The sequence below is a fragment of the Erpetoichthys calabaricus genome, chromosome 1, assembly GCF_900747795.2.
Source record: "Erpetoichthys calabaricus chromosome 1, fErpCal1.3, whole genome shotgun sequence".
Classification (NCBI taxonomy): domain Eukaryota; kingdom Metazoa; phylum Chordata; class Cladistia; order Polypteriformes; family Polypteridae; genus Erpetoichthys; species Erpetoichthys calabaricus.
In genome coordinates, this window is record NC_041394.2 from 245,324,462 (window position 1) to 245,381,789 (window position 57,328).

Here is a 57,328-nt window from a genome sequence, read left to right on the forward strand (position 1 = left end):
AAGCCCTTTTCTTCTGGTTCAAAAGGCCTTTGATGTCACTTGTAATCCATGGCTTGTTGTTAGCATAGCAGCGTATAGTTCTTACTGGAACTACAATGTCCATACAGTAATTGATTTAGTCAGTAGTGCAGTCAACAACCTCCTCAATATTCTCACTATGTTATTCCTGCAGGATATCCCAGTGTGTAGTTCCAAAGCATTCTCTCAGAGCCTTCTCTGCCTCAGGGACAACTTCCTGAATGAGCGTGTGGTTGTAGGTAGGACCCTCACTCTTGGTTTGTAGTGAGGCTGAAGCAGAACCAGATTATGATCTCCCTTCCTAAGCGCAGTCAGCGGGGTAGCGCTGTATGCGTCTTTAACGTTTGCATACAGTAAATCAATAGTCTTATTTCCCCGGGTGTTACAGTCCACATACTGGGAGAAGCCGGTAATGTTTTGTCCAGCGTCACATGATTAAAGTCTCCAGCGATTAGCACAAGTGCCTCAGGGTGCTGCATTTGTAACTTAGCAACAGCAGAATGGATGATGTCACTCGCTGTCTCCACGTCCGCCCGAGGAGGGATGTAAACAATAACAACAATGACGTGTCCAAACTCTCTGGGCAAGTAATAGGGACGCAAACTTAAGGCCAACAGTTCGACGTCCCTGCAGCAAGTGGAGACTTTGACGTTAACATGTCCAGAGTTACACCACCGTGTATTAACATAGAGAGCGAGTCCCCCTCCTTTGTGCTTCCCGCAGGTACTTGCATCTCTGTCCACTCTAACTGTGCTAAACCCAGGTAGCTCCACATTAGCATCTGGGATCTGGGTGGTAGTTAGCCACGTTTTGCAAAAGCACAACAAACTGCATTCTCTGCAGGTTCTGACATTTTTCACCAGCGCAGCCAGTTCGTCGATCTTATGGGAAATGTGAACTCACTATCAAATGATCACAGAAGGCACTGAAGGCTTAAAACTCCACTTTCTCGCAAGCTGCTTCATTTTTAGCTTAGTGCCGGTTCTGCTGCCACAATACCGCCTTCTTACCTCGTCGGTTAAATAGGGAACCACACCGGCACTGCCATTTGTTCTCAGCGCTCAAAGTTGAGTACTTGAATAGACGAGTCTCGGCCTGTAAAAATCCAGGGAACGAATCCACATAAAATAAAGTCCTAGGAGTGATCAATAAAAAAGAGAAAAATAAAAGTAGAAAAATAAAGTCGTACACGGAGCTGCTGAAAAGGCTGCCACTGTCAGCGGCGCCTGAGTCGTACTCGAGAAGGCTTCTGGATTGAATCAGTCAGTGAAAGAATCAACTTGGCTCTACCACCACTCATCAAACGCAATCAGATACCTGACAAAAGGTCAGAAATCCCAACTCCAAATATTGCTATGTATCATCCCCATCTAAAATCTGTGGCAAAATACATCCCCGAGATTGACCCTGACGTGGAAATCCTCCTTTTGCTAGGGAGAGACATTATACAAGCACACAAAGTCAGACAGCAGATCAACGGTCCCCGTTATGCACCCTTTGCACAGAAGCCAGATCTAGGTTGGGTCCTTATTGGTGAGGTATGCCTTCAAGGTGCACACAAGCCAAGTGTGAGCTCATTTAAGACTAACATTTTATTCAATGGGTGACCAACTTCCCTCACTTCATGTGAAAGTTTAATTCATCTTCAGGAAGGGAAGCGCCATGGCGGGGAGAAACAAAACATCAGCAGTGTATATGGAAAAAGTACTTCAGAGTACAGCATTGGGCGCACAGTGTTCAATCATACAATAAATGACAATGATCTGGCTCCATCAATTGAAGATTTAATGTTTTTAAATATTATGGACCGTGAAATGTATAGGGACGACGTCAACAGTTGGGTAGCCCCACTCCCATTTAAAGTGCCCAGACAAAGACTCCCTAACAACTGTGATCAAGCTATGACTCGGCTTGCCTTTCTGAACCACACACTGAATCGCAAACCTGAGATGAGAGATCAGTTTCTGACCTTTATGGGTAAAATTCTTGAAAATGATCATGCAGAGCTAGCACCAACTCTGGTGAACAATGAAGAATGCTGGTATTTGCCATTTTTGGGGGTCCACCATCCTAAGAAACCCAATCAGATTAGGGTTGTCTTTGATTCGAGCGTTTGGCATCTGGATGTTTCATTGAACAATGTGCTGCTTAAAGGCCCAGACCTCAACAACAGTTTGTTAGGAGTTTTGATCTGCTTTAGAAGGGAGCAAGTAGCATTTACAGCAGACATTCAACAAATGCTCTACTGTTTTATTGTGAGAGAGGACCATAAAAATTTCTTAAAATTCCTGTGGTATAGAGACGACATGTCTAAGGACATTGTGAGGTACAGGATGAAAGTTCATGTCTTTGGCAACAGTCCTTCACCAGCAGTTGCCATTTATGGACTTAGAAGGGCAGCTGAAGCAGATGAGCAGGAACATGGCACAGACGCACGGCAGTTTGTTGAGAGACACTTTTATGTGGATGGTGGGCTTATGTCCTTGTCTTCAGATGAAGAAGCTATTGACCTCTTAAAAAGGACTAAAGAGCCACTCACTGATTCAAATATTCATTTGCACAAAATCGCTTCTAACAGTCCAGTTGTCATGCAAACCTTTCCCTCAGAGGATCATGCTGAAGGCATGAAGGACTTAGACTTCAGGGATGATACGGAGGCCAGTCAGCACAGTTTGGGACTTTGCTGGGAAATAGCAGCAGACACCTTTACATTCAAAATGTCCACAAGTGATAAGCCATTCACACGGCGAGGTGTTTTATCCATGGTTAATAGCCTTTTTGACCCACTTGGTTTGGTTGTTCCAGTGACTACAGGGTAGGGCTTTGCTGCAATGTCTGTGATTGGGACACACCATTGCCAGAACAAAAACGACCGGAATGGGAAACTTGGAGGAATTCACTACAACATTTGCAACATCTGCATATTCCACGTATGTATACTACCAGCTGTATTATCTAATGCAGCACGCAAGGAGCTTTGTGTGTTTTCTGATGCGTCTACTAAAGCTATTGGGGCTGTGGTCTACATTAGAAGTATTAGCAAAGAGGGGAAAATCGATGTGGGCTTTGTCTTTGGAAAAGCTAGGCTGGCTCCTCTATCTGAGCCTACTATTCCTCGGCTTGAGCTGTGTGCTGCGGTAATGGCAGTGGAAATTACAGAGCTCATCTTCCATGAAATAGACTTACAGCTGGACACGGTTAAGTTTTACTGTGACAGCAAAGTTGTCTTAGGCTACATACGCAATCAGACTACACGTTTCTATGTGTATGTGCACAACAGAATTCAGCGCATTCGTCAGTCAACAAAGCCAGAACAGTGGTTCTATGTACCTTCGAATGAAAACCTAGTAGATCATGCATCTAGGTCCATCAGTGCGTCACATCTGGCAGAGACAATATGGTTTACTGGACCAGCTTTCCTCTACAAACACCATGACAATCAACAAGAGACATCAGTGTTTTTTGAACTTGTGAACCCTGAGAAAGATGCTGAAATATGGCAGATAGTTACAAACTGTGCTACTCATATTCGAGTAAAAGAAGGGCTGACCACTAACTGCTTTGTAAGATTCTCTACCTGGGACTCATTAGTTAGAGCTATAGCCCTCCTTATTCACATTGCTCGCTCCTACATGGCAGCTCAAAACATCACTGAATGCAGAGGCTGGCACTACTGCTTTAAACCACGTACACCTAATGAACTTTCTCAGGCTTCAGATACCATCATTAAGTCCGTCCAGACTTAAACATATATGAAGGAGCTAAGCTTTCTCGATAACGGGAAAACTGTAGATAAAAACAGTTCACTTTTTAAACTCAACCCCAAAGTGGATGAAGGCCTTATCAGGATTGGTGGCCGGCTTAGAAATGCACAACTGGAGAGTGGTGAAAAGTATTCACTCATCTTGCCTAGACAGCATAATATTTCTGTGTTGTTAGTACACTACTATCATGAACATGTGAAACATCTGGGCCGTCACTTTACAGAGGGAGCTCTTAGAGCTGCAGGCCTGTGGATAGCTGGAGGCAAGAGACTTGTCAGCACTATTAGAAGACTGGCATCCTTCAACATCTGCAGTAAGATGCTGCAGATGTTCTATCAGATGGTTGTGGCGAGTGCCCTCTTCTACGCAGTGGTGTGCTGGGGAGGCAGCATTAAGAAGAAGGATGCCTCACGCCTGGACAAACTGGTGAGGAAGGCAGGCTCTATTGTTGGCATAGAGCTGGACGGTTTGACATCCGTAGCAGAGCAACGGGCACTCAACAGGCTCCTATCAATTATGGAGAATCCACTACATCCATTAAACAGTGTCATCTCCAGACAGAGGAGCAGTTTCAGCGACAGACTGCTGTCACTGTCCTGCTCCACTGACAGACTCAGAAGATCATTCCTCCCCCAAACTGTGCGACTCTTCAATTCCACCAGAGGGGGTAAACGTTGAACATTATTCAAGTTATTGTCTGTTTTTTACCTGCATTTTTTATTACTCTTTAATTTAATATTTTTTGCTGCTGGAGTATGTGAATTTCCCCCTGGGATTAATAAAGTATCTATCTATCTATCTATCTATCTATCTATCTATCTATCTATCTATCTATCTATCTATCTAACATATGTGTGTCACCTGCCAAAAGCTCAGTGGAAAGGTGACAGAACAGCAAATGGCAGACTTACCTCTTGAACGTGTCACTGCAGCTCCACCATTCATGTATGTAGGAATGGATGTTTTTGGTTCTTGGACAGTGACTGTCAGGCGTACTAGAGGAGGATCAGCAGAACGTAAACGATGGGCAATTTTGTTTACATGTATGAGCACAAGAGCTGTGCATATTGAAGTGATGTCATCTCTGGATACTTCAAGCTGCATTAATGCCATGAGAAGATTTTTCACCATACGAGGGTCCGCAAAACAACTTAGATCAGATTGTGGTACAAACTTTGTAGGAGCATGTAAGGAGCTGGGATTTGTCAAAGATGAGACAAATCAAAACTTCAAGAGGTATCTTAACAAACAAGGTTGTGCATGGGAATTTAACCCTCCTCATTCCTCTCATATGGGAGGGGCCTGGGAGAGAGTGATAGAAGTGGCTCGTAGAATTCTAGACTGCATGTTAAAACAAGAGAACCTTTGTCTCTCTCATGATGTTCTGTGTACTTTGATGGCTGAAGTTACCGCTATTATGAATGCAAGGCCGCTAGTCCCTGTATGTACGGATCCTGACTCACCATTTATTTTGACACCTATTACACTTCTTACACAGAAGATTGGTAGTTCCATTCCGCCAGGAGAATTTACAGACAAGAACCTTTACAGAAGTCAGTGGAGAAGAGTACAAGCTCTTGCAGACAAGTTCTGGACCTGCTGGCGGCAGGAATATCTTTCTACATTTCAACAGCGTCACAAGTGGAATAAATGTCATCGGAACCTTTAAAAAGGAGATATTGTGCTTCTAAAAAATGATCACACTGCACAAAATAAGTGGCCAATGGCAGTGGTCAAAACAGTCTATCCCAGTGCAGATGGGAAAGTGCGGAAAGTAGAACTTAAAATTGCAGACCATGATATTTCAAGACATTACTGAGATAACTTCTGATGCAGGTCTCAGTAGTCTTGCTTTTGTCAACAGACATTTAAGAATGAAATAAGTTATCTGTTTAGTCTAGATTTAATACTGGCATCACAGATGCCAGGCGGGGAGTGTTCTGCCTTGCAGAATAGCTGTTTGATGTTCAAATGAATATTAATATAACCTTATGAATATTCATGTACATAGTTGTAAGGAAGCGGAAGTAGAATTACAGGAAGTCAGTAGTTAAGACAGCATGTTTCACGATTAGTCAGTGTTAGTCCCATCGAAGCAAAGCCTGTAAGTATTATTTTAAGTTAATTTGATAAGTATAGAGTGAAGTTATATTGTTTATTTAAATCAGTAATTATTTGTATTTTACTTCTTTTCAGTTTTAATCTAACTTCATTAAATCGAATTAAAATTGGAGCAAGGCGCTTCTTCTGACTCTATTAATCTTTTGTGAAGTAGAGTTTGGCTGCTGTTTAGTTTCTGGTTCAAACACCAAAGACAAGAACAGTACAAGTATTCTGATTTCTCTAGTCTTGTCACTATATTTGGAGTGAAATACCTTGGTAAAACATTATGTCCTAATCTGGGTTGGTTTAATTTTTAAATGGGTCTACTGTAGGAAACATTAATTTGACTTCAATGACATTGAGAATGACTGTTTTTTCAGTTCATAATTGAGACCTTTGACATTCCACCTTAAAATAACCTACCATTAATAACCTATTTTGTTATTAATAGTAATATTCATAATACAGATATTGAAATCTCATTTAGTTAGTTTTGGAATTTTCTGAAGAGTTGAATTTTCTCATGATGGTTTTTACCAGTTCACCGCAGTGTCACGGCCTCTGTGATTCTATCCAGCAGGGCACTCCAGGGACATACATACTGTAATTGTGTTTATTTTTCCTAACATGTTAGAAAATCAGTTACTGTATAGATAAACTTTGAAAATTGCTAATGTCCTGAAATTCATAAAGTTTGGAAGCTGATCAATATGAACAGAAACACCAATTAATTAATCCAGTCAAGACTTATTTTTCTACATGGAGATGCTATGATGGACGTCTTCCCGTGAATGTTAATACACATTTATAACATTCAGAAAGATTTTACATTGATTCTTCTGGCTAACACAAGATGAAGGTGCAGCCATCTATTAAAGTAATACTTCACCCAAGATAATAATTTTCATGTTTTTTACTGCATGATTGAAGTGGTGAATAAGGAAAAAAAATGTTTCTCTCTTCTCCAAGAGAACATGAGGTTGCAGTGTATTTCCTTGTGTCAAAGAGTGTTAATCTGTCAAATATTAGTTTTAATAATTTTATTGAATGCTGTTTACATAATGCATATTATAATTGCTATTTACTGTTGTACAAGGAAATTAAGTGCATTCTTGTCACATACATGTTATGAGTGTGCTCACTTCCTCTCAATAGATCACCTCCAAGCACACATGTGTTATCATACCAGCAACAGGAGGAAGAATGTGAGAGATCATTAATGAACAAAGACAGCAATTTACATCTAGGTATCAACACTCACTTGTGTCAAAAATGGCACTTGGTGATGGGATGCCAAGGTGAATTGACACCTCTGGCCCTGAAAAGTTACTGCAAAGGAAGGTGAGCAATAAAGTGAAGCATACAGCAAGTCTTCTTTCAAAATGACTGAATCTTTCAAAAACGTTTTGCTTTTTTCCTTCTTAAAAAATTGTATAAGGTGTTTTTGCAAGATGTTAAACATTTTTGTCTTGAAATGTGAACTTATTCTGTAAGTTTTTTTTGTAATGTTTTTTTTTTTCCTTCTTTCACGTTGGCAAACCCAGTCTGTATTAGCTCTACTATAAAATGCAAGGGAAAGCTAGTTATTTTTTTAAATCTATAACGCAATTTCACGTGGTAATTGAATATATACCAGAACTGTGAAGAAATAACTTTGCTTAAAGGACAGGGTCGCTATTTTGGGGGGTGTAGGGTTTATCGGACACTGGTCTAAATATGAAAACAGAAGGCACGGTGAAAACTGAAAGCTGGCAGACTAGGGAGGCATCTATTGTACACATGGCTCACCTCCATCCTGACTGCTTTAGACTTGGCAAGTTAATTTGCCATCTGATTTTTTGCTTGCTTCTTTGTACTAATATTTTAACATTTTTGAGACACAAGTGCCACCCATCTCCATTTTGTTACCTGTCTTCTAGTAGGCCTAAGAGAACTGATCTGCTGTAATGGTCACCAGCAGCACTCTCTGAACTAGTTAAGAGGTTTCTAGGACTGAAGATGATTAAAAATTGCACCTAACCTGGCTGGTACACACACGGATGTAACAAAGATGCAGTTATACTTGTTCAACTAGAGTGGCTGCTGCTGTACTTGGTCAGAGAGAGATTACTGGAGTGCAATACTTATTTTCTCAGAAAGTTTGTTGAACACATTGGTAAGGATTCTGTGCCTTAAATATCTTTTTATCAGTAAGAAGAAGAAAAATCTGTTTGCTGTTCAATGAGGAGTGTCTGAATAAGACTCTTCAACATGGATGAGCATCTCATCATATTGTCAACTTCATCTTTGTCTTGGTTCTATGATGACCTTACTAACATTTCACTAGGCCATTTGACTAGGGATCTACCCTAAGGACTTTGCAGCTTTTTTTTTTATTATTTTTTATAAAGTGTTCTGAAATGTTAGTTTATCCATAAATAGTTTTAGATATAATCCGTTGTTGTCGGTTATGCTTCCTTCATAATGGGAAGAAAATAGAAGAGTGAGCTCCTTCAGCACATGGTCAGTGCTACCCAGCGTCTTTTGTGCTGTCACCTCATCCTTGTGAATAGCATCGTTAGGGTGAAATTGTCTTCTGACACAAATTGCCAGACAGTGAATGAGATTCAGTGTAGTATTAGGCCAGGTTTATACTTCACGTGATGCATGCTGCAGCGGATGCTCCTGCTATGTAAGCGTTTTACTGTTTATACTTGTGCGCATACTTTACGGAAATCTGGAGGAATCCACCAGGTGGCAGTGTGAGATATCATCACGGCGAGAACAGTTTTGGCTTCGCTGTGTTGTGAATTGCCTGGAATGGCCATTAAATTCCGATGACACTTTACCGCAATATCTCTGAAAAGGATGTTTTAATGATTAAATCCATCAATCCAGCAAGCATTGGGCATGAGGCTGAAACAATCCCTGGACGGACATCAGCTCATTGCAAGGTGAATACAAGCACTCAAATACACTAGCGTTATTTTAGTGTCACCAAATCTCTGCATATCTTTGTAAGGAAACCGGAACACACTGTGGAAACCCAGCAGAAAAACATGCAAAGTCCAGGCAGAGAATACCAGTGACATGATTCCCTGCGAGACAGCAGTGCTACCGCTCTGCCACTGTGTCACCCCTATGTGTGTAATTATTAACAGTTTTCATTATTTAAATGAAATTAACGATTTATCTGTAAAATGTAACATACATACTTTAATGCATTTCATCAAATATAAATCTAAGGATTCTAAATGTGCAGAGAGTTGGAATATCATACATTTAATGTGTTCTGTGTGGCGATCTATTGCTGTTTGTTGTCAGGTCCGGAGGAAGCCCTAGAAAAAAAAGACGGCACAGAAGACGGTATGTGAGACTTTTAAAATGTATCGTGTCATTACGATCGGGAACATGCGACGCTTGAATATAAAAGCACCACGAATGTATTTGTATGTCTGCATTTTGCTTCACCACACTGAACCGTTCATGAAACATCGAAGCGTGCACATCGATCTCGTAGGATCTGCAAAGCAGCTTTCTGTCACATGTAGATAGTAACCAGAGACTCTGACGTCACATTCCAACTTTTAGCACACTGCGCCCATAACTTTTTGCTGGTACTGCAACTCGCACATGTCGCGTTAATTTCTGAGGACCTGCTCAGAGGACACGTCAAATGAACGCGTGGCAGCCATGATGCGGGCGCGTATGCGTTCTGAGCGTGAAGTATAAACGAGCCCTTAGGAGTGTGTGATGTGTATCGCCTATGATAATATCTTAAATTGTTGTGTTAATGATATGTGAGCTGAAATTACTAAATATGTCGCTCACTGCAAAAAACAATCAAAACATGCCTTGAGAGTCCATGCATTCACTGTTTCATGTAAACCTAGCAGGATAGACTATTGCACGTGTGGAAAACGAGGGCCTAAATGTGCAAGATCAAAGCACCCACAAGTTAAGCTAGAGTAGCTGCCTAAAATTGAGTGAGAAAACAGCACCAGGGTGTAAAACAGCCTTTCAATATGCATCATTATATTTAATTGCAAGACATGTATCATACTCAGTTGCATGGAGGTGGTTTGGCTTTAAATAGACTGATGTTGATCAAAAGTCAGTAGTCTGTTTGGACAAATTCCATTCAGACAAATTACGTAATTTGTTCAGATGTGTTTTTTTTGGGGGGGGTAAGCATATGCCTCTCGGCTGCATTTTATTTCACAGATTGTCTTGGTTGTGGGTCCTCAATTCCAAAAGTTTTTTTTTTCTTTCATTATTTAATATACTCGCACAGATCCCCCCACCTTCTCGCCCCGCTCCATCCCACCCCGATTTTGTGCTGCCTCCTTCTACAGCTTCTTTTGTCCCTCCTACGACAGATTCTTCTCAAAACTCACACACACACACATACTCGCACACCATCAGAGAAACACACTACTGATTAAGTGTCGGATCTCCTGTGTTAGCATCAGAAAAGACTAATAAATACCTAGGGCATTCACTGACTTTCTCTGGAGAAACATCAGCTTTACTCCGCAGATTTCACATACACAAACATGTCTTACCTCAAGCAAAAACTTGATTAGAAAAAAAAAAAGGAATTACTTGTCAGAATACATTTTGAGCATAGTGTACAATGGGTACATGAGCAAATTTTTATTATTATTAAAACATCAGTTATTTGTGAAGCAGCAATATTCTGATCATTTCCTATCATTGATAAGCATGCACATGAAACCACTCCACTCCAGTTTTCTCCACACAAAGATGGTCCATCTTTTACTCCGTCCTGATCTGCATTGATCATAAATAAAACTTTTGCCTTTAAGCAATAACAGAAGTCATTGCTCGGTCTTTCTGTCAATGATAAACTATGTTTCATGGGGAGATCAGCCCTAACAGATACAAATATCAATAGAAAAATATTGGTGTATGTGAATGCAATTCTATGTGATGCGTCTGTTAAAGTTAGAAAAAATAAAAAAAAATAAACTACGATCAAGATATTTGGAAGGTCAACTGCTGAAGTGGTGAATTTAGTTAGTACAGATCATCTAACAATGATTTTTGTTGTTCCTTGTTAGCATTATTTAATTTAAGAGAAGTCCAGGTTAGGAAGGGTAGGGAAAACTGAAGCTGCATGGTTGTTTCTGAATGTCTGTCATTGTTTAAAAATACAAAATGGTCAGAATATTACTGATTTACAAATAATTGATTTTTATCTCTGTATATTACAGTATAAACCACCACCCCAAAAACGCAAACGCCATTGGAAGACAAATAGCAATAAGCTCTTTGAACATGGGAAAGGTGCTATATAAATAAAATTATTATTCGAGTGAGCAATGTCTTGTGTTAAAATGAGAAGGGACGAGTAAATACCTAGAGTGGTTACTGTTGTCCTTTACTTGCAAAGCATTATTGGGCCAGTTTAACTGTAAAAAGAGCTAAACATCATTTATATGTGAAACAGGAATATTCTGATCATTTTCTATCCCAGATTTAGATATATAGATTCAGATATTTAATATCCATCATTTTAGTATATACTAACCATCCCTTTTGGCTCCACCCACATAGTAGTGAAACAGGACAGAGAGGAGGACCCTGCCGGGCTCCCTACTCTTGATGTCATGTTTCCCCCTCCCCTCTGCCTGCAGCCTCTGTCTCGGATTAGCACAAATATATCGCTTCTGCAAGCGAACTATGATTCTTAACGCGATGAGAGAAATCGCAGAATTAACCGGAATGTTCAAGCAAGTTATAGAAAAAAGCCTGATCTAAATCGGTTAAGTAGTTCTCCTGTGAAAAGCAGTGAGACAGACAGACAGACATTCGCTTTGCTCGCCAACCCATAAGCCAGCGCTAAGTGCTATTGAGAAAAGGGGGGCTGAACGCACCCCAAGGAGATGCGGCCGTTCCTCTGAAACCCCTCTTAAACAGTGATACAATGGGAAATAAATAGGTTTTTTTTTTTTTTTTTTTTTACCTCCTTTTTGCTCGATCAGATGCTGGCTTGCTGCTGCCATGCCGCATGATCTGCATTTTGCTCACCTAATGCCAGCGCTACGTGCCGTTGTGAAAAGGGGGGCTGAACGCACCCCAAGGAGATGCGGTCGTTTTTCCGAAACCCCTCTTAAACGGTGATACAATGGGAAACAAATAACAGTTGTTTTTATTTACCTCCTTTTTGCTCAATCAGCTGCTGGCATGCTGCCGTGCCGCGTAATCTGCATTTCGTGCGGAGCATCCATAAGCCTGTTCAACAGCTGCCCTTTTGTCTCACTGCCTTGTCTCTCTTCTTCCACAGACATTGTCAAACACTGTTCGATCTATTTTTGCTGTTACGTTATTTTACAGAGTAATATTTTCCATTTGTTTGTGCTAATGCGATCTTTACTCTCATTTTTTTGAGACTTTTGAATTTTCCTATTTCCATTATCTCTAACCTGCTCTGCATGTGTATCACGGGACTTGCTTCCAAAGGTTGTAAGTATGACGTGACTTGACCGTCTCGCAGGACGTGAAAGTGTCTGTCTGTCTCTCTTCAAAAGATCATGTCTTGTCGACAGGAAAAGAGAGAGATATGTGTGTGTATAAATAGATCAGTTTAGATATATACATTTGTTCAAATACATCTGTTCAGAGATAGGCTATGCCCCCTACTCACTTCGCTCGCCCACCCCACAACCCCCACCCCAGGGCGCACTTCACGCTAAACACTACGCATCTCTGCCGCTCACATTGTGAAGGGGGGGGGGGGGTTGCTGAACACATGCTAAGGAGATGCAGACGGATCAGCTCCGGGCTTGCTGCTACCGAGCTGCGTGATCTGCATGTTGTGCTGTGCGACGATCATTTAAAAGCCTGTACAGCAGCTGCTGCTCTGCTGCATGATCTGCATGTCGCCTTACGCAACGATCATTTTAAAGCCTGTATAGCAGGTGTCTTTTAAGCCAGCTGCTGCTTGTGCCGTGCTGCGTGATCTGCATGTCGATCATTTAAAATCCTGTACAGCAGCTGTCATTTTGTTTCACTTCTTTGTCTCGCGGGATGTTAAAGTGTCTCTGAGAAATTGTTTGTAAGTAGGGCGTGACATGCAAGAGGTCTCGTGGGACTTCAAAGTGTCTCGACCCAAGATTTTTTTATATAATAGATAGATATATATATTGGTTGAGAAGCATCCATTTGGATGTTTAGGTCGGTTCAGATCGTACTGAACTTGAAGTTAGTAATTTGTTTAAAAATAATACAACTTTGGGTTTTTTTTTATATCTTTTGTGCAATATATGACAGAATGTGTTTACAAATTCTCTAGTTTTTATTCCTGTGCAGTATTTGACATAACTGGATTTTTACACAATAGTACATTATGTTAAATTTTTGTTCTTGCTAGTATGCACAATTCACCTTACAGCAGAGCAGTTTATATTTATCCAGACTATAATATTAATGCCATGTAGGTCAATTATGATTAGTACAGGTAGTTCCCAAGTTGCGGACATTCCGACTTACGAACGGGGCTGCAGCTGCTCCATCTGTCTGGGGGACGCGACGCAGGCTCCTCAGTTACTGCCGCTCCGTCATCTTCGGCCTGGGGATGCTGCAAGTGGTGGCTGGAGGGGGCGATTTCCCTCAAGCGGCTCCGGTTGATGAGTAGAGCGGTGGGAGCCGCACCCAGTTCAATTCTCAGTGGATGGCTGGGTGCACGGCAAGCAGTGACCTGGGGTCCATAGTCGCCGGGGCCACAGCTACCACTCATGTACAGGACGGAGGCTTGATGGGGCAGCTCATTGCCCGCTCACCACACTGCCGGAGCTACTGCTCCTGACTGCCCTGTTCGTTCTTGGTGGGCAGTTGGTGATACTGCAAGCAGTGACCTGGTTGTGGCTGAACGGAGGCCATTGAGGGTATATGGGGCGGCGGGGGGCAGCATTGTATAGTGTACCTTGGGTGGCTGCCAGTTGAATGGGGGCGGTGGTGGGCAATTCACTACCCGCCTTTAGCCATACCCTGTTCGTTCTTGGTGGGCAGGCAGCATACTATATGCAAGTGGAGGTGACTGGGTGGTGGGCGAATGGTGAACCACCCCTCGCCGCCCCCATTCATTCTCAATAGCAAGCCTGCGTGTACTGTTACGTACATAGCAGGAAGTTGTCTCTCCTCAGTACACCAGACGTGCTGACAAGGGGTGCCTTCCTGCTGTGATAGCATGTAGAGTGCTGTGCAGAAGAGTTCATTTTATGAAACACAAATCTGGTGCAAGTGCTAGTGATACAGTAAAGAAGAGAAAAAACATCCATCCATTTTCCAACCCGCTATATTCCTAACTACAGGGTCACGGGGGTCTGCTGGAGCCAATCCCAGCCAACACAGGGCACAAGGCAGGATCCAATCCTGGGCAGGGTGCCAACCCACCGCAGGACACACACAAACACACCCACACACTAGGGCCAATTTAGAATTGCCAATCCACCTAACCTGCATGTCTTTGTACTGTGGGAGGAAACCCACGCAGACACGGGGAGAACATGCAAACTCCACGCAGGGAGGACTCGGGAAGCGAACCCAGGTCCCCAGATCTCCTAACTGCGAGGCAGCAGCGCTACCCACTGCACCACCGTGCCGCCCAGAGAAAAAACATCACCATGAAAAATAAAATAGAAATAATAAAGTTCAGAGAGAGGTGAAACTCCATCATTCATTGGCAGAGCACTTGGTTACAGTCGGTCAACAATTGCATTTATTAAAATAATGTACCTGTTCCGAATTCCATACAAATTCAACTTAAGAACAAACCTACAGTCCCTATTTTGTACGTAGCCCGGGGACTGCCTGTATTTTATTCACTTTTGTTTACATTAATCCTTTACATCTTGTTTACATTAATTCTTTTGGCCCTGGATTTTCTGTTTTTATGGGAAAAAGTATTTTGTGAGATATTGTACCTTTGGGGTGTCTAGGAAGCTCAATAATGAAGAAATAAAAGAATTATCACTATTATTATACGATAGTTTCAGTCTTCTTGAGAAAATAAAATTGAAAGTGGAGCTACTTACTATGTGGTTCGCACAGTCCGGAAGCATCCATTTTCACTTCTGTGTTTTGCAGACTGTATGCCAATCTCTCCAGTCTGCGCTAATAGTAGCACATCTGGTTCCAATGGCTGCAAAAGTACTTGTGCTTTACAAAAATGGCTGCATACTGATGTAGTAGTAATAGGATGTCAGGGCCAAAAGGGTTAATTAAGGGTAAGTGTCTGTTTAAAATGCACTCATTATAATAGTTTTGTTGCTGTTGGTGCAATTTTTTGTGTAAATCCTGTAGGTCACTTTGAAATCGGTTTACTCATACTTGCACTGTTTGATCTCGGCAATACTTTGGTGTTTTTACTGTTTTTGTGTTATTTTACTTCAGTTTTAAGTAAATAAATAAGACCCTTTTTCCTTAACTGTTGTTTCCATTAGTCTGTTTAGTAAGCAACAGTTAATATCCTATTAACAAGACCAAGCTACATCAGTAAGACTTTTACAAACATGTTTTTTAAGGATGCAAAATATTATCATTAGTGTCAAAGTCCCAGAAATGATCAAAATACAATATTTTTGCCAATATTGCATACACCCCTATGCATTATCTACTGAACCATCAAGAGAGCCAGGTGGGGGGGGGTGTGGATTAAAAGCATCACTCTGGGAGTTTAGAACATATAGCAGTATAGTAAATCGCTATACTGTCAACCCATTTTATGTGCACCTGCTAGTAGGTAATATGCATTGTCAGCTTTGTACTAGAATTTGATTTTCCTTTTTTTTCCCCTCCCTTTTCAGTTACATGGTTAGACAAGGAACTTGGATCTTCACAGATGCCCAGCATCAGTTTCCATGTTGGACATGGTATTATTTTCATTCTGCTGTGCAGAATTCCTCTAGGCTGATCTTTAGCCAATGTGAAGGGTGACTTGCTGGACAGATGTAATGAACAACTGGATATGAATAAGGAAAACCTATTCTGCAAAGAAGACTTCATGACCGTAACCCAAATATAAGTATTTCAGTTGAATTAGTGGATCCTATCAACATTGTTGTGGTGGAAGGAAAAGACAGAGTAGTCTGCACTGGCACACCTGCAAAGACTCCTTTCAAGGTGAAGAAAGTGAAACACTTCAGCTGCCAATCATGCCCTCAAAAATAAATTTTGGTGATTTGTTTATCTGACCCAACAAGCAAGAATTTCAGTGTACCAAGTATATGTGATAACATTTGGTGGCTAAAGTCAAAGGATTTTGTTTTATATCGCACCATATACATTTATTTGGCTAACAAAAAGTGGTGTTTCTTTTAGGGCAGCTAATTCCATTGTCACAATTTTTTATAAATATTCAATGATGTGTTTGCAGAATTGATGTGTAGAAATAGGAACATAACTCTTAGTTTCTTATGTCCAATGATGATCTTTTTATTCAAAATGGCTAGAATACAAGATACTGTATGTGTACATTTTTCCTCAGAGGGAAAGTAATGTAAAAATCAAATTCACTCATTGCCAGTTATCCAAAAAATAAAGCTGCACTGGACTGGATAATGGCAGCTCCAGGCACATTCTAGAAGCCATCCAGTGCTACAAGCAGGAGCTCATGAGGATTACTAATGGTGAATGGTGAGGTGCGGAAAGGAACATGAGGATTAACTGACCAGACAGGGATGGAGCATGTAGGCCAGTAGAAGTATGTGGAACAGACCATATATCAAGAAATCCCAAAGTCAAGAAAAGTACTAGGTGGCAGAGTGCTGCTCTTTGTTGCTCTGAGCAAATAGGATTGATTGACCAGAGATAACTAGTATCCAGTGGATTATGCCTAATAAAGGTGTATAATTTTAATGGAGATGCTCAAGGTTGATGCAGGTTAATGTTATTGCCAATTTTGTTTGCTGATGTCTAGTGTTCGGGTCATCGGCAGAAAATGTGTTCTAATTTGATTGGTCAAATGTTAGGCTGTGGAAGTTGAGGCTCACTTATGAACACCTCAATGCCATGTCTACTGTAGTAAACTGCCTCCAACACATTTTAAGCTGAATGTAATATTAAAGGCCCCATTTAAAACCTCATAGCACAATCATACTGTATTATAATAGGCTTCCTTCGGCTATTTAATAAAGACTACTTTAAAAGCAAGCTTAATGAATATTTATTGTACCATAATTCCTTGTCACACTATGTAAATTCTGGATACTTTAAGCAATGTAACCATATTAAAACCAATACATTTCTCCAAACAGCACATTTTCAATGTGCATGCATGGATTCCTGCATACATCCTTCATTCTGGCCTCCAATTTTTTTGGTATGTTAGATGGGCCAAGTAATCATCACTGCCCCTACCTACCCTTGCACTTTCTGTGCCTGAAAATTGGATTTTAAGAACAAAAGTATAGAGAAAAATGAAAGTGCAACAGTTGTGATGATATGGGTCCTACTTCATGCTCCCTCTTCACATTTGGGAGCCTCTCAAAACCGACACCGTTGATAGTTAAGACCGAATGAGCTGACAGATGGGGACAAATCACCCATGGAGAAAGAGGATGGTGTAAAAAGTGTTCCTGTGCTTTTATTAAAAAGAGTAAAAAAAACAAAACCAAAGACAGTGTCCACAGTGCCGTGCTCAAAAAAAAAAAAAATCCATAAATAATCCATAAAAACAAGTTAATAGTGGCTCCTTCAGATCTCAGCCCACCACCTTCTTCTTCTCCCCAGCTCACTTATACCTCGCGCAGCTGGCAGAGACTCAGCAGCCATGAACTTCATTCCCCGACCCGTCTTGGCCGTCTCCTCACAGCGCAGCTAGATCGTCTGAGGTCAACAGTCCTCCCCTCATCCTTCACGTACCCGCAGTCGTACCTCGGACCCCTGGGGAGGTCATCTGACATGCTTGCCCCACTCTACACCAATGATCAGTGGGGCGAACCAGCCCCTAGAACGCCACAACCTGCACTCCTTCGCAGGGCCCCTGTCCTACCCAAGACTGCTCTTCAGCTGCCTTTTAACCGGTTTCTTTTCTCGTTACCTTCCATCTCATTCTACCCCGCTTGGCTTGCACTTCTCATTTTAGACGTGGCATAGATGTTGCAATTAGCAGCTCCCGTCATCAGTTACGGACACAGGCGATTCCTCACCTGTGCACTTAAGTGCAGAAACATCCATGCCGCATCGCGTCCGAGAACCGCTCCAGCCACACTACCACGCCCCCTTCTTGAGCCGCAAGTGCGGCCATTATTTATTTTAAAAAGCAGTGAGCCGTGGACCTCACCTTACCACAACAGTGTCTTAGGTGCACCCATGACATTACATTATAAATAAAGAAGAAAACTTTGCCACAGCAAGACAGCCAAGCAATCCAGGGACACCACTTTTGGATCAGGTGTCTGGATGTGGTTAAGCCCACTGCCCAGGATCTAAGCTTTGGCCAGCTAGATGTGGGATAGAAATCATGTACAATATGCACCCTGGGCAAAACAATCTTTTGTTTATAGTGCAGCTGCCAGTGATGCATTTAGCAACTTTCTTAAGTTGTATTTGGTATGAAAGTTTTACACTGTTACATGCAAGAAGGGTTAACTTGCCAAGCTACAAGATCAGTTTGACAAATGAGAAAAGGTCATTCAGTCCAACAGACTTGTTTGGTTAGCTGATAAGTTGTCCCAACATTTTACTCTTAAATTTTTTATTGCTGTCAACGTTTCTGCACCAACTACCTGATTTGGTAGTTTTTTTTTAGATTCTTATTACTATTAATGTTTGAAGAAGTGCATCCTATATTAAGCTTCATATACTGTACACCTCATGTTAATATCAAGTGTCTTTTACAGTTGTGCTTGAAAGTTTGTGAACCCTTTAGAATTTTCTATATTTCTGCATAAATATAGATGCATAAACATCATCAGATTTTCACTCAAGTCCTAAAAGTAGATATAGAGAACGAGTATTACATATTTGTGAGTGGCAAACGTATGTGAACCTCTAGGATTAGCAGTTAGTTTGAAGGTGAAATTCAAGTCCGGTGTTTTCAATTAATGGGATGACAGTCAGGTGTGAGTGGGCACCCTGTGTTATTTAAAGAACAGGGATCTATCAAAGTCTGCTTTTCACAACACGTTTGTGGAAGTGTATCATGGCACGAACAAAGGAGATTTCTGAGGACCTCAGAAAAAGAGTTGTTGATGCTCATCAGGCTGGAAAAGGTTACAAAACCATCTCTAAAGAGTTTGGTCTCCACCAATCCACAGTCAGATTGTGTACAAATGGAGGAAATTCAAGACCATTGTTACCCTCCCAAGGAGTGGTCGACCAACAAAGATCACTCCAAGCTAAAGGTGTGGAATAGATGACGAGGTCACAAAGGACCCCAGGGTAACTTCTAAGCAACTGAAGGCCTCTCTCACATTGGCTAATGTTCATGTTCATGAGTCCACCATCAGGAGAACACTGAACAACAATGGTGTGCATGGCATGGTTGCAAGAAGAAAGCCACTGCTCTTCAAAAAAAAACGTTGCTGCTCGTCTGCAGTTTGCTAAAGATCACGTGGACAAACCAGGAGGCTATTGGAAGAATGTTTTGTGGACTGATGAGACCAAAATAGAACTTTTTGGTTTAAATGAAAAGCGTTATGTTTGTAGAAAGGAAAACACTGCATTCCAGCATAAGAACCTTATCCCATCTGTGAAACGTGGTGGTAGTATCATGGTTTGGGCCTGTTTTGCTGCATCTGGGCCAGGATGACTTGCCTTCATTGATGGAACAAGGAATTCTGAATTATATCAGAATTCTAAAGAAAAATGTCAGGACAGTGTGGAAGATGAATGTTCTCTTCGTTCCCTTGTTCTAATCCATGTCTGAGAAGTTAAGCAGAAGTAAGCTTTACAAAACCATACATTATGTAAAAGCCTGCTTTGATGAGCAAACGGAAAAATATTTGTCCAAGGGACTCAAGTTCTAAGCATTCCTCACATGAGTCTGCCTTATCCCGTTTCCTCTTATCATGAAAAGCCTGCGCCTGCCTACTTTATTATTTTTCTCTTTGCAGCTGCAAGCCACCAATATCTTTCTGCAAAGCTTAGAAACTCCAGTCAAGGACACGGTGTACTTTGAGAGGGCTAAGCAGATCATTGTTTTAGAAATGAAGCTGCTTAAAACTTCAACCTTGAGAGATGACTGTTGCATTCCATAATGATATTAAATCACGCGTTCTAGGGGTATAAAACTTTGCCCCACCTGACCGACAGGGTTCAGAAGAGCCCTGACGCTGTCAAGTAATATTGATTGCTTGCTTTTCTGAAACTCTGCTCACTGTGACTCTGAAGAATAAAAGCTGCTATATAACCCCACCTGCTGTCTTATCGGAGTCTTCGTCAACAACATCTGTCCATGAACTGAATCTCAAGAGAAGGTGGGTCATGCAGCAAGACAACGACACTAAGCACACAAGTCATTCTACCAAAGGATGGTTAAAGAAGAATAACGTTAATGTTTTGGAATGGCCAAGTCAAAGTCCTGACTTTAATCCAATCGAAATGTTGTGGAAGGACCTGAAGTGAGCAGTTAATGTGAGGAAACCCACCAACATCCCAGAGTTGAAGCTGTTCTGTATGGAGAAATGGGGTAAAATTCTCCAAGCCAGTATGCAGGACTGATCAACAGTTACTGGAAACGTTTAGTTGCAGTTATATATGCACCAGATACTGAAAGCAAAGGTTCACATACTTTTGCCACTCACAAATATGTAATATTTGATCATTTTCCTTAATAAATAAATGACCAAGTATAATATGTTTGTCTCATTTGTCTAACTGGTTTCTCTTTATGTACTTTTAGGACTTGAGTGAAAATCTGATGATGCTTTAGGTCATATTTATGCAGAAATATAGAAAATTCTAAAGGGTTCACAGACTTTCAAGCACAACTTTAAATATGGTATTTTCTACTTAGTAGAAAGAATTATTCTACATCAACTTTACTGATGTCTTTGACAATCTTAAATACCTCTCTACACATCCTTCTCTTGCAGAAACTAAATAGAGTTAACTCCCTGGACCTGTCAGAGTATGGCCAGCAGTTTAATCCAGGGAGCTACTTGGCTGCTGTCCAACACACAGCTTTAAATGCTGCTATGTCTTTTTTGTGATGTGTTTGTGGTACCCTTACAGCTCATTGAAAAATTGCCTCCTGAAAAGTGGTTAAACCAAAAGCAATTGCCCCATTTGTGTCTTTGAGATGTGATTGAATAAATCAAAGCAAGTGTAAAAAGACAGAAATATTGCTTATTCTACAAAAATATTCTAGAATAACCTGGATTCTAGTTTCAAAATAACAGACTGATTTTTCCAAGCATGTCTCCAATCTTGTAATCAGCCATTCAGTCTACTTAAGTAGAGAAAAGTCACTCTGCTGTTCGGTTTCATCATTTATCCCACACTGAGCATGGACCAGAGAAAGCAAAGGAGAGAGTTTTCTGAGGTGATCACAAAAAATGTTACAATCATGTTAAAAGGCTATTGAGATCATCTCAATGCAGCTTGATGTTCCAGTGACAACAGTTGCAAATAATATTAAGAACCTTAAAGTTCATGGGACTTTATCCAACCTACCTGGACGTTGCCACAAAAGGAAAATCGACCCCAGAATGGGCAGAAGGATAGCGAGAATGATAGAAAGCCAATGTCAACTTCCACAGAGATGCAAGCTGAATTCCAAGGTCAATATCTATCAGTGTCTGATTGCACCATCTGTCACTTTTTGAGGGATGGTGGGCGCAGAGGAAGACAACCCAGGAGGATTCCACTTTTGAAAGAAAAACCTAGAAAAGCCAGACTGAAATTTGCTATAAAAAAATGGATATTGACAAGCCACAATGCTTCTGGACCATTGGACAGATGAGGCAAAACTTTTTTTTGGCAATTCACATCAGCTCAATGTTCACAGATGAAAAAAATTGAGCTTTCAGAGAAGAGAACACCATACTATTGTGAAACATTGAAGGAGGCTCAATTATGTTTTGGGGCTGTTTTGTGGTGTCTGGAATGGAGTGCCTTGAGTCTGTGCAAGGAACAACGCAATGTCAAGAGTTTCTCAATAGAGACATACTGGCCAGTGTCAAAAAGCTCTCTCAGTTGCAGTTCATGGATCCCCCCTCCCCTAAAAAAACCCAACAGGATACGGACTCAAAATACAGAGCTAAAACCACTCAAGAATGGCTAAAAACAAAACAAAGGATTATTATCGAGTTATCTACTGTGAACCATGATTCGAATCCTATCGAACTATGGAAAGAAAAGTGAAACATGCAGTTTGGAGAAGGTACCCTTTAAACCTGAAACAGCTGGAGCAGTTTGCTCAGGAAGAGTGGGCAAAACTACCTATTGACAGAACTCACATTGAGAGCTAGAGGAATTGTATCTTTGCAGTAATTGCTTTTACAGGGTGTGCAACAAAATACTGAGTTAAGGGTCCCATCATTTTTCTCCATGCCATCTTCATCTGTGTTATTATTTGAAATATTTTGTTGAATCAAACCTGTAAAGTCTGATTTTTTTTTTTTTTGTTAAATATGGAGTCAATGATGCATGCCAATAATTTGTGGGTTTTTCTTTTTTTTCTTGCAGAGATACCAACAAATTTGCCCGTGTCTATGTTAATGGTTAAGAATATTTTTCTGTTATTCAACTGGTAGTTTAGGGTTTTAACATTTTCAAAAATAATTCTATTATTCAAAAATGGCGTACTGCATGCCCTTGCATCCAAACATCCATCTGACTAGGGCTATGGAGTCGCATGTTACAGTTTTCCAATTTTAGTTATACTGATTCTAATGAACTATTTTCTTATAGCCTTTTGATAAACATCTAACCTTTTTAATTTTGCAAAATTTTGCCTTTTGTTTAATGTTACTCAATGCTTGGAACTTCTTTATCAAATAAATATTTAAAAAGCCACAATGGCATCACTCCAGCCTTTTAACCCAGACTTTGTAACAGGTTAGGGAACTAGGCTGATGATTCAGTTAACAAAGTAAATACAGCACCATTCAAAAGTATGTGTTCACCCAGACATTTTCATGTAGATTTAGAAATATAGCCAAGGCATTATTAGACTATATAGTGGCTATTGCTACTTAAAGTGACTGATTTTTAATTTATTATTCATATATGGCTGCAAAGTCCATTTTCAGCAGCAGTTTCTTCAGTGTCCTAACTGTCAACTCCCATAGCTTATCCTTGCGTAGTCATGTTTACATGCTAATTGGTTATTACAGAAACCTTTCTCATTGCATTAGCATTGCTAAAAAACCTGTTGTTCTTGGGTTGCAAAGTCATTCCCAAAGTTTCATTCTAAGTTTAAAAAGCAAAAATAAAATGGCTTTTTCAAGAAACATGTCATTTTTGCAGAATGAAGGCTATTCCATGTGATACAGATCACCAAGAAACTTGAGATTTCATACAAAGATGTCCATTGCTGTCTTGTGAGAAGAGAGAAAACTAAATCTAACCTGTATAGAAAAAGAGAGAAGGACTGCTGTGTAAGAGGAAAAGAACATCAGAATCTGTAGTTTGAGAAACCGGTGAACTTACTGGTCCTGAGTTGACGACTTTAAATACATACCAATTACAGGTGTCATCTGCAAAGGGGAGAAGGCAATTCAAAGAAACGAGAATCTGTGAAACTGGCAAGTAAAAGTTTAAAATGGGCAAAAGAACACAAACATCAGACAGAAGGTACTTAACATCCCAGAAGTGTTTCTCAAGACAGTAATAGACACCTCTGTATGAAATCTTCAGTTTCTTGGCAGTCTTATCACAAGTAATAACAGTCAGTGTATTGGTCTTTGCAGAATGAAATGTTTCTTGATAAAGTTGTTTCATTTTGAACCCTGAACCAAACTTTAGGAATGCCAGTATCTTGTTAATCATTTGTGTTACAGGTTTCAGTGGTACTAATGCACAAAATGGGGCTCTGAAGCCATATCGGAATAAAAAAATAAAAATTGGATATTTCAAGCAGTAATAGCAATTATACAGCATAGTAATGTCTATTTTTTTACATACAGAGCATACAGAAAATTAATAACATAAGTAGAACATATTTGTAAATATACAATGAAGCAGCCAGAACTAAAATGGAAATCGTTGAAGCACATGCACTCGCACAATGGGCCAGTTTCTTTAATTGGGTGGTTTTGTGAGTAATTTTCTTTTGCAGCATGGAGAGGTGTACATATGTTAGATTGATTTGTCTCTCTGAACTTCTCAAGGACAGACTTTCTGTGCAGGACTGGTTTCTGCATTATGTTTTGAGCCTATTGCTTCCAGGTTTGACTCCAGATCTCTGCAATGCTAAAATTAGCCTAAACACGTAAAGAACATGGATAAAGGATTGATTGTTCACGAGCTGACTTCCTCCAAAAATAAAAACCAGGAATGTCATCAGTTAACCTACCATGTATATCTTTGGAACACATGTTCTGGAGGAGCACCCTTTATAGGTGTGGTTCTCACCTTGATGATGGGGGCAATGATTCCCCATTTCCTTTTCCAGAGTTTAAAAAATAGATGACAGCATTATAATTCATAAACTGTAAACATTCTCAGATATATGTGAAATAGGTACTACATAGGTATTAAATATTCGCTGTGGTGTTTGTTTTCTAACCTATTAGTTAACACTCCACACTTAAAACGTTATTACTATAAACATAGACAAATGTTCAACTGTTCTAATGGTTGTTGCCAAACGTGAAAAAATGTTAAAACTGTAAGTTGCTTCCAACTTGGGGTTTAGTCGTCGTCATCATTAAAAACAGCTTAAGTGTGCATGTTGGCCCTTTTGTACCTGGAGAGTGTTGTCTGTATATTTTGCATAGTGAAATAGTGGGGCCATTTAATACTGCATTAGTCATGTACAAATCCTGCTCCAGAAGGACAACAATAACAAATGCATAAATGTTGATACTATTTTAGTTGATTTCAAGTCCTTACATGCTCATATTTAATTACCCCAACACAATTTTGATTTAAGTAACCCTAAGGGGGCATGCAAATGCAGGAACTACTTCAGCCGGAAGAAGTACTGAATACAGTAACATTTTATGGACACAAGACAAATGTTCACAATGGTAAAAGATTGAATTTACAAAAATTGAGCAGAGACCTGCTTTGGCAAAATGTCACCTCTTACCTGAGTGGATGGGAGGTAATTTGAGGACAGGAGATTTTACTTTAGTAGTTTTTAAACCCCAAAATTCCATTTTGTTTTTAAAGCTTTCAGCTCAGTCTGCAGTCATCAATCCAGTTGACTAGAGGGAAATCCTGCAAGATATAGAATACTGACTAAACATTGTGCTGCTTTTATTATAAACATTTAAAATGTGTACAGTCATAAAGATATATTAGGAAACCCCTTTGTTTTAATCATTTATGAACTTCCGCTTTCACAACTTTAAGGCAACTCTGTGAAAATAGGCAAGCATACTCTCTACATATTTGCTTTTCTACAGATATTTTACCTATCCTTGGGCAGTTTACCCGCCTACATAAATGTTCACATTGTTCTTGCTGTATAGACAATTTCTCCTTGGGGATTAATAAAGTGTACCAAATCCTCCTTTTTTCCAGCTGTACTATTATTCATTCTACTGAAATCTGAAAGCAGTACCTTACCAAACCTGGTAAGACCAGTTCAGGCTCACAAGAGGCTGGAGTCCATCTTTCCAGCATCAGGTGCAAGGCAGGGACCAACCCAGCACAGGGCACCAGACCATTACAGAGTCCACTGGAATTAGGCGTAGGTAACCTAACACACACCTACACCCATCTTTGGGCACGAGGAAGGAAAAATCAAACCATTTCAAGGAATAAAACACTGTCACAAAGAGTGTGCAAACTCCATGCTGACAGAAATCGGACATGATTTCATACCCCCATGACGATGAAACCTGTAAGGAGATACTAACCAACCTGATTAAAATACTGTAATGTAAACATAAGCACAAATCTGAACATTCTCCAAGTGAAAAGGGAACCACTGAGATATCGTAGGTGATAAAAATGTATAGAACAAAATAGATATGATTTGATATGAGAATGAATATTAAATATGACAAAACCACCTCTCATATAAATGTCAAATGTTGGGAAAACTAAATGATGTGTACAATGAGGAAGTCACTACATAGGCAGTGGATGAGGGACAGCTTCAAACAGGAACCAAAGAGGAAAAGTTTCACCAGTTATTTTAAGTCCAGATTTATTTCTGTAAGACTGGTGGTTAGCAGTGGCACCTCATTGTTCCAGGCTTCAATAGTTTACCAGCTACTTCCTGTGTCTTGGTATTTTTTTTTCCAGTTACTGGTTTTCAACCATATCACAAAATGTGTGTGTGTTTGGTTAACTGGGGTCTCTAAACTGGCCATGTGAAGATGTACGAGAGTGTCCTGTGATAGACTGACATCCCATCCAGGGCTGGTTCTTGCATTTTGCCTAAAGCTACTGAGATTAAACTGGTTAAGAACATAGGATGATCGATTGCCCAAGAGTTGGCCTCCTCAGCAAAGGTTTGGTGTCATCTCTCCAACAAAAAAAAGAGCATCAAGGAATATTACGTAAGCAGTTAACAAACCTTTATTGAAGAAATGTATAAGGTACTGAACTTTAAACTTAAGTTTAATGAGTCAATTCCAACCTGTGATTCATTGTACAACCTTGGCCAAATCACATAACCCACCAATTAAAATAAACAAAAGTTTGTGAACAGCTGCAATATGAAATGATATTGTAAGTTTACCTTGGATAAATATCAGGTTAACATATAATAGTAATAATTACATGTATTCAATAATGATAAGTAAGTATATTACAATGAGTATGCTAAAGTGAGAAAAATGTAAATTCACCTTATTAACAGCACATAAATTCTATTGTGAATGTTGATCCATCATCTGGGCATAAAACTGTTATGTACTACACAATTAGCTGTTGGTGTACTAATTATGAAAACCTTTTAGTAGTCAAATGTTCATTACAAATACACATCATCTTAAGTAATCTTCACAAAACATGAACCCTCTCAGAATATGTGGGCCTGGAGTTCACAGGCTATGTTTTATTGCTGCAACATGTGTAAAACCTGCACAACACACAGGACTGTCCCAAGATGATGGTGCTGACAGCTTTTTGTTAAATTTTGAGGACTAATCCACTTTGTCTGGGTGTTTGTAGTTTATTAATATGAAGAATTTAAATGTCTTTTATTTTCTTGAATTACTACACACATAAGAGTGCAATACTCTTAAAAACTAAAATGGTATTTTGTAAACATAGTTTTCTTAATTTAATGTGATTTATTTTTATTCTTCGTACATTCCAGATTTGGTAGAATCCAGTATTCCAATAAAGCAGTGTGTCTTTAAGCTACACAGCAAGTGCTAAGCATATGGCAGTCTCAAATGTAACCAGTTATTATTTAGCTTCCTGCTGAAAACGAGTTGTGTTTTCTCCAGAAGCTTGGTTCCCAATGAATAGGGACTGTACTTACAGTGTGAGTGTTGCTTTTATAGGGGAGGAAGTGGGAGAGGTGGGGCTAGTGACATTGGGCCCTTAAATTAAGTCAGAGATCTTCCAGGCCATTCTCCTCCACTATAAATCAAACACAAACTGGGCTAATGGAGGTCTCATGCCCTTCACTTTATTCTTTCCCAAAACAACACCCATCAGACACTCCCATGTGTGACACCATAAACACACTTTGGTGGAAATAATTATTAATAAGCTTATTCAGACTTGGATACTAAGGAAGTGTTTCTGCTGACCTTTATATGGTTGCATTGATGATGTCACGCATTGTGCTGTCCCGGAGAGTTCTGAAAAACATTGCTATGCCAACCACTACTACTAATTCAATAAAATGAAAGCATTAAAGCTGAAACAAAATGGTCTTGCAGTACAAGATTAAAAAATTGAAACCATTTAAGCAAATTTTAAATGAAAACATAAATATCAAACTTGAAAACCTAGATGTGATGCATAGGTGGGAGCATGCAGAAATACAGCGCATTCCCGCACACACCACACGAAGAACCACCTCTGGATTACAAATTAGGGCTCAAGCACAGCCATTTAATGGGTGACACCTCAGCACCACAATAGTTTGAATAGAATTGAACAGTGTGAGGTTTTTTACAGTGCATAGATGGTCACAAACACTTCAGGAAAGTACATATAAAATTATAGAATGATCCAAATCATAACTGTTATTTGCAGTTAAAATAAACATGCCCTAATAATGTATAAAGAGTTGAGCAAAGGGCGGCATGGTGGCACAGTGGGTAGCGCTGCTGCTTCGCAGTTGGGAGATCTGGGGACCTGGGTTCACTTCCCGGGTCCTCCCTGCGTGGACTTTGCATGTTCTCCCCGTGTCTGCATGGGTTTCCTCCAGCGCTCTGGTTTCCTCCCACAGTCCAAAGACATGCAGGTTAGGTGGATTGGTGATTCTAAATTGGCCCTAGTGTGTGCTTGGTGTGTGGGTGTGTTTGTGTGTGTCCTGCGGTGGGTTGGCACCCTGCCCGGGATTGGTTCCTGCCTTGTGCCCTGTGTTGGCTGGGATTGGCTCCAGCAGACCCCCGTGACCTTGTGTTCGGATTCAGCGGGTTGGAAAATGGATGGATGGATGGAGTTGAGCAAATATTGAAAGTTCTATATGCTCAGTTTTTAAGATAGAAAGAATACTGTACAAGCATTCTACTTAAAAAATATTACTATTTTGAAGTTTGATGTAAATTGGGGAATGAACAGTTTGATTGACAGAAAATCAAGGAGCCATTAATAAGGTCCACTAGCATTCCAAACCCTTCATGCATTTTTTCATGCTAAATTATATTTTATTAGTTGCATTTCTCATTGAGATTCCTGTGAATTATTTAGCATTTAAAAATATTATGTATTGGAGTGCTAATAATCCTAGTATGTTTGTTTTATTTTAGGAAATAAAATCTAACTCTATTATTTGTACAGGAGGAGCACACATAGAGTAGGTGCTTAGTGCTTCTACAGGGCAAGTCCCTGGTAGAATTCTTGACCATGCTGTGTAAGTATGTACTTTCCACTTTCTCCTCATGGCCAAGTGGGTTTTTCTGCAATAGATGTGACTTAGAGTGTGAGCACTGTGGTGGACCGAGACCCAGTTTAGGTTCGGTTAATGCCTTCCACCAAAATGGTCTCTGTCCCTCACAACCTTAAACTGAAATGAACCGGTTTAATAATGCATGTACAGTTGTGCTTGAAAGTTTGCGACCCCTTTAGAATTTTCTATATTTCTGTATAAATATGACCTAAAACATCATCAGATTTTCACTCAAGTCCTAAAAGTAGATAAAGAAAAACCAGTTAAACAAATTGAGACAAAAATATTATACTTGGTCATTTATTTATTAAGGAAAATGATCAAATATTACATATTTGTGAGTGGCAAAAGTATGTGAACCTTTGCTTTCAGTATCTGGTGTGACCCTCCTTTGCAGCAATAACTGCAACAAAACATTTCCGGTAACTGTTGATCAGTCCTGCACACCGGCTTGGAGGAATTTTACCCCGTTCCTCCATACAGAACAGCTTCAACTCTAGGATATTGGTGGGTTTCCTCACATTAACTGCTCGCTTCAGCTCCTTCCACAACATTTTTCGATTGGATTAAGGTCAGGACTTTGACTTGGCCATTCCAAAACATTAACTTTATTCTTCTTTAACCATTCTTTGGTAGAACGACTTGTGTGCTTAGGGTCGTTGCTTTGCTGCATGACCCTCCTTCTCTTGAGATTCAGTTCATGGACAGCTATCCTGACATTTCCCTTTAGAATTCTCTGATATAATTCAGAATTCATTGTTCCATCAATGAAGGCAAGCCATTGTGGCCCAGATGCAGCAAAACAGGCCCAAACCATGCTACTACTACCACCACCATGTTTCACAGATGGGATAAGGTTCTTATGCTGGAATGCAGTGTTTTCCTTTCTCCAAATATAATGCTTTTCATTTAAACCAAAAAGTTCTATTTTGGTCTCATCCGTCCACAAAACATTCTTCCAATAGCCTTCTGGTTTTTCCACGTGATCTTTAGCAAACTGCAGACGAGCAGCAATGTTTTTTTTTGGAGGGCGGTGGCTTTTTCGATCTTGGAGTGATCTTTGTTGGTCGACCACTCCTGGGGAGGGTAACAATGGTCTTGAATTTCCTCCATTTGTACACAATCTGTCTGACTGTGGAATGGTGGAGTCCAAACTCTTTAGAGATGGTTTTGTAACCTTTTCCAGCCTGATGAGCATCAACAACTCTTTTTCTGAGGTCCTCAGGAATCTCCTTTGTTCGTGCCATGATACACTTCCACAAACATGTGTTGTGAAGAGCAGACTTTGATAGATCCCTGTTCTTTAAATAACACACGGTGCCTACTCACACCTGATTGTCATCCCACTGATTGAAAACACCTGACTCGAATTTCACCTTCAAACTAACTGCTAATCCTAGAGGTTCACATACTTTTGCCACTCACAAATATGTAATATTCAATCATTTTCCTCAATAAATAAATGACCAAGTAAAATATTTTTGTCTCATTTGTTTAACTGGTTTCTCTTTATCTACTTTTAGGACTTGAGTGAAAATCTGATGATGTTTTAGGTCATATTTATGCAGAAATATAGAAAATTCTAAAGGGTTCACAAACTTTCAAGCACAACTGTACACTGGCTTAACCTTGAAATGTTACATTGTACAATTGTTAATCTGTTGCCATGTAATAATAGCCCAGGACAGGTATAGTCTTTTCACTGCTTTAATCAAAATGTTAAATTTTCAAAACATGTCTTAAAGATATGTTGCTTTAGACATATTGGACTCATCTGCCTTCTGCAATAGGGAGAAGAAATACACCCTCTTTAAGAGGACATCAAGTTTATCATGCCAAACATTTTATAAGATAAGTGTTCTTGATGCAAGTAGCTTTAACTTTAAGTGAGTTGTGAGTGAGTGTGCCCTGTGATGGTCTTGCACCCTGCCATTCCATGATATATGCTGGTATCCCATGACCTTGACCTAAATAAACTGGTTGCAAAATAGATTAATAGCCAGTCAAGTTGCTTTATATTATTTAATCATATTTTCGACTTAGATAACATATGTCCTAATATGCAAATTTAGCCTGAGAATTATTAAACATGCCACTTATATAGCTTTCATTAGCCTGTGATACTGTACAGTCATGGCCAAATGTTTTGAGAATGACACAAATACTAATTTTCATAAAGTTTGCTACCTCAGTTTTTATGATGGCAATTGACAATTTGCATATACTGCAGAATGTTATGAGTGATCAGATGAAGTGCAATTAATTGCAAAGTCCCTCTTTGCCATGAAAATTAACTTAATCCCAAAAAACCCATTTCCACTGCTGTTGTGAAGATGGCTTCAGGGCACCCTTGAAAGTCCAGCAATAGCCAGGGCCGTCTCCTAAAGTTGATTCAGCTGCAGGGCTTACTCAGGAATGGCAGCAGGCAGGTATGAGTGCATCTGGACGCACATTGAGGCAAAGACTTTTGAAGGATGGCTGGGTGACAAGAAGTGCAGCAAAGAAGCCACTTCTTTCCAAGAAAAACAAGGACAAACTGATATTCTGCAAAAGGTACAGGGATTGGACTGTTGAGGACTGGGGTAAAGTCATTTTCTCTGATGAATCCCCTTTCCAAGTGTTTGGGGCATCCAGAAAAAAAGATTGTCTGGAGAAGAAAAGGTGAGTGCTACTATCTGTCCTGTGTCATGCCAACAATAAAGCATCCTGAGACCATTCATGTGTGGGATTGGTTCTCAGCCAAGGGAGTGGGCTCACTTACAATTTTGCCTAAGAACACAGCCATGAATAAAGAATGGTACCAAAACATCCTCTGAGAGCAACATCTCCCAACCATTCAAGAACAGTTTGGTGACGAACAATGCCTTTTCCAGCATGATGGAGCTTGGAGAACAAAACATTGAAATTTTAGGTCTATGGCCAGGAAACACCCCAGACCTTAATCCCATTGAGAACTTGTGGCTAATCCTCAAGAGGTGGGTGGACAAACGAAAACCCACAAATTTTGACAAACTCCAAGCTTTGATTATAAAAGAATGGGCTGCCATCAGTCAGGATTTGGTTCAGATCTTGATTACCAGCATGCCAAGGCGAATTGCAGAGGTCTTGAAAAAGAAGGGCAAATACTGCAAATATGGACTATTTGCATAAACTTAATGTAATTGTCAATAAAAGCCTTTGAAACTTATGAAATGTTTGTAATTATACTTCAGTATACCATAGAAGCATCTGACAAAAAGATCTAAACACAGGAAAGCAGCAAACTTTGTGAAAACCAATACTTGTGTCATTCTCAAAACTTTTGGCCACTACTGTATATTGTGCGCATAGTATTAACAGAAACAATGTAGGAATAACACTGCAAATATAACTATCAATTAGCGATTTCTTCAAACTTACTTTCTTTAAATACACGCAAACCTGATCTTGGAGTTGTTTATTGTAAAAGGACTCGACGCTCAGTCTGGCATTTTCGAATGTAAGCCTCATTCTTACTGGACGCTAGGTCGGATGCAGGCGGAGCAATTCAACACAGTAGACCGCCCTCTGCTGGGGGTTCCGCCCATGTTATTAGCCGAGTGACTAGGCTCAGGTGCTGCAAAGGCTGCTCTTGGGTGTCAGTTGGAGTTCGTCAGACGCGTTTGAGCTCCCAGGTCATGCCGCGATTTACCGTACACGTTAGGGACGAGTGGCTGACTGTGCCCTGTAAGGACTTGACTTGCACGGTGCTCTGGCTGGGACTTGAGGCACTGAGACGGTACATCAAGAACAAGCCGGATAACGGGGGCATGGGTCCTGTCCAAGAGGTCCGCTTCACCTTGAGGAGGTGCCAGGGGCAAGGGCTGCTGGACGCCGACGATATTCTGGAAGATGTCCTGGAAGAAAATGACTTCGTAGAGCTTAGTAAGTTGAATACGAAATATTTTAAAACCCCATGAACGCTGTGGACAAAATTGCGGTACCTTTTGCGCGTGTTGTGTGCTTAGTCCATGATTCCTGTCCCGCAACATATTGTATAGTGAACTGCTTGCTTTTTAGACAGCTTTCATTTTGAAGGACGGCGTTACAAAAAAAAACAAATTAATGTTTAAATAAAACCATGTTGATTACCGCAGTTAGCTGCGTGTATGTTTTCAGCAGAAAGTAAAAAGCATATTGTAAGGGTTTTTTTGAAGCTGACGCATTTTGTCATCTTAGTGACACTGATGTAAAATATAATATCGGTATGTTTTTTGTCTTAGTGATTGAAGGAGACACCATGTCACCAGATTTTATTCCATCTCAGCCTGGAAGTTCACATCTGTATCCTTTCATTGCTCCAAGTGGTCAAGTAGTAATTTCATGGCAATTCTGCGTTTGTTACTGTAAATTCCAGAAGTTGAATCCTTAACGTGCCCTTCAGCAATAGTACGTACAGAGAGCCCGAAGAGGTACGTGCCCTGCGCTTAACAATTTAAACATCTTGTTAGCATTTGTGTTTTTATTTTTGACTTAACCCCTTCAACCACCTCGCCTCCCTTGAATTCTGATATCTGAATAAAAGGTTTTGTTTTTTTTGGCAGTTTTTGCCTTTAGAATGTTTCTCTGCTAAATTAACCGAGTTTTTGTACATCACTTGCGAGACATTAGGAGATGATTCTAAAGTACCTAATTAAAATAATAATAATAATGATGATGATCTGCGGTGGGTTGGCACCCTGCCCGGGATTGGTTCCTGCCTTGTGCCCTGTGTTGGCTGGGATTGGCTCCAGCAGACTCCCGTGACCCTGTGTTCGGATTCAGCGGGTTGGAAAATGGATGGATGATGATAATGATTTTTATTTTATTCATATAGCGTCTTTCCATGCTCAAGGCGCTTCAATATAGTCAATATAGTGCGCAGTATATTTTATTATATATATAAAATTAAAATCCTTTATTTATAGTGGATGTATTGTAATCATTGATTTGGTGTGTTGCAGTACATTTTCTTAGATGGAAAGAGTCTCACAACAACAGATTTGGTCAGTTTAGGAAGGGGTTTGTACAAGATTAAGGTGAGAAGCTACAACTATATTTTATATCATTTTTTGTTTTGTTTCATACATAGCTTAATTTATATTTAACACATCTATGCCTAAAAATTCCCTGCTAATTATTTTTTAGCTCTCTCCAGAAGCGGAAAAGAAAATTGCAGAGTCGCGAGAACTATTGGAGAATATTATAGCAGAAAACAAAGGTACAATATATTTGTGTTCACTGATTGTGTCAGTACCGTGTAAAATCGTGAACTTAAAATGTGTTAGTTTAACATTCTACAGCTGCATTTTCTTTTCTAGTGGTGTATGGAATCACAACGGGTTTTGGAAAGTTTGCACGAACGGTCATTCCAACCAGTAAACTTAAGTAAGTGTTTGAAAATATATATTTTTTTATCCCTAATACAGAGATTATTTATAATAGTATAAAATAGTAACCGTTTCAAGAGACAAAAAATTACAGCCTTTTCCTGTGACATAAATGTCTTTACATAAGATACATCAGGATAAAAGAAGCGTCGCCAGCATCTTTTATCTTGATGTATCTTATATAAAGACATTTATGTCATAATAAAAAGCTGTTATTTATTGTCTCTTGATACGGTTACTATTTTATACTACTATAAATAATCTGTGCCATCTATCTTTCCATTATATTTCTTTTTCATATTCTTACCGGTATTACATTTATTTTAATGAAAATGTAGTAATGATTAAAGAAATTCTTCCAATGAAGGTAGAATACTAGTAAAATTCTTTGTTGCCTAATCCAATGCACTAATATATGTAGAATCTTATTGCATTTCACTGGGCTTTTTAAGCTACATAAAACAGACAGAGTTGTACAATGTTATGGTTGAATGTTAAAATTGAAACATCCTTGTCCATATGAAGCTTAGCTCTAGTGGTAGTGGTAGTACAAGTAGCAGTATTGTGACATGTACAGGTTGGGAGCATGCACCAATACAGCATGTTGCTGCACCCACCACAGACAAACCACCTCAGGATGCCAAATTAGAACCCGAGTGTGGCCGTGCAGCAGTTGACACCTCAGCATCACACTAGTTTGAATAAATTGGAGCAGTGTAAGGTTTTTCTTACAGTGGCTGGAGTGCCAATCCTGCCACCAATCACTGAGTTTTCCCTACAAGTTGGAGGGTTGGCATGTACAGTATACTGGCAATACATTGCCAGTCTATGGTGCCATGATAAGCAAAACCTGTAACTTTATTTATGACCTTTAGCTTGTAACATATTTATGGGATTTATTTAGATTTTAACTTGCATATGTGGAATTTCTTTAGTGCAGGTAAATATTATTATCAAATGATAATTCATCAAGTCCAGGTCCAATATTAGTTGCTGCAGCTCTTCTATAAATAACCTACTGTTGTGAATTTCATAGTGACCTTGTACGATTACTTTTAAAAGTTTATTTGTAACTGTCTGAGGTCAGGTATCACTTCTGTGTTAAAATATAATATAAATAAGGAAAGATTTATTCTTGCATTATAAGTAGATTTTTTTTTTTTTTGGATGGTTTTTATGTCATTGTTGCCAGCTGATAAATACTGCAATCATATGATGATACTGCCAAATGGCCTTTCTTATAGGGAACTTCAAGAGAACCTGATTCGATCCCATTCAGCAGGTACATTTAGAAGCTGATTTCAACTATTAATACAGTATTAATACTTATAACATTAGCTATACTGCTATAAGACATAGACCTTTTTTCAATATGTCATTGTTCTGCAGGAGTTGGAAAACCATTGAGTCCAGAAAGGTCGCGTATGCTATTTGCTTTGAGGATTAATGTTTTGGCCAAAGGATACAGTGGCATCTCTTTGAACACCTTACACCAGATGATTGAAGCCTTTAATGGTAGGTTTTGATAGTATAAGGTGACTTTGGTTGTCCCCAAATGTGTACCTGTGTTAAAGTTTCTGAAGGGTTGTAAAAATTTCTTACAGGTATTTCTTAACAAAATTTAATGCAGCTATGGTATAAATGAAAATTCTTAAAAGGTTAACTACACAATAGATCTTCACAAGACGTACAGGTGATATTTAGGAAATTGTAGAATTCTGCAGTGTCTTAGTAGTGTTAAGGAGTTTTTTGTGTGATTTTACAACTCTACCTCCTTTTATATGCAAGGGAAGCAGGAGGTCAATAAAGCTGAACAAAAGTCTGCTGTTCAAAGGATTACTTTTAATTGCCGTGTAGAGGAGAGTTGTGTTAGGCTTTGAAGGAAGAGGTGTTAAATCCTAACCAATTAACACACTTGTGTCTTGTTTTTCTTTGGGATTCTTAAATGAGACTAACCTGTTTCTACTAGTGCTTTACACTATGAAAAGTTTAGTTTGTTTTGTTAGTTTGAGCAGAGATCAATTTGCTCTTCCATATACATAAGAAAGAGCAATTTGTACCGGGTGGTGAGCTACAAAATGGTGCTGCTTTTCCCTTTAACAGTTCTTTGTTTTCCTTTTTTATTATTGATATAGGCACAATAACAGTAGTTTAAGGGGAAAAGCTCCCACCTTTTTCCATGGTTAGCTGTCAATACTGGATATATATATATATAAAATAGTAAAGTAGTTCACTTTTGTTTTCTGATATTTGCTTTGTAGACTTTACAAATTCTGCACATTAATTTGAATTTATTAAAACAAAAATGTTTGTTTTGTCTACATGATGTATATCAATTAAAAAAATCTCTAGGGATAAGAGCTTCGGGTTAGTAGTAGATTACCAGTCTAGAAATGTAATTAATTATAACATAATGTTAGCGATTCAAAATATTTACCTGACTAGAACTATCTTATATGTCAAATTAGCACCAGTTTCATTTAGTGTTTGTTTCCCTGCTATGTAAATGCATTAGTCACATGTTAGTATTACTGAAAAAATACTTCCTATAAACTTTAGGTACATAAATCCAGTGTGAATTTACCTTATAATAAGTGTGCTTTGTGTTTTTTCAGCTTCCTGCTTGTCCTACATTCCAGAGAAGGGAACAGTTGGCGCAAGTGGAGACCTCGCTCCTCTCTCTCACTTGGCATTGGGGTTGATGGGAGAAGGCAAAATGTGGTCTCCAAAAAGTGGATGGGCTGATGCAAAATTTGTAAGACAATGTGTATAAAAAGGCACATTTGTTTACGCGTATGTGTTATTTAATTCATAGCTAATAGATTATTTATAAATAAATCTAAGGTCTAAGTAGAGTTTGCAGCGTACAGTATATTACAAATATATGCCCTTTTTTTTTTTTTTTTTTAAACCTTCACTGCTCAATTACCATATTATAAAGCTTGTGTTTAGTAATATGCTATTTGTATGTATTATGTTTTTTGTTGGTTAAGTTCATTCAATTTATATATGGCTAATCTCATAAAAATAAGACAATTGCATTTTTGATTGGCTAATTATGACATTGTCAAAGGTTCTAATTTTTTAACCAATATTTGTTTTTCTTTTGTCTTGAATTTCTACTATTTCTTTTTGGTAAGGTTTTGGAAGCGCATGGACTTGCTCCTATTTCCCTAAAGCCAAAAGAGGTATTGCATTTTGTGCTGTTTTTTTAATTGTATTGTCTTTTTCACTAACATGCTTAATCCATTTCATTTAGTGAGGGCCTTTCCTGGCCCCAGCAGCATTATGAACCAACTCTTAGAAGGGTGCCAGTCCACTACAGCTCCTGCTTTCACAGTCCCACACCCATACTAACATGGTCCCCAAATTTGAGATGGTAGTAGTTAAGCTAACATGCACATCTTTGTGTTGGCAATGGGAGAACTGGAGTGTCTGCATTTAAATTCATGTGGACAAAGGAAAAAAAATACAAAGTCTACATAGACAGCAATTCAATGGAAGATTTAAACCCAGAACACCGGAAAACAACAACAACATTTATTTATATAGCACATTTTCATACAAACAATATAGGTCAAAGTGCTTTACATGATGAAGAGAAAAAAGACAAAATAAGAATTAAAATTAGGGAACACTAATTAACATATGAAGTAGCAGCATTAACTACATCGCCACCATGCTTTTAGCAATAAATAAATAAAATACTAAAAACATTGGCTCAGTCCATTTTTCTGGCCTACAGTATTTTGTTAAATGTCTCTTAATTTGCAGTCTGTGTTTTCATTATTAAAAGTTATCAAACATAATTGGCCCAAATGTTTTGCTATTCCCAAACATGTATACCTTATATGCCAATGACATTTTTTTGTTTACATTATCTCTTTATTATAAAAAAAAAAAATCCTGGAAAGCAAAAGCAATGCGACGATACGTGATCTTCTCGGAAGACATTTAAAAGACCAAAGAGACTTGCCATGGAGCGTCTTGTGGGGACCGTAAACATGAGACTTGGTGCCAAGAGATTGTCCCAGGGCCGTAGCAAAAAGGACAGCGGCTGTACAGGCTTTAAAAAGATCGAAGGGCAGTGCAACAGCAGCTCCCCCCCGACAACGCGAGCAGCGTTATATGTCCTGCAAGAAAGAATTTAACCACGGCCGGGGCCAGAAATAAATGACAAGTATTGTTTTTTACAACGTCACGCGAGACCAGGCAGTGAGCCATCATTTAAAACAAGTCCACATACATCTAACCTAGCAAATGTTGGATTGCTTTTGGCAGACAAGCATCATGTGCTCCCAGCTCTTAAAACTATGACATGCAACAAGCAGAAGAGGCAGCTCACAATCAGCAAAAAGACAGCAAATGATCCAAAGACATATTCTTATGCGTTCTACCCCCGCATAACCCCACCCCCGCATAATCCCCCCCCCACCCACTTCACAACACGAGCAGTATTATACGTCTGGCAAGAAACAGATGTAACCATGCATGGGGCCGGAAATAAAGGACAAGTATTGTTTTTACATAAGTTTTTAAAGTAAAAGTGAAAATAATGCATATGTAACAATTCACAAGAAAATAACAATCTCTTTAAATACCTTAGATTGCCTGCCTAAGGTAAAGTCATCCCTGATGAATGGGGACGTGGGAATGAGGGGTCCTTTCATCAGATTAGCGCTATTTCAGATGTTGAATGGCAAAATGGGGGAGGCAGCTTGATGAATGAGGTCTCCAGGACTTAAAACAAATCCAAATCATATTATGTGATATCATCTAATGTGAAATTCTGCTCCGTACTTCTAGAATTTTTATTTTTATACTGTATTGAGGATTTATTCTGTTCTATGTATTGTCTGTATTGTATTGACCCCCTTCTTTTTGACACCCACTGCATGTCCAACCTACCTGGAAAGGGGTCTCTCTTTGAACTGCTTTTCCCAAGGTTTCTTCCATTTTTTTTCCCTACAAGGGTTTTTTTTTTGGGGGGGGGAGTTTTTCCTTGTCGTCTTAGAGGGTCAAGGCTGGGGGGCTGTCAGGAGGCAGCACCTGTTAAAGCCCATTGCGGCACTTCTTTTGTGATTTTGGGCTTTACAAAAAATAAATTGTATTTAAATTTTTTTAATTTTGTAAAATTCACTATCCCATCTGAGATTTAATTCAGTTAACAAGCAAAAAACACCTACCCAGCATTCTTTGACAGACAAAATGCACTGGTCCATTCAGTCTATTAAAATGGTTTCTCTAGGTAATTTGGGAAACAGAAAACATGATGGTGGTAAACAAATATATACACAAATTGCTATCAAAGAGTTCAGGTTTTTTTTCTTAATATACAGTAATGTTTCACAAATTTTGATGCCCCAACGGCTAATTCTCATGGTTAACTCTAATCAAATCAGAATGTAAAATTTTTGTATCTAGTGTGTATGTGAGATATGTATAATGCGATAATCTTCTAAACTTTGAATAATCGAAACTTTCAATTGCTTCTGTAGGGATTAGCCCTCATAAATGGCACCCAGATGATCACCTCTCTAGGGGCAGAAGCAGTTGAGAGGGCACTGGCAATTGCTAGGCAGGCAGATATCATTGCTGCCCTCACATTAGAAGTATTGAAAGGGACAACAAAGGCATTTGACAGTGGTAAGTTAGTGAGCGCAGTTTCACTATTCATTAAATGCTGTTTGTGCCCAACAATTAATCTAATGTGTTGAATGTTATAGTTAGTCAGATCTGAAGGTTGGCAATAACTTCCACTCTGTAGATGTGTGTTTGTATTGAAATGATTTGTAATAAAATGGCAAAAGAATGCATTTTTTGCTCCTGAACACAGAGAGAAAAAAAATACAAGTACGCAAAATATTATAATTTGAAATAAAAGCTAAAGGAAAAATACTGCTAATAGTTTCACTAGGAAGTTATTCTATTGTTGCATGAGTCTGGTTTGTTAGGACTGTCTTTTCTAAAAGAAAACTAACTGGGGAGGACAATAAAATGCTGTGAGGCAATGTTGAAGTTATTGTTACAAAATCTAAACATGTTTTGCCAATACTTGTACAGTCATGGAGATTGTATGTCATAGAGGACTGTTCGCAGTGTCTGTAATGTACAGCATTTTAAAATGTTAATTTAAATGGAGTTACATTCAGTTAAAAATTATAAATAAAACAGTAGATAAAATGAAAGCGTTATTCATTAAGAAAATGTAGTTAAACAGGATCTACATTTTTAAACAGTCTTTAAAAGATGGTAAATTTCAATATGATTTTTTAAATGTTTCAATTAAGTTCTTAAAACACTTCAAAAAGGTAAACAAAGACATTTTTTAGATTATGTAAATGGTAAACTATTCTCTTCAGTTTTGTAAATGCTCATCGCAGCATAAATGGCATTGTGAAGTGTCCTTACGAAAGATGTTGAAATTAAAGTCTCATTGTGTTTTTATTTGTTTTCAATTAGTATATGCAATTCATTATGCTGTAATAATCCTAAACTTCTTCACAGATATTCACGAGCTGCGACCTCATCCTGGACAGAAAGAAGTGGCGTCCAGATTTCGCTCTCTCCTAGACTCTGATCATCATCCTTCTGAAATTGCAGGTGACCTATATTATTAGAAATAAGTCATAACCAATTCTTTTAAGGGGGGAATAAAGGAGTGATTTTTTTTCTTCTTCTTTTGTTTTGTTTTTAACAGAAAGCCACAGGTTTTGTGACAGAGTTCAAGATGCTTATACATTGCGTTGTTGTCCTCAGGTAATCTAGGCCATTTTAACTTCGGAAAAAGGAATTTTTTTCCCTCAATATACACATTTCAGAGAAGTAAGATGATGCTTTGATTCCAAACAGAATGAGCTTTAGAATAATAATGACTTTTAAAGAGTATCTTAACCTTAAATGTTTTTTCTGTTTTTGCAATAACAGCAGTGTTTGTTACATTCTTTTCACTTGTGTAATGCTGTACTTGTATTTGTACAAATAGCTATTTTTAAGTAACTGTTTTTTACACTCTTAGTGTAGGTTTGCAGTTTACATAATAAGGTACGCAACCGCTATTCTGGAGGGCCTCAGTAGCTACAGATTTTTATTCTAAACAATTCTTGACTTTAAATGGACTCTTCTCTAAACATTCATGATTTCTTTTTTTACTTATTACATTTGAGTCATTTCAGAAATTCTGTTCTTAATTTTATTTACTTTTAACAGGTATATAACTTCAACAAGTCTTGCTTGTTAAGATTTGCACTCATATTGTAAAATTCCTTGCTATTTAGTATCCCATCGATTATTGTGCTGTTTTCTTAAAATGAAGAGAGCAAATTTCTTTAAAATTGTGAAAACCAAGGCTTGTGTAATTAAATCTCTGAGACACAAAAATATCAAATAGTACATTGCCATGTGTTTGAGAACAGAATAAGAACACAAATAGAAGCTTTACTTAAGGAGATCAGATAATAGTACTAAGCATTAATTATATTGAAATTGTAGACATTAAAAAAGGGAACAGGCATTCTGCTAAAGAGGAGTAGCTGCTTGAATGTTCTTTCTACTTGTGTGATTATTAGCAGCTCAAGAACACACAAGAAACCAAAACTAAGACTGACTTTAGTTAAAAACAAGAAACATTTACAATAAAAACCTGTAGTCACCATGACACTCCAAGACCCGTTGAGCATCCAGATCTATTCCAAAACATCTTTTCCTGTACTTTTTCAGGTCCATGGAGTGGTCAATGATACAATTGCTTTTGTCAGAAATATCATCAACACTGAAATTAACAGTGCCACTGATAATCCTGTATCCTTTTGAAACTATTACTAGAAAAAATGTGATTTTTCTCTCTCTCTCTCTAATATAAATATATATATATATATGTATATGTATATGTGTGTGTGTTGTCTCCTAAGCTTAAAAGTACAATGATTTTATGTGACATTTTTCTGTCACATTTTTTGTCGCGCTTTAAGTCCGGCTTATTTTAAAACCTACATATACTGTATATGTTTGACATCATTCTTTTCAGAATTTACCAAACTTTAATGTCATGTTGTTAGATTTTCTGATTCTTATTCCATTTTTAAATTATGCATTAAAAAATATCAAGAACTCGTGTCCCACGAGAGGAGACTTTGTGCCAAAAGATTTAACCACGCCTGGGGCCGGAAATAAAAGACAAAGAGTAGGACAGCTGCTGTACAGGCTTTTAAATGTTCGAAGCACCGTACGAGATGCAGATCACGCTGTGCAGCAGCAGCAAGCCAGCAGCTGATCGAGCAAAGAGGAGGTAAAAGAAAGAACCTGTATTTGTTCCCATTGTATCACCGTTTAAGAGAGGTTTTCGGAGAAGCGACCGTGTCTCCTTGGGGGTACATTCAGCCCCCCTCTTCAAAACGCGAGCGGCAGAGATGTGAAGTGGATATGTGTATATGTGTGTGTATATAATATATAATGTGTGTATATGTGTATGTATATGTGTGTATATATATATATATATATATATATCCTTATATATAATATGATAGTATCTGTATATATGGTGTTCGCGTCAATACCCTGTATATATGACGATGTATGGTGTTCGCATCGATACCTCGACTCAATACAAGTTAGAACCATGCAATGTGACTCTGCCTCTGTAGTTAGAACATAACGTGGCAAACGCGGACGCAGTATTGCATGATTGGCTAAGAATGTTCGAATGCTGCAGTGACGCTGCTGGACTGCCCAGTATAGTAAGTCGGTGTTGGTTCAACAGATTGTGGTACAAAAAGTAGAGCTGCAGATGAGGATTTGAGTGAGGGAGAGGGGTGTCAGTTTGTAGGAGATCAGTGAGGTTGTGGAGAGCTTTAAATGTTAAGAGCGGTATTTTGTATTGTATTCTGTAGTTAGCAGGGAGCCAGTGAAGTTGAGAGAGAATCGGTGTAATATGTTCAGTGGATTTAGAACAGCAGGTTATTATCCTGGCAGCAGAATTTTGAAGAAGTTGTAAGCGATGGATAAGTTTTTGTGAGATGCCAGATAGAATAGCATTACAGTAAGTGTACGTGAGGTGACTTGGGCATTAATTAATAATTCAGTACTGTGTTGCGTAAGAACAGGACGAAGTCTAGAAATGTTTCGGAGATGGAAGAAGGCAGTCCGAGAAATGTTACTTATTTGGGAGGAATTATTTAATTATTTTTATTATTAGTAGTAGTATTTAATAATTGCCTTTATTAGTGTATCAATGGATATATATAATTACATTTAGACGATTTGTCAAAATCTGTTGTATGTAAACGATACTGTTTTAAACGTTATTGTTTTTTCATCAGAAAACCCAGTTTCCACATCTACGCGTATTAGTTTAAATGGCACTTTTACCACTCCCAATAGGGCTGACGCGCTGGCGTATCGTGTCGACTGGGCAACACAGTGAATGCGGCGTCTATCTATATATGTCTATGATTTGTTCGCTTTCTGACGTAGTGTAAATAAAGTAAATTAATCTCACTGTGGTGCGTATTACATACGTAATACCATGTAACACATTATAATTGTCCTGCTTTACACGAATATACCCATGCCACGGAAAAAAAGAAGTACAATTCCACGGTCCACTTCAGATGCCAGAGAAAAGTCTATTTCAAGGGCGTCTCAAACGCCACAGCAGACACAAGTGGACGAACTTACAGTAAAATGTGAACCAGAAAACTGCTTGTTCTATTCCTATGTTCTGTTTCTTTCATTTGGGAAATTCACCAGTTATAGATTCCCGGGCAATGCCGGGTACTCCTGCTAGTATGTGTGTGTGTATATATAATTATATATATATACTGTGTGTATATATATATATATATATATATATAATGTGTGTGTGTGTGTGTCTGTGTGTGCATATGTAATATATTTCTTCAATGATACAAGAATCATAGTTTTGATCTTAACCTGTAAAGATGGTATTTGCAGAAAGAGGTGAAACTATTTCTGGAGGAAATTTTCATGGTGAATATCCAGCAAAAGTAAGTGAATATCTGATGATGAATATGTGGCAAAAATGAATGTATTTGAAATACTGGTGTTAAAGGTTAGAAGTTCTTGGATCCTCCATTTGTAGTGTAATTTTATTTTCCTTACAGGTATGCTGCCATTTGTTTAAACTGATGTAATTCTTACACTCTCATTGACGAAGAATATCTTGTCAAGTGTGGCTTCACATTTATTTAAAAAGTTAATTTGTTGTTAATAAGTGCAACTCTCAACACCATATGAAAATATTTGGGAAAGACCTTTATTGCAGTGATGATTATGCTAGATGTTCAGAGTTAAGGAAGGCTTAGCCTTTAGCGAAAGGTGTCTTCTACTCAAGCAGCTAATTATTAAAGCTGTTTAAATTGAGGAGGCATTCATTGGTTGGTATTACAATACAGAAACTGAGAAATTTATCTTCATGTACTTCAGTAATTATGTAGTGTGGAACCCCAACATTTGCACATAGGACATGAGAAGGCAGATACAGGTGAGTTACTGTTGAATGTAAGAGCCGGTTCAGGACCAAACAAATTAGAGATGGTTAAGTATGCACAGCAGAGCTCCATAGTGACCTATGGCTTAGAAATAAAGAGAAAGATCTGTCCTGTAAAATGGATGCTAAGAGACATACCACACAAGTTTAGGCAGAGGAGATCCTGTCTTATTAATATGTTGAAATTTTAAGATGAATGTACAGAAACATTAAACTATGATAGATTGCATGATATTTTTGACTATTCAAAAAATTTTGATAAGCTGCACCTTGAAATTCTGCAAACAAGAAGTGCAGAAAATGTGTAAGGTCTTATTGGGTGTAGAAATGCTGCTAGAATAGTCTTAGGTGGGGTCTTATATCAGATTCGCGCTAAGGTTATTGCTCTGTTTTTGGCTTACAAAAATCATTTATATTGTACCAAACTATTAAATGTGCCTCTCGCTCAAAAGTTATTTAACAGGCTCACTTCTCTAGGTTATGTACAGTTGATTCTGTGAATAAGTTTAATACAAATAAAAGCACTTTTTACATTTTAGATTTTATTTTCAAAAAGGGAACATTACAATGGTATACTTCAATGCTACTCGATCAAGTAAATAATAACATACCAAATATCACCATTTACTTAAAAATCAATCACATACAACTACATAATGTCACAGCCAGACAACATACAGACCCAGACATTTTATAGGACTCTTTCAGTAGCATGTTGCGAGTAGGACAAGTTATGTTTCAGATGTATAACATACTTGTCGGGCTAAATCTGGAACACATTTTGTTCTCATTTTAAAAGAAAACAGCATGTGGTGCTGTGGGTTTCCTGAGTTTGAATGTATTGTCTATGCGACTTGTTCCTCCTCACACTCCAATTCTTCTCCCACACCCCCAAAGATGATTTCAGATTGGATCCTTACTGGGTGTGGGTGTGTGAATTGGTGGTCCCTATTGTGAACTGGCATCGTTGCCAGGGCTGTGTCCTGCCCTGCACCCAATGTGGCCAGAGTAGGCTCCAGCCCACCACAACACTAAATTAGATTAACCAGGTTTGAGAATATGAAATTATTATTTTTAAGGAAGATGAAGTAATTAAATATAAATAAATAAAAAAGACCTAAAATATATATTCCAGGATTGCTGCCACTTTTATTGTTTAATTGTTGCTCAAAGCTCATAATCATTTTCGCCTAAGAAAATATAAGACAAAACTTGATGGAAGTACCGGTAGCTAAAATTGGCTACTGCCTGCTGTTTATTTAAAATAACACTTAAAACTAGCACAATAGTAAGCAGATCAAGCAGATGACTAAATTCTCCTCAAATGGTAGAAATACCTGAAACAAGTTTATGTATTTGTGTATTGTAAAGTACAATGTTGCGGTCTATCATGTCTTGCCATTTAAGCTGAAGACTAATTGAGGAGCTGTGGCAGACTTAATAATATCTTCCTATCAATGCATGTTTTATGAAAAAAATGCAATCTTAGAAATTAGTTGGAGTCTAAGAACACACAACATGTCTAAAGTTAGCACCAAATTTGTTGAGTGTCATATTTCTGAGCTCTTTCTTTCTTAGTTTTTGTGTGCAAATAGTCCATGAAATCTTGTGAGGAAGGTTGGTAATACAGTGTTGGTGTCCAGTTCTGTACCTTATACATTTCTTGCAGGCACTCGACTATCTTGCAATTGGAGTGCATGAACTTGCTTCCCTTAGTGAGAGGAGGATTGAACGTCTCTGTAATCCTTCACTGAGTGAGCTTCCTGCATTCTTGGTCAATGAAGGAGGCCTGAACTCTGGTTTTATGATTGCTCATTGCACTGCAGCTGCCCTGGGTAAGCAATAGTCTATGAAACGTTAATGAAAAAGAAAAAAATGCTGTTACAGTTATATATCTCCCAAGTAATCGCTTTCTGAAATAATGTTCTTTACTTTATAATGCTATAAAATATCAAATAGACCCTGAATAGAAAAATCGTATGTTTTACCATGGGGTTGGGGTCAAAATTCATAGTTTGTTTGTATATCACCGTGGTTGGAAAAACAACTAGCTCTTAGATGAAGTAAACATCCACCAGATCGAAGTTAACTGGCTATCCTTTCAGTTCTATTCTAATGACACACAGACACAAATGTTTAGGCAAGGATCCAAAACCGATGATGAAATGTCAAGTGATGAAATAAGTTCAGTTCTTGGGTGTCCCAGGAATGACAACATTTTGATTGCCTGCTGGGAAATCATGTCTTGTAGTGGTGAGAGATCGAATAGTTAAAGTTACAGCACCCAAGAAACCAAGAGCTTTAAAAATTTAGTTAAAAGCTGTAGATATGACACCCCTAATTATAATGGAAAGTATACAATAAAGAGTTAAGCGTCTTTCACTCCAACATGAGCAGCTTTATAAAGAACAGTGTATGTTAATTGATTTTAAATAAGATCAATGGGATACTCCTCATATTATCTGGCAGAGCAGGCCAAACTACAGGTGTCCTATAACTAAAGTCTGTTACTTGTTACCTTTTGTCCTTACATGAAAATGGACATTTTCATTATACATTTTAGTGTGTATGTGTTTTGTGTTTGATTAATGTAAGCTACTTAGTTTTCTGTATCCTAGTAGACTTCACCCCAGAAACCTAGTTCCTGTTTTCTCACTGATGTCAAAGTGTGATATGATTGGACATTTACTAAAATGTATGTTTTGTTTTGACAGTTTCTGAGAATAAAGTTTTGTGTCACCCTTCTTCTGTTGACTCCTTGTCCACTAGTGCTGCCACTGAGGATCACGTGTCAATGGGAGGCTGGGCAGCTCGAAAAGCCCTCCAAGTGGTGGAGCATGTGGAGCAAGGTATAACTGGGCCTAGCCTGGCTATCTATCTGTGTGCGTGTTGTGCAACTTTTGTTAAACATTTCAGTCCTACGACATTCAGCAAATGACAGACAGTTGTGCAGCACCTAATGGGGCAAACATTCATTTTCAAACCTACTTAGAAGCTCCATATTGCTACGGAGTTGTTAATTTTTTCAAAAAAAAAGAGGAGAAGGTGTTCATTAAATCCATGTGGCAAGGTGGTCTGAAAAATATCTGCTTTCATCAATATTTATTTTTTTCTTTTATAAATGGAGAAAAACATAAACTTACTGTTTGCTTTTTAAGAGGATGGATTTTAGGTGACCAATGAAATGAGTAAGGAGATAGAAACAGTAGATGGTTCCAAATCTTAGCTCTTATTATATTTCTGAAGTCTGATCACTAGCATGAATATTATATATAATTAACATTTGTCACTGGCTATCAATATAAAAGAAAGATGAAAACATTTTTGCTTCTTGCAGACAAAGTAAAAGTCATTGTTCTTAAGTTGGATAATAATAATAATAATACATTTTATTTATATAGCACCTTTCCCATGCTCAAGGCACTTCACAGAGTTTAAGATAGAATGGCAGGGTATACAGTATATAGGGTTGTACAAACCAGATAAAAAAGTAAAGAAGATTAAGACAGTAAATTCAGAGAAAAAAAGCCTAACAGACAACATAATTGATGGTCTTGCGCGCACACACAGGTTACATGAGCATCTTGACAGTGAGGTAAACTGAGAGAAGGGTAATAAAGTCAAGTAGAGCTAAAAGCTTTCCTGAACAGATGAGTTTTGAGTTGTTTTTTAAAAGAATTCATGGAGTCAGCTGACCTGATTAATTTTGGTAGTTCATTTCAGAGTCTGGGCGCTATACAGCTGAAGGCCCTGTCACCCATGGAGTGTAGATTAGTGTGGGGTACAACAAGATTGCCAGAAACAGAGGACCTTAGTGGGCGGGCAGGCACATAGTGATGGAGAAGGTCACTGATGTAGTTTGGTGCGAGGTTATTTAAGGCTTTGTAGGTTATTAGTAGGATTTTATATTTGATTCTGTAAGACACAGGGAGCCAGTGGAGACGGAGCAGGATGGGTGTGATGTGCTCGCAGCTGCTGGTTCGTGAATGGGATGTGGGATGTGTGGCATGAATGAGTGAATTGACATTTTGACATACTGGTTGTGAAAACAGATTTAGTTTTATTTGCATGAAAATAAAACATGTTAATGGACTGAAGTAGCAACTTGGCCTCTATTTGATTTGAATTACTAATTTGTGTTTATCACCTCAAAGACCTCACAATGAATCCAGAGGAGCAGGAGGAGACAAGAAAAACAAAACAAACATCATGAAACCTCTTTGTGTAACCCTCTGTATTCAGTGACTGTAATCAAATGCTTTTATACATTACCTGTAGAGTGCCAATCTACAGCGATGCCAAGACTCTTTACAGTCAGCGTTTCTCGTACAGTTGTTTATCTAGTGAGCCACACTTCCTACACATTTACTACACACTGCAGTATCTGCCATCATTTCTTGGAAGGGCTGTTCTGAATACACTATGCTGGTAACGCAGTGGTGGAAAACTTTAATACAGAGCCCTGCATTTCACAGCTTACACAGATTTAGAAGGGATTTATAGAATTGTGGTACTTTAGAGCACCTAACAAACATGCAGTACACTTTCACATTTGGAAGCGAAGGTCTGTGATAATGAATGAATATGAATCACATATCCTAAAATTGCTTTTTATCCCTAAGCTTTCGACTTCTATCAGGAATCATCATCAGAGGAACCTGATTAGACTTGCAGGAATCCAAGGCAATATCTAGCAAATAAGGAGGGGTGGGCAGGTGGATGTTAGAGGGGGATTGATGAGGGGGGTGTTGGTCTCATAGTTCTTCTTTTCAAGCCTGCATATGCTGGGTTCATGCCCGAATATCTGTTAATGGCATTTTCATTGGATAGCCGCATTTCAGCCAGTTCTCTGGCACTGTTAGTATTAGCCTTGAATTTTACTAGCCCCGAGTCCTATTTAAATGTTGGTCCAGTCGAACTTGTATGTGTGTAAATCAGAGACCGTGGGTCCTTTCTTCTTCTCTACAGCTGGACATGAATCACATGGTATGCTGTAAATTGCATTCTGTGTCTCTACGGCTCATTTCTTACTTTTATCAGTAAAAAGGACGGTGCGCAGAGTGTTTGTAGTGCTTGTGCGCAACTTTGATGCCCGATCTGGACAGGATACTTTCATGTTTCTATAATAAACATCCTGTATAAAGTGATAGTTATCAGAAACTAGAACATTTAAAATGTTTAGTTGAAGGAACAGTAGTTACATTAATGCTATTCCTTATGCTATTTTATTTATGCTGCGCAGAGTGGCATACATGTTTGTAAGGGTGACCTTCAGTATAGTCAAATCTTTCCCCCCATGTCTGTTTTTCTGCTCCCTTTAATTAATTTTCTGAACTTTCTTTAGAAATACTGTTATAGAGGAATTGGTCATTAAAATCAAATGAACTGTTACCAGGGTTCACGTGTACTAATTGTCTCATTTATGCACAGTTAATGAATACAGTGTTTTAACTTTTTTAAACATGTTGGCTTAATGCTGCAGGTATTTGCTGATAAATGATTTAGTTTGTAAATGTTAGTACTCTGCAGAATTTTTTTTATGCTTAAGGAAATAATTAACATGTAAAACCTACAAAGAAACTAATAAGAGTAGTAAAAAAACAGTAATGACGTTTGGCCTATTGAAGAATAAATGTAAAGGTTCTTCTGTACTACAGAATGTTATATCAAACTACTAAATATGTAAGTGATAATATAACTTGCAGTATGTGTTTAAATCATTTTTTTCAAAATCCATTGTCCTTTTTGAAAAGAAAAAAAAATTATCTCTTTAAAATTAACCCTTTCAATTTCCCATGAACACCCATGCTGTAAGGCGTTTACTCCATTCTGCTGATGGCTTTTTATTTATTTATTTTTTTGAGAGTATGTACTATTTTAGTTTTCAAAGACAAGAACACATTTGATGTGTAATATATACAAGGACTAATAATGTGTTTTTTTGTTTTGTTTTTAAGTTCTTTCTATAGAGCTGCTTGCAGCTTGTCAGGGGATTGAATTTTTACGCCCCTTAAGGACAACCACCCCACTGGAAAAGGTCTATGAACTTGTGCGCTCCTCTGTCAAGTAAGTTAAACAGAAACCCCATGCTTTGTCATTATTTACAAGTTAATGTTTTGCTAATGTTCTGCTGTGCTTCTGTTTCAGGCCATGGATTAAAGACCGTTACATGGCTCCAGACATTGAAACTGTTCATCGTCTGCTGTTGGATCAAAAGGCAAGTGACTGTATGACAATAAATAATAAATTAATTTCAATGGTTTATACATGCTGGATTGTCAATACATTGCACAGCTAGACATATTCTGTAGCTGTATAAAGTGAAGGTAAACACTCAATACTACAATTAGTTGTTTCTGAAATATTCATATCTGATTCTTCTATGTGCAGTTTCACAGACAAGAAGAAAAGTGTTGACACATGTTTGATTAGCTTTAATATTCTAACATTAAACTCTGTGTTATATTGCAAAACCTGTGAGAGCTGTCCTGGAAGATTCTTTATTTACTAAATATCTTAGCATATTATATATAGTAGTTTAATGCCCCTGCCTCACAGCTACATCAGACCAGGCTTTAATTCCTGGTTGTTTATTGTCTATGTGGAATTTAAATGTGTTCACTGTGTATGTTGTATGTGTGTTTATCCACTTCCCACCACCACCACCCCCTGGCTCCCCCCCCCCCCCCCCCCCAGAAACAACATCCCCCATTAACCCCACCACCAACTGAGGGTGCATATCCTGGTCTAATTTATTAAAATAATGGTCAGATATACACCTGAATCATGTATCAGACAGTGTGGGTAGCAAGTATCAGGTATGCTGCATGTCGCCTTAAATGCTGTAATTGAGCTTCTAAACTTCCTCGATTGAGTTGCATTCCAGTCACTATCACATAACTTCTTGTAATTGAAATAATTTTAATGTTAACTGTGGATTAGTGTCTGTATACAGTACATTATATGTACAGTGCATCCAGAAAGTATTCACAGCGCATCACTTTTTCCACATTTTGTTATGTTACAGCCTTATTCCAAAATGGATTAAATTCATTTTTTTCCTCAGAATTCTGCACACAACACCCCATAATGACAATGTGAAAAAAGTTTACTTGAGGTTTTTGCAAATTTATTAAAAATAAAAACACTGAGAAATCACATGTACATAAGTATTCGCAGCCTTTGCTCAATACTTTGTCGATGCACCTTTGGCAGCAATTACAGCCTCAAGTCTTGTTGAATATGATGCCACAAGCTTGGCACACCTATCCTTGGCCAGTTTCGCCCATTCCTCTTTGCAGCACCTCTCAAGCTCCATCAGGTTGGATGGGAAGCGTCGGTGCACAGCCATTTTAAGATCTCTCCAGAGATGTTCAATCGGATTCAAGTCTGGACTCTGGCTGGGCCACTCAAGGACATTCACAGAGTTATCCTGAAGCCACTCCTTTGATATCTCGGCTGTGTGCTTCGGGTTGTTGTCCTGCTGAAAGATGAACCGTCACCCCAGTCTGAGGTCAAGAGCGCTCTGGAGCAGGTTTTCATCCAGGATGTCTCTGTACATTGCTGCAGTCATCTTTCCCTTTATCCTGACTAGTCTCCCAGTCCCTGCCGCTGAAAAACATCCCCACAGCATGATGCTGCCACCACCATGCTTCACTGTAGGGATGGTATTGGCCTGGTGATGAGCGGTGCCTTGTTTCCTCCAAACGTGATGCCTGGCATTCACACCAAAGAGTTCAATCTTTGTCTCATCACACCAGAGAATTTTCTTTCTCATTGTCTGAGAGTCCTTCAGGTGCCGTCTGGCAAACTCCAGGCGGGCTGCCATGTGCCTTTTGCTAAGGAGTGGCTTCCATCTGGCCACTCTACCATACAGGCCTGATTGGTGGATTGCTGCAGAGATGGTTGTCCTTCTAGAAGGTTCTCCTCTTTCCACAGAGGACATCTGGAGCTCTGACAGAGTGACCATCGGGTTCTTGGGCCTTAGTCAGGGAGGTGACCTTCTCCCCCGATCGCTCAGTTTAGATGGCCGGCCAGCTCCAGGAAGAGTCCTGGTGGTTTCGAACTTCTTCCACTTACGGATGATAGAGGCCACTGTGCTCATTGGGACCTTCAAAGCAGCAGAAATTTTTCTGTAACCTTCCCCAGATTTGTGCCTCGAGACAATCCTGTCTCAGAGGTCTACAGACAATTCCTTTGACTTAGTTTGTGCTCTGACATGAACTGTCAACTGTGGGACCTTATATAGACAGGTATGTGCCTTTCCAAATCATGTCCAGTCAACTGAATTTACCACAGGTGGACTGCAATTAAGCTGCAGAAACATCTCAAGGATGATCAGGGGAAACAGGATGCACCTCAGCTCAATTTCGAGCTTCATGGCAAAGGCTGTGAATACTTATGTACATGTGCTTTCTCAATTTTTTTATTTTTAATAAATTTGCAAAATCCTCAAGTAAACTTTTTTCACATTGTCATTATGAGGTGTTATATGTAGAATTCTGAGGAAAAAAATGAATTTAATCCATTTTGGAATAAGGCTGTAACATAACAATATGTGGAAAAAGTGATGCGCTGTGAATACTTTCCGGATGCACTGTATATATACAGGTGCTGGTCATAAAATTAGAATATCATGACAAAGTTGATTTATTTCAGTAATTCCATTCAAAAAGTGAAACTTGTATATTAGATTCATTCATTACACACAGACTGATGTATTTCAAATGTTTATTTCTTTTAATGTTGATGATTATAACTGACAACTAATGAAAGTCCCAAATTCAGTATCGGAAAATTAGAATATCAATTAAGACCAATGCAAAAAAAGGATTTTTAGAAATGTTGGCCAACTGAAAGGTATGAACATGAAAAGTATGAGCATGTACAGCACTCAATATTTAGTTGGGGCTCTTTTGGCCTGGATTACTGCAGCAATGTGACGTGGCATGGAGTCGATCAGTCTGTGGCACTGCTCAGGTGTTATGAGAGCCCATGTTGCTCTGATAGTGGCCTTCAGCTCTTCTGAATTGTTGGGTCTGGCGTATTGCATCTTCCTCTTCACAATACCCCATAGATTTTCTATGGGGTTAAGGTCAGGCGAGTTTGCTGGCCAATCAAGAACAGGGATACCATGGTCCTTAAACCAGGTACTGGTAGCTTTGGCACTGTGTGCAGGTGCCAGGTCCTGTTGGAAAATGAAATCTGCATCTCCATAAAGTTCATCAGCAGCAGGAAGCATGAAGTGCTCTAAAACTTCCTGGTAGACGGCTGCGTTGACCTTGGACCTCAGAAAACACAATGGACCCAACACCAGCAGATGACATGGCACCCCAAACCATCACGGACTGTGGAAACTTTACACTGGACCTCACGCAACGTGGATTCTGTGTCTCTCCTCTCTTCCTCCAGACTCTGGGACCTTGATTTCCAAAGGAAATGCAAAATTTACTTTCATCAGAGAACATAACTTTGGACCACTCAGCAGCAGTCCAAAGGCGAGACACTTCTGACGCTGTCTCTTGTTCAAGAGTGGCTTGACACAAGGAATGCGACAGCTGCAACCCATGTCTTGCATACGTCTGTGCGTGGTGGTTCTTGAAGCACTGACTCCAGCTGCAGTCCACTCTTTGTGAATCTCCCCCACATTTTCGAATGGGTTTTGTTTCACAATCCTCTCCAGGGTGCGGTTATCCCTATTGCTTGTACTTCCCTATCCCTATTCATTTGACTTTGTTTCTCTGTGCTAGGATTGCTCGTGTACTCATTATTTCTGTTGATAACCCTTTGTGATGAAATTCTTTTTTGGACATAATATGTCTTCTTTAATTGTGAACATAAAGTGAGGAAAACATTAAAATTTATAAGAGCTGAGAGAGCAGGAACTGTGTCTGACAAAAGCATTCACATGAATGAGAGGTGAGAGTACTGTGTGCGTGGTTAAATATGGTTGAGAGGAGGGTGTGACTTGAAAAAATCACATGGCCAAAGTCTCAACTCGTGGGAGTTGAAAAAATCTTCCAAAACGTCTTGTCTCGTTGCAGGATTTTTTTTATATAATATATATACAGTATATATATAAATACCTATTTGTTTCATTACAGGTGTGGAAAGTTGCATTTCCTTATATAGAAAAATATAAAATGGAGCACATCCCTGAGTCGAGACCTGGATCTCCCACCGCCTTTGTCCTGGATTCTCCTGCATCACCCCGAAAGCGTGTCCGTCTTGAGTAGACAGATCTTGGACTCTGCTATCCATATTTACTCTCCAAATTCACCTGTTAAACTCTTGTACTGTAATATAACTATGATGATTGAAGTGATTTAAAATAAGGGATATTTTTGAATATTATTAAATTTACTGTCAAAGGAAAACTGTGGTTTCTCTTCTACCTCAGCATATGGATGGTCTGAAAGCACAAGCCTTAAAAATGAATCAAAATGAAAAAGGTACAGTTCATTATGAATTTTAAAATTAGCTGTTTTGACATTCATGTTTAAACCTGTTTATTTGTGAGAGAGTATGTGAATGATTAACATTTAACGTTTATGAGCCTACTGGTTGTTTTTGCAACTTTAAAAGAATTAAGAAGGTCAAGTCGGAATTTCAGTGTCATGTTTACAAGATGGTGGTCCTGTGAACTTTGCCTTGAGCAGAGTGCTTTACTCTTGGTAAATTTGTGGAAAAGAAAAATTTAAATAAATTACAAAACTGTACTGGTGACTACATCGGTTTGTCCTTAGGCATTAAGGTGGTGGGAAAAACAATGTCAAGAGCAAGAAGATGATGCTGTATTCTGCTTACACAAAATATTGCTGAACATGTACATACAAAAAAGTAAACTTGCAGTTGTAATAAATTTCTTCCCAAATTGTTTGGAAAGAAACATAAAACCAGATTTAACCTTGCTTTTCTGTGACCTGGAGCAATATGGTAGCTTGAAGAAGATGGTACTGTGGAAATGTTAAAAAAAAAAAAAAAAATCTTAAAATATGGTGCTGTAAATAAGAATAGAAATGTATTCTTAAACAGTGTACTTCATCATAATGCCAAATAGAAATGTCCAAATGTGATTACTAGTGCTATGTTGATTTACTTACCAGCTCATTGTTCCTTGCATTGGCCCATTTTTCCCCCCTTGTTCAGTTGGGATATTCATCTGGAAGCACTAATATCAGCTTCATCCCAAATGTGCGTGTTTAAAAAGTGCTGATTCTTAACTGCTTCAGAATGTGCTCAGTGATGGACTGCACTCTCGGCCAGAATTGTTAACGTAGTATATATGTGTTAGGAGGCTGAAATAGGCTGTGAAGGAAAATGTGTGTTCAGAAAATGGATGCTAAAATCCTTTGGAAATGATATATGGAGTGAGTTTTAATAGTGACCCTCCTACTGATCAATTTGGTAATATTCCTTGCACCTTTTTTTAAGCAGAAAAAAGTATTTCAATTTTCCAGATTTACATTCATCTTGGCCTGACTCCACACAGACTTCACATTTCCCCAGGTTTGTATGAGATTCCTGTAGTTTAAATTTACAAGCAGGTCTTATCATCTGAATCCAAGTTCAAGAATGTTCATAGATGGATGGTTGAACAATCAAGTTTAAATAAACATGAAGAATGGAAACGCACATAAACAGACACAAAAGTTTAAAAATAGATATTGTGAAATAGTGTGAAAACACTATGAGAATCAGTGCAGTAGCTGTGCAAAGTGACTTTTAAAAATCAAAACTATCTCACGGCTCTTCACAAGATGCACGAAAGTGCTGCGCTCTTTATTTTTGATAAACATCAAGTAATTTTAGGGAAATAACACTAACCACAAATTGTAGCAAAAAAAAAAAAAAGTTTTTCACAAACTCTTACATATTCAGGTGGGAAGTGAGGTTTAAAGTGTTACAAGGCACAGATCACTACGCTTACTGCAGGACTGTAAAGCTCACCTCTGGCCCACTCTATTATGGAAAAGCGTGGAAAGATTCTGTTTTCAGATACTGCACATTTTTTAATTGTTATATTGAAATGGCCATACAAATTGACTACACATGGTGTTACACTCACAATAATGTACTATGTAAAGGCCAAGCGCTGCACTTTTTCAGCCAATGTTCTCGGTTAGGGATGACTCCGTCTGCTGCCCTGTTTTCAGTACTCCCTCCTTGTTAATGGTTTTGGTTTTCAAATTTATGCCAAGTGGTGTAATGAAGAAAACAAGTAGCTCATGATGGTACAAAATGCTGGCAAGCAGAGAACTGATTGAAAAATACAGTATTTTTAGCATGAGTGCTTGTTGCTCTGTTTTTAAATTCCGGAGTTATTTGACTTTTGGTCAAGTGATACCCTCACCCGGATCAATGTGCAGAGGTTAAAGTGACTAAAAATGAGCTGTTCCTCTGCTCT

General features: G+C 38.7%; 1 protein-coding gene across 1 annotated transcript; it reads left to right on the plus strand.

Annotated features, from left to right (window-relative positions):
* Nucleotides 1-32,609: 32,609 nt before the first annotated feature.
* On the plus strand, nucleotides 32,610-55,640 carry hal (histidine ammonia-lyase). The gene is made up of 20 exons (XM_028813539.2): nucleotides 32,610-32,931; nucleotides 33,270-33,330; nucleotides 33,431-33,458; nucleotides 33,990-34,064; nucleotides 34,174-34,246; nucleotides 34,347-34,413; nucleotides 35,660-35,697; nucleotides 35,805-35,930; nucleotides 37,031-37,170; nucleotides 37,556-37,603; nucleotides 39,914-40,061; nucleotides 40,923-41,018; nucleotides 41,116-41,174; nucleotides 42,135-42,215; nucleotides 44,354-44,419; nucleotides 46,592-46,757; nucleotides 47,637-47,771; nucleotides 50,880-50,988; nucleotides 51,070-51,139; nucleotides 55,026-55,640. Exons 1-20 carry the CDS (start codon nucleotides 32,685-32,687, stop codon nucleotides 55,155-55,157), a joined length of 1,965 nt encoding a protein of 654 aa, XP_028669372.2. The 5' UTR covers nucleotides 32,610-32,684; the 3' UTR covers nucleotides 55,158-55,640.
* The last annotated feature ends 1,688 nt before the right edge of the window (nucleotides 55,641-57,328 follow it).

What these genes read in the sequence shown, in the direction of transcription:
- hal (XM_028813539.2), top strand. Translation starts at nt 32,685, where the DNA reads ATGCCGCGATTTACCGTACACGTTAGGGACGAGTGGCTGACTGTGCCC. An exon ending in CGTACAGAGAGCCCGAAGAG is followed by an intron (nt 33,459 to 33,989) that starts GTACGTGCCCTG and finishes GGTGTGTTGCAG; the next exon opens with TACATTTTCTTAGATGGAAA. An exon ending in GATGGGCTGATGCAAAATTT is followed by an intron (nt 37,171 to 37,555) that starts GTAAGACAATGT and finishes CTTTTTGGTAAG; the next exon opens with GTTTTGGAAGCGCATGGACT.